Source organism: Phymastichus coffea, unplaced genomic scaffold (assembly GCF_024137745.1).
Source record: "Phymastichus coffea isolate CEN01 unplaced genomic scaffold, Cenicafe_Pcof_1.1 PCOF00028, whole genome shotgun sequence".
Lineage (NCBI taxonomy): Eukaryota > Metazoa > Arthropoda > Insecta > Hymenoptera > Eulophidae > Phymastichus > Phymastichus coffea.
The window spans coordinates 2,747,899-2,819,987 of record NW_026706839.1 but is presented as its reverse complement, the minus strand read 5'-3'; the positions used below and the strand labels follow the sequence as shown (position 1 = coordinate 2,819,987).

The window sequence follows — 72,089 nt, the reverse complement described above, 5'->3', positions numbered from 1 at the left end:
AGCGAGATAAAAGAAAGAAGAAAGGGAGCAAAGCGCGCTACACGGAGGCGTGTTAAGAGATACCCCCCGCCGAGTCAATATTAGCCCGATGAGATGACCGGATAACGCCGATATATTGAATGTCTCTCCGTGAGCGCTAAAAACCTGCAAGCGTATTTCACGCGACCGGCGTATAATACGTATGCGTGTATAATTAATCGAGTTTTAATGGAATGATTTTGCTTTTTTTACTCAAACTCTAGTACACCTTTTGTATAATTGAAAACTATACAGACTTTTTAGTGGTTGCGTAAGGCTTAGTAAAACTTTCAAATGGTCTGTCATAATATTATTGCATGAATATAGCGGCGAACGTAATGAAATTGAAGTAACAATAAAAGTCGTCGAGATCTGATGGATGGAGATAACGGCGCGAGAGGCGTCGGCTGCGCATACAGAGACGTTGTGTTCTCCCCCCGTGGTAAGCGCGCGACTGACACAAGATGCGCTCGAGCGAATGCACATCGGGAACGAGCGCGAAGGTGTGCGTCTATTTTCGGCACACGATCTATTTACATATCAAAGTGAACGAAAGATTTTTGGCCCCCGGCCATCCCGTTGCTCTGGCTCTCGGCTGCTTTCACGCGGGCGCCGAATTACCGACGCGCAGGGCCGAAAGAAGCCGCGAAAACGCCGCGATTGCGCCGCTTTATTCTTCCCCGTGCGTTAAACGGATTTCACGCACGGATGGCTTTGCGAATGGGTATAGCGCGGGGGGATTATCATTTTCCGATAAAAATCTGCGACGTTGACCGTCGATCGAATCTATCTCAAGTTTTTTAACGGTCGCCATACTCTACAGAATCGCACTGACGTTCAGAGTCCATCGTACCGCAAGCGAGTAGCTCATCGAGCGGAGCGTAGACAATAAATCAACAGAAGAAAGAAATAATGAAAACGAATCGGCCGAAAAACCCGGGTAGCTCACCATTCCTGCCCGGGCCGCGCGTGCACGTTAGAAGCTCGCGCACATGATCGCTGGCCCTGAAAAGGGGCGGCACGTGCCTTAACGCCCGGCTCGAGAGGTGATCCGTGTGCGCTCTAAAGCGCTCACCTACGCATAACGAGTGGGACAAACGAGGCCGACAAAGTTATCGCTGCTCGATCATCAGTCGCATGAATCTGTCAGAGCTCGATTAGCCGTGGTCCCAGAATTCCCACGTCAAGTTCAATACTCGAACAGTTCGTTCTACTTGTAGCTTTCGGCGGAGAATGCAGACAAATACAATATGAATGATTAGTTTGTTTAAAAGAATAGTTTGTTCTTTTCTTTTAATATTGGATTCATCGAATCGTTTCGTAATCGAAAATAAAAAATGTGAACCATATACTGAATACCCTGCCCGTAGAACAGACGTAGAAGGTCAATTGCAAGAGATACACGTAGGAAGAACGGGCGTGGAAGCTGCTCAGGAGAGAGGATTAGTGATAGGCAAACGAGTCCTTCGGAAAGCGCGTAAAAAAGACGATAGTATCGAGGTACAGCATTAAGTGAATGTCCGCTGCAAAGGTTTCCGTAGATTTATTGGTTAAAGCCAAAAATACCATGATAATTAAAGAACCGAATCCACGTGTTATTCCCTGCCCGAAGAAAAAGGTGCGAGTTTCGAGTTTGTTTTTCATTCGGGTTGTGAAAGAAGAACGAAAAAGAAAAGCATCGGTGCGCTCTCGAATTACATCGGGCTAATTCGTTGGCGCGACACTATATGGCCGAACAATGCGCCTTTCAGATTTCCTCCGCACCCGCTGCTGAATTGGCCTCCATTAAATTCTCCCTTGCGTTCGGGGGCGACGCTTTCTAAAGGCGTAATGCGACGTCGTTTGTATAAAGTCCCCCCCTTATAACTGATTTTTTTACTGCCGCAGTAAACTTTGACGGCGTTAAAGAAAGCTTCTTTGTCGTGTTAAGGAGGAGTGCATGCTAACGCCGTGAGTCGAAAGCTGCGTTTGTCGAGGCGACCGCGTTGTCGCACATAATTATTTGCCTACGATTGCCGACGCGTACTAGGCTGTCTCGATACACCGTAATAAGAGCCGTGGCGGCCTCTTACAAGCTTTCTCAAGCGCGATTACACCTGAAAAATCGATGGCTAACCGACCGCGGATCTGGCGAACGTGATCGGGATGATCGCACGCGATAATATATGAATAAGGGTGGCAGGGTGAATTATATGGGTATGTGTACAGCTGTGCGCAAACTATAAATTCATTAAAAATAATCAATCAAAGGTGATCCTTCAGCTGCGGCGCTTCGTAACGAAAACAGCAGTTGCGCTATGTGTGGATGGACTTGGCGAGAGCAATGTTCTCTCTCGCTCTCTTCTCTTCGATGATTGCGGGTAAAAATTGAACGCGTACTCTTTCAAGAGAGCCTCATTACCTTTAGCCGTGGCTTAATTCGATTGATGAGCTGTAATCGAGACAGCAGCTGCTGCCCCTTCGAGTCTTTGATCGTTTCTTTCGCTGTTCACGTACTTGCTGTCGATTTCGCCAGATACTGAGAATTTCAAATTGTAATGTGGCTTCTTCGTCTTCTTCGGATGATTCGCCCATTGGAAATTGCACTTTACTATGGTCAATTGCATAGATGTCACGACACACCGCTGCTCATTTCGACAAGCGACACCGAAACGCTCAGTTGTTTAAAGTACGAGTAATGCATGACGGACACGAGTACCTGTCTGGCTATTGGCGCGACAGTAATAATGATCGTGATGCTTGCGATAATGTATCGAAGCGCGCAGCACGCAGCAGCCACTGAAAGCGGATTTTAACGATTTAGCGCTTGGCTTTCTCGGGGTCAAGGCGGCCCCCTTGTCTAAATGCCGGCGCGATCGAAACGACTTAATAAGTCTGTGCGATTGCAAGAAAGGAGCAGCCTCGCAGTATCCCTCTCTCTTTCTGTGCAAGCGAGCCCTCGCAGCATTTGCATACGCGATTATAGGCTGCAAGTATACGCGTTCAACAAAAAAGTGTACGTGCCGCGCACGCATACAAATTGCTGAGCTTGGAATGCTAAAAATTATAATTCGTATTTGCCAGGTGGTAAACATTTTTCAACTGTTTTTGGTTATTCGTCGTACAAGTTAACATCGATGCTTCGTATTATTGCTGCTTTAAGAACTGTTAAAAATCAAATATTTCTATCGAAAACTTCAGATTAACGAGCTATGCGAGGAGCATTATAATTTGATCACGCGTACAAGAGAAGTTCTTCGGCCAAACGATTCACTTTACCTTACACGAGAGTTGATGTTCTAATCGTCTCCTCGATCGGATGACAGTTTCATTCGTATTGAAATTAAATCGAAAGGGATATAGATCGGAAGACTGACATAAGAGTACGTACTGCGCAGTTATCTGCGTTTCTGGCGTTGCCACGGGCAAAAAGGCGAGCGTGGATGATAACGAGCCAATAGGGAGAATCGGCTGCGGTTGCACGTCATAATAAACATCAGCGTGGAAGCGCGCGCATTCAGGGAAAATCAGTGTTCGGAGTGGGAGAGAGAGAGAGGGAGAGGGAGTATGCGCGACGGTATCATTAACTGTCCAGTGGCGAATCTAACGGCCTGGACTAATGGCTGTTATTGAGCTCTGCGCTGATAAGCATATGTATGGTGCTTGCGATGCGCTTCCGGCGGAACGCTACACGCCGCCGCCACCGCTGTACGCGCAAATGTTTGTCATTTTCCCAAGCGACATTGTTTATCGGAGACTAGCCAAGGCCTCTCATTATGCACGAAAAAAAGAAAAAAAAAAAAGCTCCCGCGCGCTGGATTATTCAACCCGAAGCGTGCGCTTCGCGTAATATGGGCCTTTTCTCCCCTCCGCCCTTTCTTGTGTGACGATTTGCGCTCTGCATACATGCATGCATATGCTACGCCGAGGACGACTGATGTCTATTATTTATTAAGCTCATCGAGGAAATGACGGTCTACCGGATTTTCAATGCCTGTGATTGCTTACATGCCGCTCGTTCGATTAATTTTACGGCTCGCGAACCTCGACAATTTATTACTATTACGCGACATTCATTGTCTTTTTTCTTTCTCCCAATACTTTACTAAGAATCGTATTGGCCAGTTGTATTATTTCCGGCTTATTCACGATCGATTATCTTGGACTTGGAACACGCCACTCGGATCAACGGGAGAAGCGCTATCACCAAAATTCAGCTTATTTTACTTTGGATTTGGATGCAAATGATTGATTTCGAAACGTGCTACGTTAAGTCCTGTTAGAAAAGCAGTCGACTTTAAAAATATATAATTGCAAACCAATTTGAATATGAAATAAGAGTAATCTATTTTAGCTGAATGATAAAGAGCAAAAGAATAGGGAAATTCTAGAATTCAATTGCAATATGCCGTACAAGCGAAACATTGTGTCCCAAGCAGGCTCGAGAGATTTAATGGAAATTCGCGACTGTAATTGTTAACTCGAAAAGTAGGTGCGCCTTGTCGGGCGGTGTGTACGTGTATGCCGCATGTACGCGCGCATGCAGAAAAGTCGCCGAGCAGGCGTAACGCGAGGGAAGAACTGGTGCTTTCCGTGACTTAATGTTTGCCTTGGTAGCATCTAATTTTCGAGAAAGAGAAAACGTGCACGAAATTCGTCGATCCTCACGTGCTCCAATGTACTTGGACGCGCATGACAATGCTGCTACGCTTATTTTTCTTGGCTACCAGCGCAAATTCCCATTTGTCGATCGATAGCACTGAATTTATACTCGGCGACTTGTTGGTGAGAGACTGCTCTCATCGTCTTTTCGTACGTTATCAAACAAAGGATTTCCTTTTCATGTGATGTTATTGAAACTGAAATTCTTACAACACCTGTCCTGAATTTCCAAGAAATTATAGATTGGTGAGTGCGTGATACTTTGGAGTCGCAAGGAAAGCGTTTTCACAAGTTCTCGATGAAAAATTCGAAGACGCTAAGCCAGCTCGCGTCGAAACGCGAAGCTCCAATCCAGTTAAAAATTCCCATCCAGTAAAAACCAAATTTACGCATTAATTAGAATTCCATATATATATCGGTCTCCATATGATTTACAGCGGTAATTCCCCGAGAAGGCACTTTGGAAAAAATCAAAAAAAGTCCACACGTGCGCTAGGAAAAGCGATCGGTCGAAAAGTGATAAATCAAATGAAAAGTCGGCGCGGTATGTCAACGCTGCGTGTAGAGTCGGTGCGTATGCGCGTGTGGCGCGGCAAAAGATCAAAGCCCGTACTGGAGTCTCACGGGCGAGCAGCGAAACGTGACGCGGGCGAGGGCGATTTATTTGCCATTGCTTCAGCGCGACCCTCATTTCATCGCGTTGCACGTGCTCCACTATTGTGCCTCGATAGTGTCTTACTCATCTCCGCGCGAGAGCGAGGGAGAAAGATGATCGAGCGAGGTGCCACACGTATCGAGCCGCTCCTCTATTTTTCGCTTCGACTCTCTTTGCGTCTCTAAAGGCTTCTTTACGTAATGGAATTGCGCGATCATGTGCGGTCCCGAAAAATCGCGGAATGCGTTGGCTTTGATTGAACTTGCTGCTTTTTTCTTCTTCAACACTGCCGCTCTTGATTATGGTTATTTATTCGTTTAAAGACGTGCACAAATAGGAGGCCCGACGCATAAATCAAGCGTAGAGGATCATTATTTTAATAGCTTTCTTATTCCAATCAAAATTAATGCACGATTTCCATAGTATCACTGTGCTAGAGCGATATAACGCATTTTTTATTTTTGTAAATAATGTCTTTAACCAACGGAAGTTTCATTATATGTAGAATTTTTCTTTTCCAAAATCCACAATCGATGCGCTCGCAAATGATTATTAGCATCATTTACTCATTTACTCATTAAAACTTACGGTCCTTGTGTAATCATTGCATCAGTTGATCGCTTGTCGGATCGTATTATCAAGCCTTAAAATCTCTTTGTGGATGTAGGCAAAGAGAGAGAGAGAGAGAGAGAATGAAATTTTTCGAAAAACCATCGCGTCCATTCACTTCTCGTCGAAAATTGGATTTCGGTAATCAATGTCATTTCACAAAGCCGTCCTACCGCAGAAAAAAATTGAAGGCACTCTCACTCTCTGTTTGGCATCGTTCAATGAACCCAACGAGTTACCGAAAAGTTGCACACGCCATACACATCCGGCAATGATGCCGTTTGTTTGTTGACTCGCGCGCGTGAGCGACGGCACGTTGAGTCGTTCATCTCTTCCAGTCATCCTTCTCTCTTTCTCCGCCTATCCACGCGACCGCTATATAAGTAGAAGGCCTGTAATCCACCTGATGAGGCCGATCGCGACACTATACATCTTCGCCCCCTGCACCACGTCTTGCTCGACGTTTTATATTGTTTTTTTTACATTTTCTTTTTTTTTTCTTTTGTTTGTTTTTGTTTTCTTTCTTTCTCTTTTTAGAAAACCGCACGCAATAGAGTGACACGCCTCGACGCCATATCAAACGCGAATGAATCTTTTATTTCCGTATTCGGCTCCAGGTGATTTGTTGATTGTCTTCCTGACGCAGATTCCTGGTTTTCCTTCTATTTAAGTTTTTGTTGGAGCTCCGATCTGCCTTTTTTATTTTTTTGTTTTGTTAGTAGTCATAGCTGCATTTGGTTGTTATGTTGCGTCTTATTGTTATAATTTTTATTATTAATATTGAAAATAATACAATAGATGAGATTACTCCTAGATATTAATATTTTATATTTAAAGAATCAAATTTGTATCATCGTAGAAATTGAAATTACTTCGTTGATAATGACTAAATAATGCAGAATAAGCATATATTAAGTTTGAATGAAATCCATTTACAGTTTGAGAATGAGAAACCAGTGATTTGTATTTATACTATATACATGGAGATATGATTACCTTTGTATAACTGCCTTGACCACCAAAATGGAGAATGCACTCGGTGGTCTCTTCGCCAACAAATAAAAAAATGATCCTAATGATACTCCGGCTCTCTACTATGAAATAACGCCGCACGTTCACTTTCGTGGAAGACAAAAATCATACTACGATCCTTCCATTCATGGCTATATTTAGTATTTAACAGGTCGGACACAAGCGCACGTTAATTATTAAGTGGGCTCGTGTTCGTTTTCGCGCGAATGGACTTAGATCTCGTCCATTTTTTTTCAAACGATTCTGATCTTCCAAAGTTACAGATCATTGTCATTTTATCAATTTGATATTTTATAGACTCCAGATAATAAAGTTGACGAAGTGTGTAGAAAAGCCAACAATGAACAAAAACCTGTAACAGGTAGGAATATTAGATTTTATTACACATTAACACAACTAAGGGCTGATGAACTTTTACGATCCAGGCTGCTAAAGTTAATCATCCTCCGTTACCCTCAACAAAGTCCAAAAAGAGGCATCCATATTCATCGAGAGGCGCAACTTTTCGCCTACTTCCCACGCAGCTTATGTAGTACAGGTACACTATATACTATAAGCCCGGCAAAAAATCTCGAAAAATAAAGGAAAAAAGGAGTCACAAAACTCCTTTCTCTCACACTTCCGCGAAGTGTATTCCATCAGCCTTTCATCGAAATCCTGAAGAGTCGTCGTCTATACGTTCATCGTCGTCGTCGTCGAAAAGGTCGAACTTTATGGGTTCGGCGATAAAAGAGCTCTCGCTCGCGCGTCTACGTGAAGCCAGCAAAAGATAGCGAAAGAAAAAAGAAAGAGAGCGAGAGAGAGAGAGAGAGAGAGAGAGAGAGAGAGAGAGGATGAGATCCGCGGAAAGTCAGCTTTAACGTCTTTCGGGAATCGTCCGAGGCGCCCATAAAGATAAATAGTCAGCGGCTTCTCTCTCTCCCTCTCTCTCTCTCTCTCTCTCGCGCGCGCGCGCGAGCGGCTAAATTAACACAATTTTGCTGCGGCGAAAAAAAGGCGGGCAATCTGGGGAAATTGCGACGACGAAGACGACGACGACGGCGGTAATTTTGGAAGAAGCCGCGCAGCACTCAAGGGGTCAGCAGCTTCAGCCCGAGCGACGGGTTAATGGAGCTCGAAATGATCCTCGTTAGCGCCATCACGGCAGCAGCCACGCAACGCGATTGCTTGACTTTCCCCCTTCAAACTGTGCGCGCGAGGATATGTACCGAGAGCTAACGTTGATGCCGAAAAGAGAACACATTTTTTTTCAAGATCGTATTTTCGTTGTTGCACTGTTGTACGTTGAACGTGCTAAAGACGAAATTCGTATAATAATTACTTTAACCGGAATAAGAAAGAGGTTCGAATCACTTTTTTATGATAAACCTTGGTTTTCTTTAACGCGTTTGCCGTTGTCTGAAAATATATGGTTCAGTGAATTGATATAATAAAATAAAAATAAAATAAAAATTGTAATAGGTTATTTATAGCTGAATGATGTGCGAGGTTGTTTAAATAATACAACGATATAGTCTTCTCAATTTGACAAAAATAATTGAAAATAATAAATCAACTAAATCTACAGGCTTACGACAAAACCAACAATTTCTAATCAATTCCAAAGATACCTATACTTAACAACATCAAAAGGCATATCCCATATAGCTTATACACGTACAAAGCGGATGAGTATATACAGCACATAGCGTTCTCAGCGTGACCATCAATCAGTGACAATCGGCACGTGAACAATTTGTCAGGGTAACTTTCTAGCGCCCCCTTCAGATCTCGGCAAAGGGTGAGCTAGTGAGAGAGAGAGAGAGAGAGAGAGAGAGAGAGAGCGTGCGAAAGAAGAAGCATCCGGATGTATTAGCTTGATGGTCACTCGGAAACAGCTCCGAGGCTCTTAAAGGCCGCGATACCCTCGCGCACTTTATCGCCGACCATTTTCGACAGTGCCACGAGCAAAGATTTTTATTGTCTCTCGATGGTTGGATGCTTTCCTTGACGATTCGGCAGGAAGCTCAGTGGACCTTTTCTGCTTCCTTGATAGATAAATCTCTCCGCTCTTTCTGATCTTCGAAAAGTGCAGAGTGCTCGATACAGATTACTTTGACACGATAGTTCACGGATACATTATGCTCGGCAATGAAACCTTCTTCCATCAGAAGCGTACACTGTATCATTTTCTCAGATTGATGACGAAACTCGAAATTTAAAGAAGGTGGCGCGCCCGAGAATCACCGTGAAATAAAAAAAAACTGTCTTTCTCGCGCGAGTCAAAATTAGAGCACAGTCAATAAAGCGTGTGGTAATGCTAACAGATGGGCTTATATTTGAGACAAAGGTATATGGAAGGTGCTAAGGACCACCCCAGGGATCTATGAACTGTATAGTTGCATTTGCGCGCTCCATAAATATCATTCGTTCCGATACTTGAGAAAAATCTCCCCCTCCCCCTCTCGTGATTCCAAATCGAAGAGAGCTCTTCTCGCATGCCGAGGGTTTGACCCCTTAATACACATGCAGACAAACTGGCTTATTTGTCAATCCGTGTTTAACTTCTCTGCTGTGCGTGTGACTCCGTTCTCAATTTCATGGGTTTTCGTGATGGTTGAATTGCACTTCAGTGAAACAGAAGCGGAAATAATACGGTTTTTTTTCATGACGTTGTATGTGGGATCAAGTCGAGTTCGGTATCGAAGGGGAGGAAAGTTTGTGTGCTGAGTCGAGGTTGATAGATCATTGTGTTTTCAGTTCACGATCGTTCAGTTGGCGTTTGTTTTTTGCATCTTATGAGTTTGATAGAAATAGTAGCGAATATGTAGGATTTGTCGCTCAACTCGATTACTCGTTTCGTCACGCTTTTCAAAAGAAACTAAACTCGCAAATAACATCGTGTCTTGATAGATCAATCAAGCGCAGCCAATTAACTCTACACCTGCAATCAGGCATACTACTATAGCACAATACAATACATCCTCAAACCGCAATTGAGGCACAGACTTCCAAAAAAAATTGCTCGATATTCCCCTGGCGTTTCCCATGATTCGAGAAGTATCCGTTTTGGGACACGTCCTCGCGGAGTTGAGTGAGAGACGAAAGGATCTAAAGACCAGGCTCCTATTAACGTCACGATGCTCGTACCGACGCGCACAAAGAATAAAATAGACGAGTGATGGTCTAGTCCCTCCTCTCTAAGGCGCAGGTTACGCGGTTGCTTGATCGTCTCACCCGCTGTGAGTCCACGGTGTACGAATTCACATGGTGCTCTTTTTTTGGTATTCTTCAGTTATAGTTATTTTTTCTGGCTTCTGCTTCTGTTTTAGGATATGGTAATAGTATTATTTGAGATACTTATGTCAAGATGAAACATCATCAGTATAAATGATCACTTTTGTATAATTGTGAGAAATATACCGATGGTTCGACCGTGAAAGTATTGAATAAAAAAGAGAAAAGTGTCTAAAACCCGAAGCAAACCGATATCGCCAAGCGGAATATTGGTCATCTCGAATTTCTTGGATACTCGATACTAATACTAATTGCCCGTCGCACCGTATTCAGTCCTTTTCGCTTTATTACCTGCGTTTACTCGAAAATAAGGCGACACTTTTTTTCCCTTTTACCTTTTTTCCCCCTTTCTTTTCCTCAAGTCGCATAATCGAAAGATATGGGTAATTCTGAAGATACTCAAGATTCCGTGGATTCGATCTTTTCTTTCGTGCGGTAGGATATTCGATCGCGAGCGTCGTGTATAAAGCCATGACGTGAGAAAAACTTGCCATCGTCATATACGAAATTTTAGACTATAAGACAAACGCGTTGGAGTGTAAAAACGTTTTTTCTTTGGTCTTCATTCTAGTACAGGTGCAGTATACGCTTATAGATGAAGATTACGGGCGCGTAAAGTTGTTACACACGTGTAATTATTTGTTCAGATTGATGGTTGGCAGTAAGTAGGTTCTTATCAAACTTACTTTTGCAATGAAAAAGAATAATTTTTCTTTGAAATACGTATGTAACGTTAAAATTGTCTTATACCGCGCATTTTTTAAATGTAATAACCAGCTAGATGACCTCGTATAACAAAATTCTAAATTAATCTCTTGGCTTATTCTAATACGAGATTTAACGGAGAAGATAAATGTTTGCGAACAAATCGTTTCCACGAATGTATAATATATATCGTATACATACATATTTTTTCTATTTTTCGACCCACCTGTACAATTAAAAAACCATTAAAAAGTGCTTTACGTCTTTCCAACGTGACTATCGCAAAGACAAACAGAGCATCACGAAAAACAGGCAATTCAATCATCACTGCGCGACGACAGACGAAAACCCGTAGCGAGAATTTTGTAAGACAAGCCCGCGCGTGATGCTCCGTCGGCGAAAATTTACTGGCGAATGAGAATTGAGGAGGATGAAAAATTGTCTCTTCCGTGCGCGAACGCGACGTGCTGCATGTATGGTGATGTAGTGCGGAAAGGGTAACTATAAATAAAGGCGTCGTTCCGCAGACCTTTAAATGTGTGAGTGAGCGAGAGAGCGAGAGAGCGAGAGAGAGAGGAGCCAGTTATAGGTGCGCGTAATGAATGTGTCACTGGGCGGTGACGGCCAACCACCATTGCCCACTTCTCGCGCCTAATGGCTACGCGCCAATTGTTGCCGTTCATAATTATTATGTACACCGAGGCAAGTGGAATGTTAATGATTGTTGATTTGTAGTGAGACTGCTTCATTTTTTAACTTGTGTTTGATTATAGTTATGAACCAGCCACTTCGCATACAAATATTCCGAGTGTAATTTGAATTGAATTTTACTATGTTCAGGGGAGTGTAATGTATTTTTGAAAGCAATAGCTCAACTTAAATATCATTTTTCACATTTATATCTTTTGCACAGTTGGAAAATAAGTGAAATTAGTTTTGTAACTACAGCTGTGAGTATTTAATTCGGAAATTTAATGTTTTGTTAAAAGCAACTGATGAGTTTCGAGATACGTAGTATCGAACATAATTTTTACCAGAATAATATTCACTACAGAAACTCATTACAAAATTTTATAACGATAACTTGTCACTGTATTATAATAAATACGCTACTTTAATTTTATTGACAACAACATGCCTAAGATATCATGTTTTCTTCGAAGCCACATGTTTTATAATTGTATTGTGTACATATTATCACTTTTCAGAACTGCAAATTCCCAATAAGATCAACTTTATGTTCGATAATATCGTACACAAACCGATAACGAAATTTTTCTGTTTTCGATTGATTTCAAGCACATCACATACTAATTTATTCTATTACACAAACTTATCTCGTTCATGTTCGTTCATCCGTAAAAATTCACTTTTTACATTAATTAATTCATGATCGCACTACATTATTCAACTCATTTAATGATGAAATCGAATGTAGAATTGCAAACGCTAAACGGAAATTTTTTTATGCAAATTACATGACAGGCACATTTTTTATTAATTCGAAAATATTTATACTTAAATAATTTAAGCACGTTGAATATGTAGATGAACAATCATAAATTGTTAGTTCAAAGATGTTTAGAGATATAAGGTGAAAAGCTACATTATGTGAATGGAATCGAACTATGAAAATATTGTACATCGCAAACTATATTTTTGCATTAGGAATATCACCAATGTCATGTATAATATTTGATTCTAAATTGAAATTTGGGGATTTTTTGTGTCGACGTTAACTTTGTTTTTGAAAAATAGACAAAAAGTAATAATAGTTGTAAGCGACAGATGACGTCTATCAAAGATCTATTCATTTTACATACATAATTTCACTATAATTTATTATAAGAAAATGTTCATTCCCTAGAAGCACGTTCCAGCAAGTATTTGCGCACTTGAAAAATTCAAAGTATTCCATACCCGTCTAAAGTACATACAATAGCACTTAAACTCGCTTCTTAACCTACTTATTTATAAACGCGAACTATTCTTTCCGAAAAATTCCAAAAAATTTCTCTTGCACACGCTTACATTGGAGCCAAGTAGGGCGTGGCAAATTCGCAGCCTAACGAGTTGCGTTGTCCGAGCTGAAATAAGCCGTGAAAGTGCATTAGGTCGAGCAATCGGATTTTGTCTGTGACTTGGAATTCGTGCCATACCCCCGTGATCAAAAGCCGCGCGCCAGCCAAAGCGTGACATTCGCGAAAAAAAAAAGAAAACAGTTTGCGCGCACGTGTTCGGTAGGCGTGGTAGGTGGCTGGCTCCAAGACTATAAGGCAGACGCCCGAGTATTTATGGTAAAAAAGAGAGAAGAGCACAGACACATACACCTCGAATAATCGTTTCTGGAAGTGCCAATTGCGAGCTTATTAACACCAGAGATGTGGCGCGAAGGCGACACTCCGCGTGTGCAAAGATTCTTCTTCGTCTTTTTGAGGGGGCAACCAGCGGCTCGCGACGGCGACGAGAGCAAGTGAGTTTTTGCTCTAGTTGAGAGTGATGGAGAAGGGCGCGTCGACGGCAGGAAATTACTCGATTTGTCATCGGGATTCCAGATTTTCCGAGACTTTTTCCGAAGAAAATATTAAATGCCTGATAATCAGCAGGAGAAATAGATGAATAAATCAATTAGTTAGACTTTTACTGCGTCTTTTTCAATTCACTCTGTCGTAAATTTTCATGTTAAAACGACCCTATAATAAAAGCATTCGCACCGCATGTACTCCGACATTGGTGAAAAAATAGAGCAATCTCAGCACGCGCCCGTACATTCCTTCTCAAATCGTAAAACTTTGGTTTAACCACTTAATTGTGAAACTCCCGCTGACGGAGAAAAAAAGAAGCTCACGCTCTATAAACCGTCCGTCGATCTGTCATTCTCACGTATATTCGGGGTCGACAATTCCTTAAAGGGCTCATAAAGTGCAGATGGAGTAGAAAAGAAGTAAATCCGGCGCGCGCGTCGGCTTTTAGTGGTACACGACGCTGACTGCGCGAAAAAGGGGGAGGAGAGGCATCGCAACGACCAGTAAGTTTATCGCTTTCAACACCGAGACCGAGATCGTAACTCTTCGTCGTCGAGCTTTTAAATTCGTATCTTCGCCGAGTTGACGTGAATGGGAATCGCGGTGAAAGTGGTTAGGTTATGCGATGAAAATTTCAGTGTGATCTGTTGCGTAATGCACGACAGTTTGCTTTTTTTACTCGTTCTTGCGCAAAACCACCGACAAACAGCATCGTTAATCTACTCTCAAAAAATCGTTCGATTCTTTTCATACCAACTGAACTCTGCAAATCACTTCGAAACACACCTCCAAGAGCATTGAAAAGAAAAATCGAACGTAAAAAAAAATTTCATTCTCGGTACCCTAGTCCATCGGATGTAAAAAATGATGCACAGTGGCGCGTTCAAAAAAAACAAAAAGAAAAAATAGACGCGTTGCACTAATAGACACAATGACGTAATAACTCAGGTCAGTTTAGCGAACGACCGAAACACGCGGTGTGTGTATATAGAGAGAATTCGCTCGTTCTCTCTCCATTCTCACTATCGTCCCGAGCGAAAATCATTTGTCATCGAGCCACATTGTGGTCGCGCCTCGACCCTCTCTCTCTCTCTCTTTTACGAAAGCTCATCGCTTGATTTATGCATGCCTTTCTCCGCGTTCAATGCATGTGTGTATTTGGCTGGTTTGCGGGTCACGAAAGCGAGCGAGAGAGAGAGAGAGAGAGAGAGAGAGAGAAAATAGTGGCAAGGGATGGATTCGTAAGGGAGCTTCGTCTATTTGTCGAATCGAGCATCTGCCAATATTTATCATCTATTATCGCTCTTGTCCCGTGAATAGAAACTTTATGAATATCTTGTTAAAATTTGACGCTGGCATATATATACGTATATATGCTCATTTTTTCTAGTCGTTTATAGTTCTATTTTACGTTTTGACAAATTGTTGCAGTTACGACAAAACTATCGTCTTTTTTCTAGAATCTACGTGTACAAACTTTGGTATCCATTGAATGTAATTGATAGTGTGCATCTGTTGCTACCATACATGCCGCGAGTTTATTCGTGGTGTTGCATGAAAATAACAAAAAGTACGTATGTATTTTAATTTCATTAATGAAAGATAAGTCGTTAGAGGTATTGACGAAAGTTGATATATCTACAATAAACTATGACATCTGAGTCTACTTTAATAATTATTAAGTCGAATGGGTACGAGCAAAAACTAATAATTTTAGTTTCATTTCAAAGTTCATTGTCTAAGCTCTCAGTTACTTTTAAAAATTCATTAACCCAGTATGTCATGGAAACATTAATGTCATAGAATAGTGTACTTAGATAAACTGTAAAAAACAATGAGTATCCGATGTTTCATCAATTGACCTCCCGATATTAGAACTGTCTATTCGTTTTAACATTCTTTATTTACAAAATGTCTACTTTATATTCCAAAGATACTTGACTTCATTGACCCATTTCAAATTGAAATAATGACATTAGATGAACGAAGATAAGCAAACTGAGCATGAACAATGACTATTCAATTTTGTAAATCACACTTATTAATCAGGCAATCTCAAAAAGATTAATCGTTACAGTAATTAAATCATTCGGAAGCAATCAATTGGATTCGAAGTATAATAGCTCGAATCGTACAAAGGAAAACGAAACTGAAATACACGGAGCAAACGTGAGTGTATTGGAATCATCGCAAATCAACATCCTGGAGTGCGATTCACAAATTGATCTTCTTTTGCACGGTCGCGAACGTGTAGCACGGAGACAATGTAGTCGAGCGGCGCGCCTCTGCAAAGGTCCGTTATTTATGCTCGTGAGCTTACTCGCAGGCAGAGAACAGCGAATGAGAAATGCTCGTGTGGTGCCACCCCGATCCACCTGGGGGCGGAATACCATCCGCCCATGCCGCCCTCTCGGGCGTGTTGGGGCCGGTTCCGTGCCTACGTATACCTATTCGCGACTTTATGCCAATTGAACGATCTGCATCCTCTCGCGTTTTCATCCTGACGCGACGCGCGTAAGATCCGTCGCCTCCGCCTAGTCTCATCAATGTATTGCAAGTACGTTCGGATGAGGCGCGACTTTGTGACGCAGAACTTGGCTTCTTCGATGCGTCCTGTTTTGCGTTCCTGGCGTTAAACCTGTGTGCATTTATTATCTCGAAGGTCGAGCTTGCTTACGATCCATTCTCAACGGAAAGCCAAAAGCAGTATCCGTACTTGACGCCGGAAAATAAAGAAATTGGCCACAATAAGACACGTACGTATCCTGAAAAGAACCGTATAAATACGGTAACCGGTTGGCCATAGCATGCCATGCGCACGAGTCGCCATTGCTTTCGCCTTGGTGTTCTTGCACACGGTACATCCGGCCGCGTCCACTCGCTCACTTTGCCCATACGCCGCGAACAATGCCTATAGACTCTCTCTCTCTCTCTCTCTCTCTCTCGCTCACTCGCGCACGTATAATGACTGGTTCGTATTGTACCCACTCTCTTTTTCTCTCTCTCTCTCTCTCTCTCTCTCTCTCTCTTTCTCTCTTCTGCGTTCGTGTCATATGGATGCGAGCATTCGCGTCTCGCCGTCGCGGCTAACTTCTGCATAAGTGATCCTGCCATTCTATTTGCACACGAGCGCAGGCTCGAATATGGTCGAATGTACGTACACAAGTGGTTCGTATTTTTCCTTTTCTTTTCCTTTTGCGCGTATATTCCGTCAGATGTGGTTACTGTGGTATCAGGAAACGAAATGAATTTTTCGTTTTGTATTTGTATTTTTGATGACGATGATTGTCGTTGGGGCGAGTCGAGTTTCACACCATTCGCAATAACGATACATTAATTTTTCGAAGAGTGCCAATTCTTCTGAATTCAATAGGTAGGAGACATTCAGAATGGAATCGTTAATGGCAAGTTTAAAGCTAGTCCGCGTGCAGTATTACTTATTTACCTCAAACATTACTTGTATAACCACTATTTGCTCTGATGAGTGGTCTCGTTAATTCACGAGTAGGCAGACATAACCACCATCAATATTATAAAATATGATCGCACCGTCCTGCGAAGATATTTTACCATACGATTCATAGCATCTCACTGAATATTGAACATAAAAGACAGCCATTGCAACTAGCTGGTCGGTTTTGGATTTCAACGGTAGTTTCGACATGGTCCTGACAATTTATTGTCTGATGTGAGCAGATCATCAAAATTTCAAATGACCTCGCGCGCACAGCCACAAGCCTACTAATGCTCAAGCTCTAACAATCATTTGCGACAAAGCTTAATATCCATCATTAAAACTTCCAGCCGAGCAATAAAAAAACAACTAAACGACCTAGTCTCCTTTAAAAGAGAGAGAGAGAGAGAGAGAGACTGCTAGAAACCATAAAGCGCGCTTCAATTCTGAGAACAAAAAAAGAAGAGCATTAGCACAATCGGAAACATTTGTCGTGGCGGCGGGAACGCGAGTCATCCCCCTTCTACTTCTTCTGTATGTATTTTTTTTTTGTCTCCCGTGTGCAACGTATAAGGCGTGTCGCGAGGCTCACTCCCAGGTGCTCTCTCTCTCTCTTGGCTTGCGACACGCACGCACACACGCGTTCATACAATGCGACACGACCACGCCCATTAATAGCAAGTAAGCGCGCGTGCAGCAGATGCGCTATCGAATGGAATATTAAATAATGCGTTGACGCCCAGTTTTTCGTGTTTCGCATGTGTGTGCGCGCGCGCGCGCGCGGGAAAAATGTTACATAACGTCCGATGAGTCTTTAATCATTTGGTCGCGCGCTTCTGCTGCCGATGCTGCTGCTGGCCGAAAGCCGTGTCGCGCTTGCACGATATTATACAGATGTACGCACTTACTAATTGAATTTTCGGGGAGATATCTACGATCAGCTTTTGTCGGAACGATTACACGCTGCTTTGTTTTGCTTCACGCACCGACGTGCAGGATGTTATTAAAATTCATTACGCGCATAGAACGATGACGAGGAGCGGTGTAAGGATGCGTTCTTGGAAAAAATTGCTGAATATCGTGTTCTTATAGCGAGCATCATTTATTCATTATCGTCATCTCTGTGGTAGAGAAATGTAATATGACTATTTTTTCAGGAAGCTCAAATCGTAGTGTATATACACTAGTCTTGGAAAATTATGCGCGCATTGCTGTTATTATGCGCTTTCGACGAAATAGAAAAATATGGAAATATAATCCATACATTAAAGCTTGTTATATGTCACAGAATTTTTATTATGTACCATGAATAATATAGTCGATCTTGGGGTTAACGCTCGTTGATCCGTTGATGGATAATGAATGCTGCGTATTATTGTATAAAAAACGCATATGTTGAATGGTAAAATCAATGGAACAGAATGAAAATGTTACTGGAAATGTCTTTCGTTCAGAATACAGCCGTAAATATTGCGCAATGTGCCGAAAAAGAGTGCGTGCAGGCCGTTGCTTAACATATAATGCAGGTACGACCTTCGTTGTGGATGGTATTTCGCAATGGAAGTCGAACAATCGATCAAAAAGATCGAAAGTTTGAAATAGAGCTACGCGCAAGGAAAGCACGACTCTCGCTTTCGTGCAGTGCACCGTTTCTGCATGCCTGCGCGGTCTTGCCAAAGCGAGCAGATGCTCGCGCGATATGTTACGTTCTTGTGGTCGCGAAGGAGCAGATGATCGGTCGCCGATGAAGAGCACACAGGATACCACAGCAGCAGCACGTGTGCAACCGCATCGAGTATATATCCTTAAAAAAGAAAAGAAAAGGGAAAAAAAAGCGCGACGGATGAAGAATATAAAGAAAGCAATGACCTAAATACGCTTTTTTTCGCGGCTCGTCGATCGCGCGAACGTGACCGATTGGGACCTTATTGAACTCCAAGCACTTGCGATGATAGGTAATTTTTCGCAGCACGTGGTCTGACTTTACCCGAGTTATTTCTGGTTGAAATGGGTCTCGAATAATGTATATATGAATATTCATATGCGAGGGTAATCAACGTTAATCCAGGTTACAACAAAAGCATTGAGATTGCGCGATATGAAACGGTTGTGTTGTTAACTAAGCAAGCACAGTTTAGAATGATACGATAAGAACTTTATTGTATCTGGATGGTAAGAAAGAAGTTTCGTAACTTGGATATTATTTTTCTTATGGCCGCGCAACTAAAACTTACGAAGAAAAACAACAAGAGCTAATAAATAATATGAAGCTATGATTTTCCGCAGGGTAAAAGTTGGCTTGAATTTATGATTTGCCGCGACGAAACTTAGCTGGCTTCGCCTGTGCAGAAAGCAAAGTATATATAGGCTCTTTGTGGAAGTCGGCCGGGAAAAGAAAAAGTACAGTTGAATGAAGAGCGTTACTACCAAAGGGCGGAAACCTTTTCTCAGTATATACGCTCTGTCGAGTTATTTATTGGTCTTGGAGCGCAGCTTCCAAACCTGCGCTTGCGGATTCCTTAAACTTTGCTCTGCACTCACCTCTACGAATTTAAACTCGCAAGCGCGCGTGCGCGCCAAACAAAAATACAAACCTCTCTTCTTCGTTCGATTTGTTCTGTTGCTGACGACTCGCAGGCTTCTTCAATTTATAGCGAGCCGTAAATTATTACGCTTTTCGAATCGATCAGTGAGCTTTCGCGCATTGCTAGAAATTTTACTTGAAAGTGTGCAGACTGACACGTTGTACTTTCGAGTGACGTCAAACGTGGCTCGTCTGTTATTGATTATCTCAAGCGACGCAACGTGGAAGGTTATACAAGCACCTGATTATCTGTTAACACTCATAAGTAACGCACGTTCGAACAAATAACATTGTCTTCTCCTTTCTCGCGGCCAATTTTTCCGACTGCAAACTGTCAAAACGTCATCGAGCTCCAAGTTACACAGGCGCACCAGGAACGACACGTCACGTGTAAACGCGCGCGCGCACAATTGATCATCAAGCATTTCGGCCAAGAGAAAACGCGCATCCAATCTTGCACCACAAATATTTTCCGTTGCGGATCTCCGGTGCGCGCGCATTGGTGTACTTTTCCGCGGAGCAAGCCGACGCGCGGGAAATTCACCCTTTTTTTCCCTCGACTTCCCATGGCCTGGCACACAGCTGTTTGTAAAACGTGGGCCGCTTCGAAGAAAAAAAAAAACGTACGTGCGTCGTTCCGCGAGAGCGTAACAATGCCGTATAGACGTTTAATTATCATAGAGTAATGTGGCTAATGACATACATTAGCGATGGAAAGAGAGAGAGAGAGAGGACCATATGGAAACAGAGAGCGAGCGCTTTTGTCCCACAAGTCGTCGTCGTCGTCGTCGACGTCGCGGCTTTAATAACGACTGTGCATGCGTGCTCGGAAAGAGTTGTCTCTCTTTTTTCCTTGCATTGTCGTTTCTCTCTCTCTCTCTCTCTCTCTCTCTCTCTCTCGTTTCTTCTTCGTGACGACTGATTACCGTAATCAAGCGTTCCTCTCTTCCGGTGTATCGGGCCAAAGCCACGCTGCGTCCTAATTATAATCATCGATGCACCGCGCCACGCCGCTCGTGCACTTCCTTGTTTTCGATATGTATATATGCACGTGATATTATGCGTGTGTGTGTGCGTATTGTTCGCGACGCGTTTGTCTTATTTTTCGGCGCACGCGAAACGAACGGTTCGCATTCCCCAACGTATCTTTCGGTAATACGTGGGTACACGTTGCGTCGGTTTCTTTCTGCTCGGTGTAATGACTAAATTATGTCTGGGAATATGGGTGGCCTCTCTCTCTCTCTCTCTCTCTCTCTCGTTCTCTCTCGTTCTCTCTCTTTCTCTCTCTCGCTCTCTTGAATTTATTCTCACTGCGATTGCCAATTACAATTTTCCTACTACGCTGATTTACCTTTCTGTGTGACTTTTTCACGCGCACAATGGTTCGTGATACGGAGGAAAATGTTGCATGCTCGTTCGACAACGTATAAACACGTCAAACGATTTCTGATATATGCTTTCCCGCAAGCATATAAAACTGGACACATTGTATACATATCCATTAATGGAACATAATGGTAAACCATGATTCCTTCGAATTCGGTACGCCGACACCTTTGCACTTTGTCCTCGCATCACAACAGAAGTAACTGCGCGCAAAGCCAACAAATTTCTTAAAAAAAAAAGAAAGAAAAAAGAAATACAATGCTCCGTCCCCACGAATCTGACAAATTTCACGGCATTACGAGGGTGCGGCGCACAGAAGAAGAGGAAGAAGAAATCCGTATATCCGTCATTGTTGGTGAAAAGTCAGTCTCGAGCATAGAAAAGCCCCTATTGAGTGTACGCTACTTATTCTTCGAGTGGACACTGCAAAGAATTTTCCCGAAAAAAAGAAGGTGAGCAGTAGACGATTCGTCGTCGTATTATTTATTCGACGGCGGGTGGTCAACTACTTTGAATTAACAGGATGACCGCATCGCTGGTCGTCCGCGCACATATTCGAGAGAGTCAAGAGAGTTACGGTATTATATGTATGACTATCCTAACTTTTGTCTTTTGTTGGAATTCTGCTACGACGGTTTGAGGCACTGCGTTTATAGATCGAGCAATTTTAGCGATGCTCGGTAAACTTGTAGGTCGCGTATTAGAACTCTGAAGCTATAATTTGCTGGATTACTTCCATTTCGCTAATCGAACTTAGTAAATGTGTGGGAGTGCTGTAAGTATGTACAAGTCAGTGAAGTGGTGGGTAACTTTAGGTTGTACTTATCATCAGTATTTTCCCCGGGCACGAGTATGACTCTGCGATATACGAGACAAAAGCAAAGATTTGCAAAAATGATTAATAAATTATTGAAGCACCTTTACATTGTCAAGTAAAACTGAAGCATTGTATCTAGGTCGATCATGGAAAAGTGTCGATCCAAGCAGAAACCTCAGCAACGAGTATGTCATGCCGTAGGCCACATACAATTCCCGCGAGAATTTTTCGAAGGGGTGAGGTGGAGGGCGATGGGAGGCCACGGGGGAGCGATGAATAAGGAAGCCGCTGCGTGGGAGTCACGCCTCCCTTTCCCAAAACGGTCCATTTGTCCAATATTTCAGCCATAGCCCGTAGCTCTTTGTTTTGCACATGAGCGCGTGTGACCTACTGATTTCGATTTCATGACGATCAAGGGGAGCCTCTAAATGTGATTTTTGGTGAATTAGCTTGATGTGTTTTGTGTGAGCACGGACGAGCGATGTCGAGGGTTTCGGATTTTATTTAGGGGATCAAATTTTACGCTTTGGACATTATTGACGGCATTATTGTTAGTAAAGAAAGTTATTAGGATTTTGAAGGGATTATAGCGTCGTTAGGTATTCAAATGGTCACAGTATTATCAGATTATCAGTACGATTACAAATTACAAACAGATTACAAATTGATTAGCTTCAATTTAGTTCAACATTATATTACATTAAAGTATGGTTCTTCGAGTGGGTGCAAAGTGGTCACGATTGAGGAATTCATTAATGATCTAAAATTTACATTAGAATGATACAACGACGATGAATACTGTAGTTATGATAACCGTTGAAGTAAAAACTCGAAAATCGAAGCAAATCAATTGGCAAAAGTAGTAGTAGTAATAGTTTTAGTAGTAGCTCGTCTGTTCGCTCGATTTTATTAGGCACGCAGGAATTCCGCGTAAAAGCGAGCGAGGAAATCAGCAAATAGAACGGCTGGCCGACCTATAATATCAGTCATTTCACGATGGTTTCCACGGAAAAAACTGCCAACTCCAGGCAGGCAAAGCAAGGAGGTCGCGCTTCTTTTATATTTGCTGCGCCTCCAATATCGATAATGCACTGGTGCACGTACGTGTATATGATTATATGGACTTTCAAACAGTCAAACGGATTAGTCGTTGTTATTTTCTTCTTTCTCTCTCTCTCGCGGGAACTGTATGCGGACGCTCGTGTTGAAAAGAAACGAGCTTGTTAGCATATGTGTGTCTGTATATATATATATATATATATATATATATATATATATATATATATATATATATATGCAAGTTATGTGTTTGATCTGTTTGACGATGGCTTTAGAATTGCTAAAATGCATTTTAAAGACGAAGGAAAAAAACTTTTCGCTTGATTATGGATATAGCCGTTTTGCTTTATTTAGTGCAATTAAGATAAGAAGAAAAGTATTCGTTTCACTGCGTATTTTTTTTTTCAACAGTTACTGTCGAATCCTATATTTCTAAACGTTGGTGCAGCCAACATTTAGTATATTTTAAGATCGAGTGAACAGATCAATAAAACTTCATTTAAAAGTAATAAGATTCAGCGGAATTACCTGTAAGTGAAGTTGTATCATGATTGTATCAGCGCCTCCATTTTACATCTTTTCTTTACAATTTAAGCTTAAAGGTTTGAACGTTGTCGCAATCTTATGAAAAATACGATATGTATACTCAGTGATTTTAAAATATAGTTTGAATTGTGCAAGGAAGTGCAGCTCACTTTTTCTATATCTGTGTTTTCTTGTGCCCCTTTTACGAACTCTTTTGAATTTTCCATTTCGATCGCATCAATTTATCATTTAGTTTATCTATTGATATTGTATATTGTAGTTTTGATTATATACTTTTTATACTAATATCCATTCATTATAAAGATCCAAGAGGTAATAAGGTTAGGTTGACTTGAAGTTGTAAGAACTACACGTATTTGGTCACGAGGAAGATGCGTACAAACAAATCGCAGCTTAAAGATATAATGGAGGATATGAATTTGTAAAATGTGTAATTTCACAATTACATTATTCACTACCAAACATAGCAATGAATACCGACTGAACCATTGGAAGAGGATTCAATGCTAATACGAGGCATCCTTGTTATACAAAGCTTCATCGTATCGACTGAATTCAATAAACCACAACGTCGATTATGCTCGTCCATTGCGGATGATAGCAAATTCGATTACGACGGATACAAGGTCGCAAAGGGACTCAACATACAACAACAACAACAAAACTCGCTAAATGAAAATAATCTCGACTCCAATCAGGGTACATTGATACTCGATTCGCGAGGAATAATTCTACGGCTGACTGGTAATCAAAGACCCCCCAGAAGGACGGACTTCCGCGCGTGAGTGCGGGCGGCCAAAGTAGTAATAATCGGTAGCCGCGGTTTCGCTTTGCTAGCGACTCTGTGTACTTGAAAATGAAGATACTTATTGTTTCAGGTTAACAGTTTGATTGGTAAAAAAAGATATATTTTTAAATTACGAATTTCGACGAAAGTACCATTTAAGAATTTTATTTTTTTCTTCATTAATGAATTTCCAGGCATTAAATAATAATCAAACGGAAAAGTCAGACCTTTGAAGGTTTCCTGAGAATTTATTTTTATGATTTTCACCTTGACATAATTGTTCACAATTCGATGTAATTATGAATCGTCTAGCGAAGTGACAGGTAAGAATCACAACTGAAGTAATACTTCAAATGTAATTTATTCAGATACAAGTTTGACATCGCAATTGCGGTATGTATTTGCTTGCAATAATTAAAATGTAAATTACGGCTCTTTTTTTAAATTATACACATGTCGTGCATAAATATTGAATAGCAATTGGTAAATTTCATATTATTCACCTTTGCAGTTAGTACACAATTTTGGTAAAAAAAATTAGTAAGCGTTGGTAATAATAAACGTTATTCACTGAAAAAAAAGAAAAAAAAAGAATCAATTTCATTTGTGAAAAGAAACAACCAAACTCAAGCCACGAAAAATCTCCTTTGTAAGCCCTTAAAGTTCCTGGCACGCGCACCCCAAGCTGCCTCTGTCCTTTCAAGCCGTACTATGAATGTCGCACTTACGTTCGCACCTCGACAAAAGAGATCTCGCACCTTTGGTGTGAAAAATCCACCCCAGGGGTTAGCTGTGTAAGAAGACGAGACATTTCTCAGCGAGAGACGCCAACGTCTCGCAAGATGCAATAAGTAACCGTTCGCCAACGATGATCATTCGCTCTGACGTGTGCAGCCAATTGCAAAGTATTTGCCGTCTGCGCTGAGAAAAAAACAGCACATTAACAATGCGTGCGTACAAAAAATAGGTGGCAGATATATGTTGTCAGGCGTTGTTTTAATTGGCGAACAATGCTGGCTGCTTTGTTTCTCAATTTTCAGGAGGCGCGCCGCGCGGAGCAATTATTTTCAATTGACTGAGCCTGAATGAGCGGCTTGCATTGAATTGTTTGCGATCGTTCAAGAGGCTAATTTCCAAGGGTATTACAATGATCCAGCGAGTGCTTGTTTTGCGACTCTTTGATTATTTAATTAACGAATGCGGGGGGAAGTTTATTTCATGAATAACCAGACGTATTCGTACATATGTGTGTGTATGTGCGTGCGTGCGTGTGTGTGTGTGTGCGCGCGCGCGTGTGTGTGTATGTGTGTGTGTGTGTGTGTGTGTGTACTGAATGGCACGAATGCGTTGTATTGTTCAGGTACGCTTGAATCTTTTCGTTGTGAAAAAACTGCTGTCTTTTATATTTCTATTGCTCACGGTTTTGGCTTTCAAAGTGCGTATGGCAGCGTTTAGCCGATAATGCTTTTCCTCTGTCTATATTTGATCAAGTGTTAATTTTCAGTTAACAGGTGAATAGTGACGTATTTAATTATCTGCTCGCCGCCAAATTTGTCAAAGAGAATATAAATAGTTTTTCTGAAAAGAATGTAATAAATCGACGGTGCTCTTCATCGATTATTTGAGTTCGCCATTGAACAAATTACTGATGTATTGTTTCCAGTATGCGAAACCTAGCTCGTTCAGACAAGCAATCAACTCACGATAGAGGTGAGAACGTCGTTGAGTAATCTGGAAACATCGATGATTCATAAACATGATACAATAATTTTTTTTATTGTAGATAGGATTGAAAACTATACCAAAAGTTCATCTGAATTGCATGACTGTATTGTTCATCAGATGAAACATCGGCATTTCGAGAATGTTTGAGGATAACAATCTGGTGAGGACTTTCCCATCGGGGTTCAAGCGTCACACTATCAATTCTTTTTACAGCGTTAATTGAGAAAAAAGTAAGTGAAAAAGATTTAAGCTGCGAGAACGATTTAATTTACAATATAATCACTGATGTGAAGTCATAGATAACCACTTAATGAATGCTTCTATATATACTCTGTTGGCTGTTTGCTCTAACCAGTGTAGTTATTCAAGCAAAATGAATCTCATCGCGGTCGTAATTTTTTTTACCTGCTACCTTCTCGCAGCTGTTAATGGCTACGGTAAGTTTTTAATTTTTACGATATTTAAATTTTGTTGTATATTCATTATGATTTGTTCAAATTAAATGGTTTTGCAATAAAAATAAACGTTAATTTTATTGCCGCAGTTATGTGCGGTGAAGGCACATGGGCAAATACGACATGCGTCGACCTATCGACTTGTTCGGAGTACACACAGCCAATAGAAGCATTGTTCAAAACGAATCAAACTGTGCACAAGTTTTTCATATTTCATCATGTTTTACCGGCGATGTGTGGCTTCTCACAATTTATGCCAATGGTGTGTTGTCCGAATCCCAAACCGAAATCTCCAATAGCGCTAGCTGTTCCGAAGGGAGATAGCTGTGGCTCTATACTTTGGAATAGAAATCTCAGTTTAGATGGAAAGCCGACTGATATAGAAGAATTTCCTTGGTTGGCGCTGTTGGAATATAAAATGAGTACGTATTACCTAATAAATTTGACAAAGTAGATATTCAAATCACGTTAAAACGTTAATATTCGATTTGAAATTTCTCAGGAAATCAAAAAAGAATATTTGCCTGCGGTGGGGTGCTGATTAGTGCTCGTCATGTTCTGACAGCAGCTCATTGTCTAGGCTTGAGTCACAACAAATTGATTGGTGTGCGTCTGGGTGAACACGATTTACGAACAGCTCAAAACTGTATCTCTAATCCACAACTATCTTACTGTAGAAAAAATGCCATCGATGTCGGCATCGAACTACAAATTCCACATGAAAATTACGACTTTCTTCGAGGACCTAGTGCCTTCGATACTTTATCTTATGATATAGCAATACTCAAGTTGAAACACTCTGTTATAAGTGACGTTATCAAACCTATTTGCTTGCCAATGGGGCGAGAAACTCCGCTTGATATTAATGTCGCTGGAAAATTTCTATCGGCTGGCTGGGGTATTTTATTTGACCATATCTATCCGAAATCTTTTGTGCAGGTGATGTCGAGGTTGAAAGAGGTCAACAAGACCTATTGCAATACACTATACAGCAGTACTTTGCCCGAAGATGTTATATGTGTTCTTTCCAAGTCTCATACAACTGCTTGCATTGCCGATTCCGGTGGTCCGCTTATGGGTTTCAATAAACAATCAAGGATGATTGTTACTGGAATATATTCTCCAGTAAATAATCAGCCTTGTCGAACAAACGGTGTACCTTCCACATTTATAGATGTACGCAAATATTTAAATTGGATTCATTTAAAGATTCATCAAGACTCATAAAATTTCATTTTAAGTGCCTCTCTAATACTCGTTAGACAATATTTACCTTCTATATTACCTTCTATATAAAAATAAAATGATTACTAATACTTTCAAAACAAAAAAAAGCCGTAGCCAATAGTAAGTAATTATGAACTATATTTATGTTCTCTTTATAGAAGCCATTTTAGTGGTGTATATTGTAAATGTCATAGTTATTAAGGAAATATCATAGGTATTATGGGCGAATGTAGCTCTTGACTTGAAAAATATTTTCATTCGATAAATTTGTATCGTTTTCTTAACACTTTCTCAAAAATATAGCTGTATATCACAAAATAACTTTTCATTGCTTGATAAGGTATTGGAATAAGACTATAAATAAACGAAAGAGTGAGCTTTTTCAGTTTAAAGCTTTAATAGTTCGTTTATGCTTTTACTAATATTGAATCAAATATTTTTGTTCATATTGAGGAAAATTTTCGTAACGATCAATCGAAAAATCATTTTTTATTGCATTCAGAATATATTACTGAATTCACAAGACTTTAATTTTATAAGAACGATTATTCAGTAAATTTTCAATTTATTTGAACCAATAAAACAAACTATTTTAAGATTATTTAAATATCTAGATGAAGTCTTCTGGATTTTACTAATAATAATTATTTAGCCACATTTCCTGCAATAACAATAGCATATTTCAATTTTTTATTCTTTATTTTTAAGAAAAAATTAAGTGAAAATATATTACAGCAAATATTTTACGTTATTGCAAAATGCCAATAAATTACTTACAAAGTTCTAAATAAAATTATTGAATAGTAGGAAAAAAGAAACCCCGAAATTCGTCTTTCGTTTTGACCATCTATAAAACACTCGTCTTTATAAGTCTTCATATGATAAATACAATTGCCTAATAACATCATTAAGTGATTTTTTTCCAAAAAATATATATTTATACTGTTATGCCTTGTTAGGAAAAATACGAAATGTATATTCAGTGACTATGAAATAAAGTTTTAGTTGAGCAAGGCAAAGCAGCTCACTTTTTACATACTTGGTTTTTATTGCACCCCATTAAGAACTCTCAGAAGAGAAGTATGCGAGGCCTGTGATTCCAGTTACGGTGGATTATCTACAGAGCAATTCACCACGCTCTCTTTATTCGTGCATTTTGTTTTTACTGATCTATATTTCAATTATTCATTATTCAATTTTTCGATCAGTGATATATATTGTACTTCTGATTAACTGTTTTTTGCGATGCTATTAGGTAAATTTTGTACACGAATAATTCATTAAATAAACTAATTAAATATAATATACATTATTTTTTTTTTCAAATTAAAATCATTTGATACAGTATCTTTGACTTGGTATTACGAATCCGCTTTTTGTACTCACCAATAAATAAATTACTGATTAAATATTTAAGAATTCAGAGTGAAATTTTATTGGACATGCTCATAATAATGAATGTTCTATTTAAAACATCACTAATTAAATTATAGATACACAATAATAAATTTCATATAGAGTGTAAGCCATACGATAATGTATTTTATTACGGAAAATAAGAATTTGATGTACATATACCTGATCGCATTTCTCAATAATTTATTTTAACAACGTTCACTAGTATGTACAAACTCAAGCGTTGTGCTTTTATTTATTATACTTGTTGCAGTCGTATCAGTGGAATTAAGTTCAATGACTTATATTTATTACTTTTCAGTTTTAATGAATCTTTACAAACATTTCGTTTGCTCAAATTACAATAGTCAATGCACGTTAAAAAAATTTTTACTAAACCCAATCTAATACATATCTAAAATAAAATAAAATAATTGTATACAATTTACATAGCACAAATAGTGAGCAATGCACGAAAATATGACAATATTCTATAAACTTCGTTAAGAATTACGTCCGGATCACTGCTTTTCGAAAAATTGTAATTTATAAAATTTTTCAATTTTACAATAGTGGAATGCAGAATATGAATAGTGTTAATAGATACAACTTTATTAGTTTTGAGAATAGTAATAATATATTTCTATTTATTTCATCTCAAATTGTTCTATTCGCACATATATTTGATAAAGATTAGTTGGACACCATGAAAATCTGTCACAAACAACGTCACGAAGAGTTATTTTAAAGATTTAATTTTGTATTGCACTGATAAATTACTCTTCTCTTATCAACAGGAATCCGGAGAGAATTTTCGACAACATATTACGTATTAAAGTCAAGCAAGTATTGTAAAATCCAATTGCTCATAAACATCGTTACGATATTAGCGGATGTTCATTCATTCCACAAAATGCTAACCTACGAGAAATGTGTTTTATGAATTGATCGAGACATACGATAAGCTGATCGCAAAGCACAAGATAAGCTGTGTGACATTTAAATACTGAAACAAATTTCTCAACGAATTAGTTCAAAGAGTAACACTTGGTAGTGAACATGAGATCAATTATTCTGTTCGTTTTTTACACATTTGCTGTACTTACTACAGTATTCGCATGTAAGTTTTGAAAAACGTATTTATTTTTTTAATTCTATAGGGTTTATTTATAAAATAATTTATTTTACAGATTCAAGCGATAATGTAGATGAATCTTGCGATTGTCGCAAGTTAAAAGAATGCGATTCCGTGTTATCAAAATTGATAATAAGTCATACAACAGATGCTGTTAAACATAAAGCATTTACTGAATATCTTAACCTAATCAACTGCGGATACGTACGTTTTGAATCGCTCGTTTGTTGTCCTGAAAAAATTCCTAGTGAAGTTCTTGAAATCGTGGACGATACAAAATACTGGACCGTATTAGAAGAACAGAAGAGTATAAAAAAATTAAGGCTCGCTATTGAAAATGCCAAATCTTCATCTTTAAATGATGTTGATCTATTTCCTCAATGCGGTTTATATTGGCGGCGAGAGGATACTAACAGCAACGTTACAGACCTTGGAGAATATCCTTGGTTGGCATTGTTGGAGTATGAAACTTCTGGTAAGTACAAATTGCAAATGTAAAATGGTATATTAAAAATTGTTTTGGCGTTAGAAAATAGTATTTTAATTTAGACTTTTCATAATAACATGGAATTTTTTTATTCTCATTTATATAATAATAATATTCCGTAAGTCTCACGTGAATTTTATCAGACTAGATATGAAGTGTAACCTTAAATATTCATCACTGTCATGACAATTAGCTCGATTAATTCTTTGTGGATTTTGGACGTCATAAATATCTATGCTTTTCGTTAGCCCGGGTTGTCATAAATTTACAACTTTTTTCGTTTCATAAAGCTAAAATTATTTCTATTTCTGGCATGTTGAGGAAAAGCTTACGTAACTTCATTTTCTTTTATCTCGATGACTGATAAAATGTAATTGTAATTTTTTCAGATCACAGCAAAAAAATTTTGTGTGGAGGTGCACTCATCAGTGATCAGCACATTCTCACATCAGCTGATTGTGTAACAACAAGAGGTAATATTCTAAGCAGCGTAATTCTAGGCGAGTATGATACAGATGCCAATCCAGATTGTATGGACGAAGGTAACGGCCATGAACCTTTATGTGTGGATTCTGTAAAGAAATATGACATCGAGCTTGTGATAATTCACGATAAATACAACGATGGAGTTCCTCATCTGAAAATACCAATGTTTAATGCTAATTCATCCAACGTTCATTCTAAAACAAACAACATTGCTCTCATAAAGCTCAGAGATAAGGTTCAATTTACAACTTATATTCAACCAATTTGTTTGCCACTGAGACAGCCAAAATATCAACGCTTCAAAGTTGCTGGTTGGGGAAGATCACTTATTCCAAATACCAAGGGATTCAATAAAAAATTATTATCGTATCTGACTAGATGCAAACCTAGCGAATATCAAAGGTTTGAAATCCAACGTATCTACGATGAAAATGAACATATTTGTGCTGCTGCTTCAACCAATCGCGTTGAACAGTCTTGCATCGTTGACAGTGGTGGTCCACTTATGGGTTTCGAGACAAGTGAAAGCGGAAGAACAAGACTGACGGTTTTTGGCGTTTCATACATGGATTTGATTTGTGAAAATAATGGGCAGCCGCAAAATTTACCCGGAATTTTCACAAATGTGTTTAATTATAAAGGCTGGATAGTTGAAAATATGAAGTTATGAATAAAATCAATTCTAAGTAGTTTAATTCATAATTTTTTAACAACTTAATTGTACACGGCAATTTAATGTAGTATCGTAGAAGTTATGTATTATAATTATGCATACTTTTTGAAAAGTTCATTAGTAAATATGTACTTTAACCTTAAAGTCTTGATGTATTTATTGATATAATGAATACTAAAAGCAGATGTACTAATATTCAAGTACTAATAATCAAGTATAATTGTAACGGTCTTGTGTTATTTTTGGAGCACCTGCATGCGACAACTCTTGATACGTAATGATCAGTTTAGATTATAGTAATCAAAGATTAGGTACAAATAAATGAATAAATTAGTGTGTGTGTGTGTGTATATATATATATATATGTGTGTGTGTGTGTGTGTGTGCGTGCGTGTGTGTGTGTGTGTGTATATATATATGTATATAGCATGTATATATATAGTTTATATGTACAAATAAAATCTACTTAATAAAACTGGAGACGAATAATCAATCTTATTTAATAGTCTTATTCTTAATGTAAGAATTGCATATTTTCGTAAAATAAAATATATGTCAAAGAATAATTTGCACAGAACAGAAATCACTATTAAATACCCGCAAAAGTTATTAAAGTAATGGATTGATAGAGTTTTGACTAGACAGATCGATTAAAAAAAGGCAAAAAAACGGGATACTTTTTAAGTTATATGTGTGTGTGTGTGTGTGTGTGTGTGTGTGTGTGTGTGTGTGTGTGTGTGTGTGTGTGTGTGTGTGTGTGTATGTATGTATACGATATAAAAAATCATTGTTTATCGTTGTAACTATTTTTTTATACAAGGCTTTACGCGTATGGCCAAGTTTGTTTTATTTACATACCGATTGTACTAGATTTGATTCTACACAAATTTTAAAATTTTGTTTATTTAACATAATGCTTGTCTATTGAACTTAAATAAAACACTATTTTCTTAAAAAATAAAATAGTATCTGACTAATATCATTCTACAGAAAGATTAACAATAAATTCATTGGCACAAAATAATCTACATATGATAATTTTACATTTGATCATTTTTTAATTTCAAAACTTAAGCATATAATTTTTTTAATATTTATTTATTTCTAGACAAATATTTTACGTAGAAAACTTTGGACTAGTTATTTTTGAATTTAAATTTCTAAAGAAAGTCAGCAGTATCTTTTTTTCTAATAAATACTACTTTCCGTTTTTAATACAATTTAAAAAGTATTATGTTAAATAAACCAAATTTTTTAATTTATGTAGAATCCAATTGCATACAATCGATAACTTTGCATGGAAAGAATGCGGTCCGCGTATTGAAAAAAATTGATCCCTACATCTTTATCATTTTTTTAAATATAACCCTTCTATTGAAAAAATGTTATCATTACTTGTTAAAAGTTAATCACGTTTGATTTAATTATAATTGACTCAAAGTGAAACAATAGTGCAAGATTTGAAAATAATCCAGTATTTCCATGCCCATTGCATTAACTCTGAATCATTCAAATATAAATGTACTAATCTATTAGCACCTGATCTTTGATTACTCTAATCTGAAATGATCATCATTACGTATGACGAAGAGCTACATACAGGTGCTTCAAAAGTATTGCGTTCACTGTTACAATTATAACTAGACTATTAGGATATCTATTTTTAGTATTAATTACGCTAATCAATACACCAAAAATTTCAAGTTTACAGTATATCTTTACTCTTGACTTTGCGAAAAGTATGAATAATTATAATACATAACTATAATACATAATTTATAGGATACTAAAACAAGTTGCAGTGTACAATTAAGTTATAAAATTATTGGAATTTGTTATATTCATGACTTCATGTGTTTAATTATCCAGCTCTTGTAAGTATACACATTCGTGAAGATTCCGGATAGAGCTTCTTGCTCTTCGTCTTGTTCGCAGGGCATGATCGCATACATAATGCCAAAAACAGTCGGTCTTGTTCTTCCACTTTCACTTGTCTCGAAACCGATAAGTGGACCACCAGAGTCGACGACGCAAGGCTGTTCAACACTATTTTTTGAAGCAGTAACACAAATCAATTCACTTTCATCGTAGATACGTCTAATTGCAAACTTTTTATAATCGTCAGGTTTGCATTGAGTCACATAAGATATTAACGTTTTATTGAATCCTTTGACATTTAATGTATGTGTTCTTCCCCAACCAGCAACTTGGAAGTTTTTGTAATTTGGTTTTCCCAATGGCAAACAAATTGGTTGAATGTATTTTGTAAATTGAACCTTCTCTTTGAGCTTTATGAGACCAATGTTGTATAGATCAACGTCGGATGTATCATTATTACTTGGTAGTATAAGAAAGGAAAGCCCTTGGTCGTATTTATGATGTATTATCGAGGATGAAATGTTGTACTTTTTTACAGAATCCACACATAGAGGTTCATGGTAGCGATCTTGGTGTATGCAATCTGGATTGGTATTTGTGTCATACTCGCCTAGAATTACACTGACTAACTTGAGATTTAGATTGGATCTTACACAATGACCTGATGTGAGGATATGCTGATCACTTATGAGTACACCTCCACACAAAATTTGTTTATGCTTGTCTGAAAAAATTACGAAGAAAAAAATTTTCAAATTTCCTTTGTTTTTGTTGAATCGTTTTACAATGTAAATTTTATCAGTCTTTGAGAGAAAAGAAAACGAGTTACGTAAACCTTTTCTTAACTCGCCAGAAAGAGAAATAATTTTAGTTTTGTGGAACGAATGGTACTATGAACCGAAAAAAGTTATAAATTTATGTCAGCTTATGTTAACGAACGAGCCAATTGGCATGATGATAATATTCGAGATTAAACATCATATCTAGTCTATTCAGGTAGAACCCGCGTTTTCACGTGAGATTTACGTAATGCTTTTATTTTGTAAATGACAATGAGAAAATTCCTTTTCCTTTTGAAATACTATTTGTGTAACGTTAAAAAAATTTTTCATTTGCAATTTGTACTTACCAGAGGTCTTATACTCCAATAATGCCAACCAAGGATATTTTCCAAGGCTTGTAACGTTACTGTTGGTATCTTCTCCCTGCCAATGTAGACCACATTCAGGAAATGGATCAACATTATTTAGAGATGGAGATTTGGCATTTTCAATAGCGAGCCTCAATTTTATTATACTGTTCTGTTGCTGTGACGCAGTCCAGTATTTTTTGTCATCCACAATTTCAAGAATTTCACTAGGAATTTTTTCAGGACAACAAACGAGCGGTTCAGAACGCACGTATCCGCAATTAATTAAGTGAAGATATTTGGTAAATGCTCTATGTTTCACAGCATCTGTTGAATGACTTGTTATTAATTTTGATAATAGGGAACTGCATTCCCTTAACGGACGACAATTGCAAGATGCATCTACATCATTGTTTGGAACTGTAAAGTAATTTGATTAAATATACCCTATAGAATTTATTACGTTTTTAGAACTTACATGTGAATGCTGTAGTAACTACAACAGACGTGTAAAGAACGAACAGGCTAATTGATCTCATGTTTACTACTAGGCGTGATTCTTTGAACTAACTCGTCCAGGAGTCGCTTTAGTATTTAAACGTCGTACGGTTTACCTTGCGCTCTATGATCAGCTTATCGCGTAACTTGATCAATTCATAAAACACATTTTTCATAGGCTAGCATTTTGGTAAATGAATGAGTATGTGCTAATATCGTAACGATGTTTGCGAGCGATTGTGTTTCACTATACTCGACCTTAATTCATAAAGTATTGTCGAAAATTCTTTTGAAAATCTTGTTGATACAAAAACAGCTACGCCTCAAGCGTAAAATATGCGTAATGGTGCCGTGCCGTGAAAAACTTTCTAACTTTAATGGGAATACAGCAATTGCGTCCCAATTTCTCAGTATGGTAAATATCGGATTTTGCCAAAAATCATTTCTTGGAGATTGTGCGGATAGCCAAGGCCAGTCAATTGTCACACCGTAGCAAAAAGTTGAGTAGAAAATGCACAATGTGATTATTACATAAAATAGTTTTTGCAAAAATCAACATTTATATAAACAAAAAATAGGCATTCATACTAAAAATTATCATGAGATAGTAATTAAAAAATTAAGTTTCAATTCTAATAAATGATTATTTTTGGATTTATTGCGAAATGAATAAAATGTAAAAATGAAAAATAGTTAATTATGCATCGTGAGGGAAAAGTAAGACATTACCTGACGGATAGGTTGCCATCAGGGCGCAACTATGTATGTTTTACTATTTAGGCGTAGGCGAGGTTAAGTCAAATTAGTTAATTAAGAAATTGAAATCGCATTGTAAAGTTCAAGTTCTTTATTCCGTAAAATGATAGAATATTTCCCTTAGATTATTACGCGGATCAGTAGAGTAAAATTATAGTGTAATTTCACTTGTATTTCTCTCGTTTGATAATAACATATTCCATTATTATGCTGTGAAATTGTTATAATTATTTTCTACTACTAATAGATAATCTCATTTTTGCATGTGTAAAATTGAAATAAATGTTGTAATATCACAATCGTTATTCGAAAAGTGGTGTAACTATTTAATAACAATTTAACCAATATTGAATAAAAATAGAGTAGTATTATAGAATCATTTCAGTTGGGAAAATTCCTTCGAGATCATAAAATAATTTGAATTAAAATCCTAAGTTTTCATCATTTTTTGTAGTTAAGATCTTACGATTTCATGTTCAGTCTGATATTAAAGAATTTTATCCTGTTCAAATACATTGTTTTATATGCTGTAAAACTAACGTTTATGCTGTTTGATATAATAATGTAAGCTTTTGATTCTACTTCTTGCGATATCTCATCAGAGTAGTAGTTTAGATTGATTCGGGTCCAGTAAGAACTTGTACGATAATTTTATTCTAATTAAATTTATCACAAAATTTGATATTCGTGTTGCGCTACTAAATATTTTTCATTACTCGTCGTCGCGTCGCCTCGCGTAATTGACCTCGTCGGCTGTTAATTGGTGCTCGATTGACGAACAATCGTCGCCTGACAGCAGGGCGTGTTCCATCGCAGCTAGCTCGCGTTCTCTCGCTCTCTTCTTTTCATGCGAAAATACCACAGATGTCAGCCGCATCTGTGTTTCTTCGCATACGCACGCGCTGCTACATTTTCTTTATATCGTCTACGACATTGAACGGAAAATCATTGTATATATTCCAAGCTGATGTATTACTGAATGCACACGTCTACATTAAACATTTAAAAATAAGGCGTATATCCTATTTTTTCAAAACTGGATAAATGGATAGACTTTTTTTTCATACACGAGCCGAATGCGCCGACTTGGCCAGTTCGCCAGTTCAATTTGCGGTCGGAAACCGCATAGCATTGTTTTACTCGCGGTCCCTATTTTTTTTTTTTTTTTTTTTAAGCCGCGTCATTGTCCATGTGCACACGGGATGAATTTTCTTCAATAATACGCGCGAGGGAGCACATATTGCAGCGAGTCAACGTGAAAAGACGCTCAGCACGCGACTTCCTTCCGTCCTGCCGAGTTTTTACTACGCGTATAATCTTTCGTTCCGATATGTGTGTTACGCTTCTTTTCCTCTGCGGACGGATATCCATATCCAGCTCTCGAGTTCTTTGACTGCACAAATGTTATGGTGGACTAGGTGTGTGTGTGTGTGTGTTTTTTTTTTGAGCGCGCGTTCTGTTGGAGCAGCCAAGTACAATTTACTTTGCAACCGCCGCGCGCATCCTTGCATTGCAATCGAAATTTTCTGCCACGATAACTTTGTCAACTGCGCTATATCCAGGTATGGTTTGATCATTGGAACGAACTTTATATGGATTTCCAAATATTGGAGTGGATCACAAGTATTGCGTAACAAGTCAAGATTGCATGACGTTTATCTATTATTGACGATTATTATCAATTCATTAAATCGCGCGTAAAACGACAATTAATCGACTAGAACGTGTTCGAGTAATTCGTAAAGTGAAAGCCGTCCTCGTGATCGCAAGTCAATCCCAAGACAAAAACATCGTACAGCCTGAAAATACCTGGGCCGCTCGGAAAATTCTCAAGGCCCGCGCATCGAGTTGGTCCCATAAAAAGTGCATCGCACAATGAGCATCCACGCATTACCAATACTCGATTAATCATCGGAGCACTATGCATTTGGATGGCTTCACTCTCAACAAACGAGGTACAGTGTGAAAAATAGCTAGCATCGAAGAGTCGATTGTTTGCAGATGAGAGTGGCGTGGCGTTGCGTCGGGGAAAACCACGCGGGTGGGCGCGCGAGCAAATGACACTCTCTTGATTTTCAATAACGAGCATCGTTAAGAGCTTTCACGCGCCGCTCTCTTTGAGATACTCGACACTCACACGTGCTGCTAGCCAATGTGTTTCGCGTTATAAGCTCTGTGTCGAGCTAAAGACCACGTCGTCTAATTCGGTCTTTCGTTAAGGGAAATTGCTTGTCCCTCGTTATAATGCACGTTGCGTTTCCCCCTCTTCTCTCGAATTTGTCATGGCTCCGTTGGTAAACTTTTATCGCGTTACATGGAAAGAGTTAATTAGTCATTGCCTATTCCAGTTTGTATCATGTACGATTGAAAATAATTTGTAACGGTATTCGCTGTAGCTAATTCTCGTATGTCGAAATTTCCGTCAGAGTTCATTGGTACGTAAGTTATTTCTAGTTCGATTACATGTCTCACAATAATTTGAAAAGGTTTGACCTCCCGGATCATTGAAATGCATGTATTGGCAACAACCAAATTACCAAATCGGTATTTTTTATAAAATTGGTCCTGAACCACTAGTACTCTCGTGAATGTCAAGATTTATCAAAGAAAGGAAAACAAAACGTATTTTGCACGAAGCAGATGTCTTGTAAAAAAAACCGATGAAAAAAGGACTGGAGTGATTACTCGTTGTCTAATTTAAAATGGTACGTATACATGTTTACTTTACAAAGCAATCGGTGTACTCGCATACGTACGCAATCGGTCAATTTTCATAATCTCTCATCTGTCTCGGAGCAAACAATCATTCCAAGCGACCGAATCAGACCACTCTCTCCAATAGCTATCCTCGTACGTCTCTCCTCATTACACGCGCGCGCCTTTGATCTCGCGCAGAGGCTTTTCATTCGCGTCATAATTGCCGACAGACAGACAAAAATGCGAGCTCACGCCTTGTTCTCCTTTCGTCATTCCTACCAGGAATCCCATATTTACGTGACTCCGGTGAGTCCCGGTCAAAAGACGAGTTTATTCATGCGCGATATCGAGCTTTTCGTTCCGCGATTAGTACGCGCGGATTGGCGAGTAGCAAAAAGCCAGGAATCGAATGAGCTCATTCACGAGGACGATAGGAAATATTTGTGTGCGATAACCTACTTTTTTTGCAGAAATTGGCTGGCCTGAATAGTACATTACTAAATTATGAGTGACTTGAATAAAAGTGTACATCATAGCTAGGCAAACAGTCTGATTAATTGTTTGCGGAATACATTCCTGAGGTGACATCTTGATGACGTGAATGTCGAAAAACTATACCTAGTAATTTCTTATGGCGGATACAAACTCCATAATTGATACAACGAATTTAAATTTAGAATTTGAAGTAGGCATTCAACAGCGACAACCGACCTCGTCATTCCAAAGCATAACGCCCGCCAAAACTTGGCAATCTACAAAAATAGCATCGCATCAGACTAATAGAGATTTATGAAAACATCCAAATCGAAAGTTCCCGACCAAACCAGGGTGTCCCGTTCCGTTCTCTCTAGCTAACAGCAAAAACATGTGTCACACAGTATAAAAAACAGATTCGCACCGCTGATTATTCCTCGCGCGCGCAGGCGTCAATTCATAAATTTTCACAAATCCCACTCTCCGTGTCGTTGTTGTCTCCCGCCCTCTTCCTTGTTTTTTCTGTGTTGTCTTGTATTCGTTTCCAGGAAAGAAGAGCGCTTAATCACTGCCTTTAGCAATTAGCTCGATGCAGTTTTGGAGTGTGCATACTCGCGTTGCATCGATGTACTGCACTACGTCACGGGGATATTCGTATCAGTTTTTTTTTTTCATATGAGCGCTTGCTTTCGCGAAAAACGGATGTAGCATTTTAATTCGAGTGTATGGATAAACAGATCTTTACCGTTTCACGAACTTACGCAACCGAGGAAAGACGATTGAAGTCAAATGAGAATTTGAAATGATAAGACGACGACGATGTGTACTTTGTTTGGAAAAGAGAAGGCAATAAGCCACGCGTTTATAAACGATACGTTCGAGCAATCCAATGGAATCACCGATGTGTTTCACAAAAGACAAGGAAAAACCGTTGTTGTTGAAAGCTCAATTTTTCGAAAAAAACCGCGCAGACCTTACTTGTGAGCATTTAAAATTTGCCTGTCAGCGCATTGGTCGCCTGAAGACGCCGGGCAGAGAGAAGCAAAAGAGACAACAACACGCGCCGCAGCACCCAGTAGAGGAGACAAGAAATAGCGGCTTGGCGTCTGTTGGAATTGCAAACGAAAGCACAAAGAGAAGAGAAGAGGGCGGAGGTAGGCGTCAAGTGGTTCGCCAGGAAGCGACGACGCTAAATCACGCGAGACGCCGGGCCTCTCTTTCTCTGCCCTCGGTAGAAAATATCGAGTCGAGTAAAGAACAAAAAGGGTAGTAAGGAAAATTCGGCGACACACTGGGAATTTCCGACAGAAACAACTAGATACCTACGTACTGGATCCTCTATTCGCGTGTTATCTTAGTCGTCAAAAAATGTATCACAAAAGAATACGCCTTAGCATAAATTAATCTCAATCTACGTATATTGGATTTTCCATATAAAATCCACATATTCCCTCGATATAAAGATATCAAATGTTTGATCCGTTAAAATATCAGAAACCAATTGATTTACGAGATATAATTTTGCACGTGTCATAGCTATTATTACGTCAGAGCAACATAGTAACTTCATTCTTTGCTTACCAGACTCATAATATCCCACCAAATCATCTCTATCTTCGCGCATGCTCACTTGCACGCTCACGGCAAAGTACGCAAATCGCACATTTACTTTGAGTGGCGCCTTTTTGATATTGCACTTTATTCGCAAAGCTGATTTTTTAATGGCACTGACTCTGGGGGTATATATAATAATGCGCCAAAGATGGCAGAACAAAAGTTTAAGACAAGGCACGAAGATGTCATTCCGTAGTGGAGTTTTGTTGGATGGGGTGCATAGTCCTAGATAAGAGTAAATTTATGAAAGCGTTTTCGCCTTAATGTACTCATGATATCAACTGCTGTCTCATTGAATAAAAAACTTTTTATTTGTTTTAAATTTTACAACATATCTGTTTAAAAGTGATTAGTCGGCGATGATGGACTCTACTTCTCGAGCGTTGCAATGTCGCAAAAGAAAATTTTTCATTTATGAAAAAATGCCAGCAATAAATCACTAGAAGATACACGCGTCATCAATACGCGTATGAAAGAATTAAGTAACGGTTGAATGTCTCCTATTCCGGCACTTTAAGGCAAGGGTTTCGCCACTTTTGCAAAGTGAAAGACAGTAATTAAACAATGTCGGCCAAGAGAAAACGATCATTTAGGAGGCCCCTCGAGCGTGAAGGCGCGCGATGTCGGACGTGCGTCATGTGTCTTCGGTTTACCAAACGATTTATTATCGGCCTCTTCTTCAGCTGTCGACGCGAGCAAGAGGACGTCCTTTCCGCAAAGCGGAAGTCTACCAATTTTTCTCTTCGTCATTTTTCTTCCATCGCCTATTCAAACGCCGCTCGTCGCTCCTCTCTTTCCTCTACTTTATTTTTGCATTACTAGCGTATAACCCATGCATATCATTTATATCAATTGGTAAATGTACTCATAGCAGAGTGTTTATGCAGAGGTAATACGTACAACGGTGGTACAAGACAACTTTGATGCAGCAAAAGTTTTGATTGATAAAAAACACAACGTGCAATGCTTTACTCGTCATTTTTAAATGATAATTTGTAATTTACGTTGAAAATTTGTTATTCAAAAGCCTGAAGAGCAGCAATAATTACAAATTCTTATATTTTTCTTGAATCATTAGTTTTCAAAGAATTACATTTGTGATGCAGAATGTCATTTAGTTTAACTCAAACATTTTTCTGCGGATGACAACACACGTGAGGCATATTTTTAGATTCCTCGTAGCCACAAGTTATTGGATTTACATCATTTATCAGGAATTTCAAGTACTTGTCTACTTTTTCTTTATCATTTTTATTCCTACGATAATCTACTAATAATTCTAATGCAGTCTTTTTTATATAAGAGCACTCGAACAATGGTATACAGACTTCATTTATTTTACATTCATCTGTGAAACATCAAAATAAAAAGAATTATTTACACGAGCGTTAATTAAAATTTAATGTATCAATAATTTTTCTAAATATGTATCATGTGCAAGATGTTCATGATGATAAGTAAAAGATGACATATCATTCTACAGTAAAGTTAAACTTACAGTTGTACGAAATGAATTTGGTCTGAGCTGTGGAATAAAGTAAGCAGAGAGCTCCCAATAAAATGAGCTTCATGATGCGCTACGTGAATTATATTGACAAGTACGGATGAATTGATAGTATTTATATGCTGAATCTAGTACTTCCTCGTAACTCAATATTTATTCAAGAATATTATTTTTACTCGGAGAATATGCAATTTTTATTCTTTTTTGCAAATATCGCGCGCGTTCTCTCATTTTATGATTTAATAAACTCAAATAAATATAAATCAACTAAAATGTTCTTGGACTTAATGATCTATACGTAATGATTATCAGTAAGCAGCTGCGTGACTGAGGAATTAAGTCTGAATCACGACTTTTAGCGACTATACTATTTAAAAGATATTCTTGTTCAAACGAAAAAAAAAATATATATATATATATACATACTCACTAAGCTGTAACTTCTTTCATTAGGTCATATTTAACTGTAAATCATAAGACATTTTGAAAAATATAACATTTTCTTTAACAGAAAATTTTTAATTATTGTTTTAGGTCAATGAGAAAAATAACTTTTATATTTTGACAAAGCGGGTTTCTCATCTTACAGTGTAAGTTTGAAAATAATATGTTCATGAGTTCATTTTCTCACCATCAAACGCTATAATAGTTTAACGAAAGTTGACGCGTAAAATAGACAGAGAATTTCCAATAAGATGAACTCCATGTTCAACAATTTAATATACTAAACTGAAACATGATATGACAAAATTTATAAAACTAGAACTTTTTGTTTTTCTGTTGCTGAATTGGTCATTACCTTATAAAAGTACAATAACTTCAAGCATTTGAAACATTAAGTGAATTCATGAGTTTGTTCAACGCGAAATATACCTGCCTGAAAAGTCAATGTATTTCATGTTTAATTATTGTCGCGCAAAATTTTTAATTAATACCTTCTGTTGTCGTGAAATCGAAAGAAAATGTTCTTTGTTATTCATTTCCCCGATTTATAACAGTATGATTAATTATATCGGTAAATGTATCATTCAATAAGCCTGCTGCGATGCAGCAATGTAGCCGCGATACAAGTCTGCTATAAAATGTTACCAAACACATTTTTTATTACACACTTCAGTATTTTTAATTCGTGCTCATTATTTTTATAGTAGATAATGATGAAATTTTATTATGCAATGATTTTTTTTTTATTTATCATTCGTAGTTCTGATTTATCATTAAAATAAGTGATTTTCTCGTATTCAAGTCGAGTACTACTAAATTGCGCAAACAATCAATATGTTATACAATCAATATGCGTTTTAACATAGTATGCCATAGTAATATGAAGCTAACAATAACGTTACAAACTAAATTATTTTGGTACTTCTATAGCTCGTTTTTTTTCCAAAGTATCTTGATTGAAATCTAATGTTTGTCCATCAAATAAATATCTAGTTGACTAGGTGTCGAAAGACGCGGTTGAAAAAAAGATAAGTAAAAAAGGGGTTACCAACATTTGATGAGACATAAAGTGACGTTGACGTATGTCAAAATGCGCTCCTCGTCCGTTCCCCCTGTACGGAAGGCTCTAAAATTAACGTGCTGAGAGGGTTACGCCAATTTCCTGACGTCAGACTGTAAATAAATGCTCAATCATATTACGTAAATAGACGTTTCAATGCAATTCAAAAATAATATTTTTTGAAGCGTCTCCGTTTCACGCATGTATACCCACATTTACTAAGGTGCCAATACTAACGAATAAAATCAGTTTATAAATTGTACTTGGTTGTTACAAGTTAGTTCATAATTAACACTTTGTTAATAACCCAATTTGTTTTTTCTTTCTTATGACCGTTGACGAATAACTTATAAATTGATACTTGATATATGATAAACAATAGAATGTAAATCGTTACCTATATACTATACACTGATAGGTAGCACACGTACACCAATAATTGGCCGCGAGTGAAATAATTAATCAAAAATTGGATACAACCCGTCAATAGAAATTAGACGCAACACTATAGGGGGTGAGCATCGAGAGATCAAAGGTGGACAAGCGACACGGGCCAATCGGACACTTTAATGACCCCTAACGACGGGCAATTAGCCCTTATCGAGGCCGTAATGCTATATATCGGCTTTGCGTTTCAGCGGAGCGCCGCGGCGCGACGATCGAAGATGCGCGAGTGTGGAAATAATGAGTGCGACAACGTGTTCGGTGTTGTTTGACCATTAGGGCCAATGTCCAGCGTGTCGCTCTCGAATTTATCATCGTTGTGTGCGCGCGCGCGCGGCTCATTAAGACGTTTTTCGGGGGTTTGGTTTTGCGTCGCGCTGCTATACTTACCACTGATCTCATCATTTATTCAAATGTCCACCGAGGGTGGCTCGGTCACGCCGTAAGAATTATTAGGCCAGCTTTACCGGACAACATTTTTCAAGTATTTTTTTAATTGTACTTACCGAGTAGAGATTTCATGTGAGAATTTGGCATGGGACTTGTGAGTTATTCTCTCTATACCTACAGAAATCATCTCGTGTATCGAAAATATAGTTTATCTGATTCGGAGAATTTTAACTGCTTTCACGTGATATACATATATATATATATATACTCGTATATATTAGAGTAAAGAAGAAGAACTATAAATTTAGTAAAGCGAGCAGGTAAAACGCGCTCTCTCTCTCTTACGAAAGAGAACTTGGAATTGAAACATATAAAAGTGTGCTCGAACGTGCGAGGCTGTTGCTGCTGCTGCTGCTGCTGTTGCCGCATCTCTTCGAAAGCGCCTTTGAACTGCCTCCGCGTCACTTTGCCGTAGCTAATCGGAGTGTAATTTACGGATAACTTTTCGAGGGTCGCCCCTTGAGTTCCGCTCTCATATAGAAATAGAGGCTTGGAATCCTTAATCCTCCTGTCATTTCACTCCTTTATTCGGCTAACCAAACAGTGAGAGATACGAGACAAAAGAAAGTTCCCTTTTCATTCTTTTATGAGCTAAAAGATTTTTACGTTTGATTGGTTTCGTAATTTTTTTTTTTTCAAAGTACTGTGTCATTGGTTTTAATTTATCGACAACTGAGTTCACGGATTTTCGTCGAAATTTCCAGGAAAATGCCAAAATGCGCCAATTATACATTTATCAAACAACTAGTTTATTCTGATGAAAAAATAAAATAAAGTAAAATTTCATGACATTCGATCGAGCGTGCTTTAAATAGTGAGTAATTACGTGGATGCTTACTTGGAGAAATTATTAAAATTAAATTAAAATAAAACAAGAAAAAAATTAGATAAACAGAGTGACACAAAGAGAGCCGCCGCGAAAGCCACTCACACTTGAGAAACAAGCATCCCTTTTCAAGAGGGGCGGCGACTTTGGTTAAGGCGATACGCGCGTGCTCGCGACGGGGGCTGAATTTTTTACTTATACACATTGACGCAAAGTGAAACCTCCGGGAGGTCCCCGCATAAGACTCCCTTAATTCTACATAGCCTGAGGCCAGATGAGAGAATTCAGCGATGCCGCGATCTTACATAGAGCGCTGATAAGTCGTGTACGCTTACCAGATGCTACCAATAAGTGCCTCGTTAGGACGCTCTTTCTCGCAGGAGACAACGAGACACTGCACGCTTCGCCGTTGATCTGTTGGTTGTTTCTTGGTATTTCAAATTGATGCTTACCTTATGCTTTGTTTTGTTTCTTTCTTTATTTTCAATTTTTGTTTTATTGCAATGAAAAAGTTTAAATAAACTTTTAATCATTTGATCACGCTTCATATTCTCATCATTACGATTTTTTTTAATCCCACGTTTTTAATTTCGTTATTGGTTTTAAGCTGCTGCGTAATAATTCATTTTTCTTGCGTCACTAATATCATACATTGTGTACTAAGAACTGCCCAGGAAACCACAGAAAGTTATACATGCGATCGCTCAAGGAAAAATATTTGCTCAATGATTTCTATAAAAGCTCGATATCAATGTGGTATAATTAACAAATGCAAAGTGAAGATATCATATGCAATAGCTGAAGCTTAAAATAATTATTGGCAAAAGATTGAATGTCTTTAAAATCATATTTACTTCATTTGAATTGAGCGACCTGGGTACATGATTGACAATAGATTTATTTAATGGAAGTTGAAAAGGAAATATGTAGCAATCGAATAACGATGAAAAGAAAATCGTCAAATATTCACAATTGGTATTCCTAAATAAACGAGCCATTACAGATTATTAATCAAACATTTTATATCTTACTAACGTAGATTAGTACTGCTTTATAGTGCTTAGCAACTCGTATATTAAAATGTGTGAAATAAAAGTTACCCTATCTGAAATGTTATATCTAATTATTATACGTTTATCTTACTTTAGTAAAGTTATTTAATCACTTAATGTTTGTAACAAATATTTTCAGAAATTTATAATCAGCAAAAGATCATGTTATTTATACGTGTCAATCGTTTGATCCTTTAACGTGTCACTTAATGCGTTGACTGTAGTCACGATCCCAGCAAAAATACAACATGTGAATGATTCTATGTGTATCCTTATTCTTTATAAAATAGTACAAAATTTCGCGGAGAAAAGTGGTTGGCATGAAAAAGAGAAAAATTCAAGATCTAGAGCAGAAGAGCCAAAATTGTCAAAAGTGACATGTGAGATATTAAATATAATTCGTTATGTATACTGCCCTTACGAAAAAGAATTTCTAGAGGTACATTATATTTAAAATGATAGAAGTAATAAATATGTTGTCAAATAAAAAACTAGAAAATTACCAAACAAAAAATTTATTATATATAGAACGTGTCAACATTAATTCTAAAAAGTCCAATTGTTTGGAAATTCGTGTCATTACATGTGCTACCGACGTTGTGTGATCGCGATTCAGCAACGACGCGTAAAAGCTCGTTTTTCATAAGGGAGATGCGAGAGAGCAGCAAACGCTCGTTCTCTCGGACATACTAACGTGTGATGTGAGTGTGAGAAAAAGGGAAGCATAAGGAAAAAAAAGTGTGGCGTGGCTTTTGCTTTCAGGGAATTAGACTTCCTCTGCCATTGGCGGAACGGAAAAATGCTCTGCTCGCTCTCGTTGTTCCCTCTTTTGATGCGTCGCGACGTCGCAGTGTCTTTGGTAAACATGACACCGTTTTCCGCCGCATCAGCTCTGCCTGTATATCTCTCCACGAAGTCAACGCTGACGATGATCTGCAGAAACCCTACTGCCGCTTACAAGTTTATTTCGCAAACCTACAGCCTAGAAAGCAAAAGGAATAAGAGAAGAGATGATGAGAAATCAGAATAAAGTATATTTTTAACTGTTTTTAATACTCAGAATCGCCTTTCTAATTCAACACTTTGCAAAAAAATTAAATTAACAAGAACACATTTGAATTTAACGAGGCTGTGAAGGCTGTATTCGTTAATGAAAAATTGAATAAAGAAGCCATATAGTCCACATTCGGAAGACAGAGGCTAATACGTTTTCTTTGCATGAGTGCTTTTAAAAAAAGAAGCGAAAACAATTAATAATATGCTGTTGTCATTGCCAGTCGTCTGGTGTGTGTGCCATTAATGACAGGGTGGACTTTGAACTTTACGGGGGTTGCGCGTCGAATTTTAATAGGCTCTAAAAGATGATTCATTGTCGATACTGCGCGTAAATGACAGTCCTTCAAGCGCACAGAAATGCAAATCGGGCATGTCGTCAACGTCGATAGCGCGTGCTCAAACTTTTGTGGAAAACTTCACGGCGGGCTGAAAGCTGACAAAAAACCTAGCCTTATCGGATTGATGTATTGTAAAATAAAAATTTTCAACCACAATCGTCCGTCGATTATTTAAAGAGAATATCTGGAAATAACGAAAAATCTTTATTTCAACACTAAAAGTACTGAATATGAAGTGAAACTTATCCAGTGATGATGACCAGCAGAGAATAAAGTTAATTAATTATCCGTGCAAAAAAGGTGAACAAGTTAAGTGCTACATTAACCACTAAGTCCAGAAATCGGACAAAGAAAGTTTAGCAGGAGAAGAAACGGTTAAAAGCCAAAGCGTCCGTCGCGGTAACGGTGCGTGGTGCGTGTATATATATAAGGCAGATCGTCGAGCAGCAGGCAAATTGAATAACAAAGCTTACCCTCGGCTTTGCGCGCGCGAGTGCCTCACCACCACCACTACCACCAGCCGCGAATTGCCCGTGCCCGTTTCATCCCCTCGTGTGCGCGCGCGCGAGCGCTTTGCATAACGATCTTATTTCGCCATCCCTCGACATATTGATCCGCGGGCACTCGTTCGAGCGAGCAAGCTGCTCGGGAAAATTGTTTATTAGTGGAATGCGTGCACTTCAGTCGTAACGAGGCTTCGCTTGATTTAGGGCTGCGATAGGTAAGCGTTCAATTGCCAGCGTCGGCTCAGTCGTTAGATATTTTCAATTTGCCGATCGCACGAGTTTCAATAGTTTTATCCGAAATTCAAAAAGAAAATAACGAAGCCAGTGCACGAAGAGACTTTCCCCGATCTCAAAGACCGATGAGTCGCGTGAGAGAGGAGAGAGAGAGAGAGAGAGAGAAAAAAATAAGAGACTATTGAAAAAGAAGGCTTTTTATATTGACAGAAAGGAATCAAGGTGATTGTGCAAGTGATTGGCAGTTTTCATCCTTTAACAGGCGAAGAATGTGAGAGATCGGACGGCGAAATGAAACGAAGAAGAAACGAAGCCGCCGTCGCCGCCGCGCGGTCGGCGCATCTATGAAAGGGCAGTAAAGATTTTTACGTTTTTTTCCCTCGTCTTCTTCTTCACCTCTACGGCGAGCACCTAATGATCGCGTAGTGCAAGCGCATTCGTAAAAGGATGTGCGCGCGTGGCACACACGGCAATCGAAGGACTCCGAGCGCACAGTCACTGCCCCTAATAATTCCTGCAACACGCGCGCCCCTTGATCCTTCAGACAGATTCTCGTGATGAGTCGACGACTTTCGTCTTACTGACTCAATTTGCCACTAATAAGTCCATACGTACGCGTCGATAGTGACGTACTTTGCATTTCACGATATGTAGTCGAATTGCATTTACCGCACTCGAATTTTTGACTGATTAATAGCTAAATATGAGAGGTTTTAGACACTCTTGTAAGAGCCTCGTGAAGCCATTGATCGAATACGTTGATTCGGCAACTTATCAAGTATTCTTGAATTATCAAAGTAAAATTTTATCAATTGTTACTATTGTATTAATATACTGTTTTTCCAATCACCATTAATTAGTTCTATTACCAGCTAAGCAAGTTAAAGTCAAGTGGTGCTCATCATAGCTAACGTGTGCAAAAATGTGCGAGGTGGGAATAAAACGAGGTGGGATGGTATAAGTAAAGAGGTGAAGTAGTTTTTATCCAAGTTTATTTCCATATCATATATTCAACAAAATAAATATCGCCGTGTAATTTTGAAAAGAACAATCAATCTCGCAAACGCAATTCTGTATGAAAGAAGAAAAAATCGAAATAAGCTTAACAAGTGATAGAAAGATTTACATATACTAGCCGCGAGAAAACGTTTCCAGGTTCAATTTATTCTGGTCGAGTATATTCCGACAAGGTTGTCGTAATGCTTTTCCCCTTTTAATGTACCAAGCGATTTCGCGTAAGCCAAAAAGTCATGCCGGGGAGGCTGCGTGCTCTGATGTTATGACGGGACATTTCATGGCTCGTAGGATCCGGCATCTAACGGCCCATGTGATATTAGCGAGCACAGCGGTGCCAAGGGGAGAAAGGACCCCATACCTCATTTTGTTCCCCTCTCCCCGATTCTTTTTTTTTTCGACATTGATCTTTTTCACTCTGCCATTTTATTAGCCGACCGACGAATTTGTCTTGCGCGTACACCCAAGTGACTTTTCTCGTTTCCGGTTCTAAACTATACGGATGATTGATCAGTTTGAAACTACATTCAGCTGATGGTGCAGGGAAATAAAAATAGGAAGGATGGGTGGTAATAGTGATAATGAAGCTGCCATTTATGTAAATATGTACAGCTTAAACGAGACAAGAGCAAGATTAGAATCTTTCGAAGCAGTATATGGTTGATAAACTTACGTTCTTCGTCCGCGATAAGAGGATGTGGCGAGCAGGTTGAGACGTCAAGAGAGCGGCGTTGACAAGAGCAAGGATTCGAGAGCGAGGAGCAAACGTTGGTCGATTGTTACTTTTTTTATTATTTTCTGTTAGATTGTGCTTTCATATAGAGAGAAAATAATGAATGTGTTGCATTGGACGCAGAAAGGAGTTGTTTTGCAATAGTTGTTTGATGCAATGAATAGTGACGCGTACTTTTTGTTTTATTCACAAAAGCATCATTTATTGTTCTCTGTTTATCATCTTTTTTCATTGAATTTTATAATCTTTATAATAATAATCTAATAATAATTAATAATAATATAATTAATAATAATTAATAATAATTGTAAGATACTAGCATTGAGATAGAGCTGATCGTCGTGATATGAGAGGAGTTGCGTCGCGCTCGCGCGACCATCTTCCAAATAGTTCAATAGCAATGATAATAATAAATTTGGTGTCCATTGATTTAGACGAAAAAAAAATTTGCTTTTATTTAGTTTCTCCTCTCACTGTATATATATATACATATACATATACATATATATATATATATATATATATATATATATATATATATATAATGAACTTTAATCGATTCGCATACTCTTCCAATATGGAGAATCGAGGACGCTTCACAAAATCGGCGAGGCAAACGCGCAACTTTTGTGACTAGTCGCCATTTTAATGCTTGTCTAGATAACATCATCTAAGTAATCCTTAAAACTGTGTACAAGTGTTTGTGTGTTTACGGTGTGCCGGCGGTCGTGTCTCAACTATTATAATGTTTTTGCTTTTGTCCATATTAACTCTCTTTGTCGTCCCTTTGTACTCACACTCGATCAAACTCTCACGCACTCGTTCACTCGACTAAAATTGTCCTTAATTTCTCTATTCAACTATATATATATAACTTTATACAATGTGTTGGTGTGTGTCACAACGTCGCAGCGTATATTTATAAATTTATATTCATATAATAGTAAACCTAACGATGAAATGAAAGAACAACGTATATTCATGAAAAGACATTCACACTCTGACACTCTTGGGCACTCGCACTCACTCGTGTCGTCTACCATGATCGGGTAGAAACGCGCGCACTATGTATAGCTATTTACACGTGTCTTTTCAATCTATATATAAATATATATGTATACGCGTGGCTGTATAGATATATATACACATATAGGTATATGCATATCGACGAAACGACTCTGTTTCTCCTGCTTGTGTACATGACACGAGGACAAACAAGATCGCAGTTGATCGGTACTCGATTACTCGGTAATTGTATCGTTTCGTTCAGAGTAGCAGTAGTCCGTTGGTTAAAAAGTAGAAAAACGAATGTGGCGTGCGAGGGAGAAGGGGGTAGCGCGCAGGAGTGTCGGCCTAGAGACTATGTACAGGCGGCGGCGAGGATGGCGAGGGCGTCTGCGGGTGGACGGGAGTGCCGGGCGTCTGGGAGTAGGAGTTGGCAGCGGCCTGCTGCTGGTGGTGGTGGGAGTGCTGCTGGTGCAGCGACTGCTGCTGCTGGGCGTACTGCGATTGCATGAGGTGCGAGTTGGACTGGTGGATGAGGTTGAGGTTCAGCGGGTAGGATAGGGGGGAGCCCAGGGCCGCGTGGGAGGCTGCTCCGGGCCCCACCGGGCTCAGTGCATGCTCATCCCGGCGTGCGGATGATGATGATGATGGTGATGGGCCGAGACGGAGGCCGCCGCCGCCGCGTGATGAGGATGGTGGTGCATTAGCGGCGGGAGATGCGGGTGGTGGGGATGGTGTTGACTCAGAGACGAGGGATGCGTCATCTGCATGGGGGTCATGGGCGCCGTCGACTGATGCGACAAGGTGTTGTTGGCGCTGCTCTGCTGCGAGCTGGTGCTGGTGTCCTGCGAGCTGGCCTGCGGCGGCGGCGGCGGCGGCGGCGGCGGCGGAGCCCCCAGCGCCGGCATTGCCGACGCCTGGGGACCCGGCTGCTGCTGCTGCTGCTGCTGCTGCGCCTGCTGGGCCAGGCCCGGGGCCACCGGCACCTGCTGCGCCGCCGAGCTGGAAGTGGGACTCTGTTGGCTCGCGTTGTCCTCGCTGTCGGAGCAGGACTCGGCCGACGAGCTCCCCGCTCCCCCCTTGCCCTTGCTGCCGCTGCTGCTGCTGCTGTGCGTCTTGACGTGCTTCGCGAGGTGATCGCTGCGCATGAACCGCTTGTTGCAGACCGGGCAGGCGAATCTCTTTTCTCCGGTGTGGGTTCGAAGGTGCCGCTGCAATTCATCCGAACGTGTGAACCGCTTGCCACAGAAAAGCCAGTTGCAAACAAACGGTCGCTCACCCGTGTGCCAGCGCAGGTGGGCCTTCAGGTGGGACGTCTTGCCGTAGACCTTGCCGCAGCCGGGTATGTGGCAGCTGTGGATGTTCTTCTTCCGCAGATGCACGCCGGCCGGTCCGAGTCGCTCGGCCTCCTGGCAGTTCGGGCAGTCGCAGGTGGCGCGACCCGTGTATCTGCGCTGCGAGCGCGGCGACGGGGCCTGGCTGACGCCCGCGCCGCTGGCGCCGGTGGCGCTCTGAGGACTGGAGGCGCCACCGGCGCCGCCGCTGCCCGAGTGGTGGTGCAGGCCGAAGCTCGGCGGCCCACCGGGCAGCATCGACTTGTACGTGTCTTGCAGCAGGTTGTGGCCGGCGCTCGTCTGGCTGAGCAAGTGGTTGCCGGCCAGGGCGAGGCTGGTCGAGTAGTCGGCCGAGTAGTTGGCCATCTGAGCGGCGTGCACGCCGACGCCGACGGTGCCGCTGACGTCGAGCCAGCCGCCCGTGGCGGCGCCGTGCATGTCCCACCAGCCGTCGCCCGCCTTGATGCCGCCGTGGCTCGCGCCCGGCATGGCGTTGAACGGCCACGATTCGTACGGGTGTCTGCCGTAGACGGAGCACGAGCCGAGCGTGGCGCCCTCTACTTTCCCGAGGATACTCGTCTGGTGGTGGTGATCGCTGGCCGGCTGGGCGCTGGCGGTGCCGGGGAAATACAGATCGCTAGCATACTGAGGGGCCGTCGAGGCGCACGAGGTGACGGGCGCGCGGGCGTAGCCGCCGCCGCTGCCGCCCGCGCTGCTCGTGGCCGTCGGGCGCTGACCGATGCCGGTGCTGTTGGCGCCGCACGCGCTGCCCGCGTTGCTCGTGTGCTGGGGCGAGCTTCCGCTGCTCTGCGGGCTCTTCTTCCACGGGTGGAAGCCCTTGCCCACGGCCGCGTCCGCCAGCGGCGGCGGACTCTTGCTACTCAACTTGTTGCACTGCGCCGCGAGCATCGCTAGAGGTGTACCACGCAGTCCCGGGTGCTCCTGCAACATACAAAGGGAATACCTTGGTGAGCAAAGCGTCTTTCCTCCGCGGCTCCCGCAGGCTGGGGCTCGGCGTCGCGGGCGGAGGCGACCGGCCTGCGTTCTCGGAAGGCCGCCGCGTCAAACTCGGGACGCTTCGCAGCGATCGATTACGCTTTCCCAGAAGTGTAAAACCCACCAGGTCGGTCGTACTCGTTATAATTTCGTGATTTCGGGCGAGTGTGCGGCGCGAGCGAGCGCCCTGGCTAATCGCGTATTTTTTCGGGGGCCCCGGACTGGTCCAGCGCGGCGGCCGCTCGTCTCGCTGCTAATCGCGGCTGTATTAAAAAAACCTGGGGGAGGGGGGTCTTTACGGCGCCTGCGTGCGCCGGTCCTCTTTCCGTCTGCGGCTCCCAGGGTCGCGAGTCCTCGCTCTCTCGGCCGCTCGCGCCGCCGCCCGAGGGTGCATAATGACACTAAATTGGCTCGCTGCTTCTAGTCTAGCTACACGGAGAGGGTCGCCGGCTCGCTCGGTCTCTCCGCGTGGGGTTATATAGAGGAGCAGAGCTTGCCCGACAGATCGAAGATTGGCTCAGCGCGGGTAATGAGGCCTGAGGCGACTCTCATCTAGGGCAGTTTCATGCAAATTGTCCCCCAGGCTCGCGCTGCTCGCCGTGTAGGTGTGCGTCGCGCGGAGCGACCCACCACTACACCGACGCCGCCAGATATCAAAGGCTACCGCTCTGCGCTCGGCGATGGGGCTTGAACGAATGCGACAACGAGACTTTTTCGCAGCGAGTGCTCGATTGTCGATGCATTTTCAAGATTGCGCCGATCGCATGCGCCGCCGGGCTGCCTCCAATCGGAGAGCTCTTATCGCAGGAATCGCCAGGCCAATGTTATCGCGCGCGCAGAATCAGCGCGAAAATCCAGCTGGCGCGCACAAATCTCAATTTAAATCCAATCCCCGGGAAAAAGCCGAGCTGGCCGTATACTCGGCGAGCGAGCTCGTAAAAGGAAAAAGAAAAGAGAGAGAGAGAGAGAGAGAGAGAGAGAGAGAGAGAGAGAGAGAGAGAGAGAGAGAGAGAGGAAGGCAAATTGCGAGCTCGCTCGCCATCTGCAGGCGCGTGTGCGCGCGGCCGCTCGGAGTGCTCGGCGGAAATAAGGAATAGACGCCGAGGATTTGTCGAAAAGGGATATTTTGGGAGCCGGCGAAAAGGTATAAAAGGATTGCGAGGGCCAGTGCAGGTATACGTGTGTATGCGTGCGCGGAAGCAACGCGGAGCAGGAAATTAAAGTCTGGCGGCCCGTGGCCATTAGCAACCGGCGCCATCGAGGCGACACGCCTCCCCACCCACCCGCGCTCGCACAGTGGCGCGCAAAGACAACGCGCGCTCCGATCTGTCGTGTGTATACATTTTTATACATATATATATAGGTGCTGTTGTGTAAGTGGCCACACAGGGAAATTCAGAGGAAAGGGTTTTTCGATGCGCGACGTTGGACGGTCTTTACCTGCTGGTTATAGACGTCGCGTCGCTCTGCGTGCGGTTAATTGCGTTTGATCGCAATAAAATATGAGGTTGGTTTTCTCTCTCTCTCTCTCTCTCTCTCTCTCTCTCTCTCTCTCTCTCTCTCTCTCTCTCTCTCTCTCTCTCTGTCAAAGGAGTATGAGTGCAGTACATTTTTTTACTATTACCACGTAGGACGAGAAGATAGCTTCGCTGGCAATTTAATGATTCAAGGAATTTAACTTTAGGCCCACGTCTCATTTCAAGCTGCAACGACGTTGGACGCCAGCTGAACGAACTTATGCGAGTGTGTAACATATCATTGGCAAAATCTTATGGCCGTAGTAAACACAAGCAATTCAACTGCACTTTTTCTATCCTAGAAAATGTAACATCTTTACACAAGAGGACGCGTCCATCTATCGACGAGCAAATCGAACGTGCAACCAATTCGCGAAGCTCAGCGACGCAGTAATCTTATAGCTTTATGAAATATTGGCAAGCTTACGACCAGTAAAATAGGCTACGAGACTCTAGCTGACAAGTAAAAAGGTAACGTCAATAAGGAAGCGTAACCGGTAATTATAAACGATGTGCATGCGTCTCTATAGACGGGTCTATGCGTGCCGCGGAGAACAGATGAGAGAAAAAAGGGAGCACCAAATCATCGGCTGCATTGCTGGTCGACGACGATTCAAAAACTTGTCGAAAGCCAGTAGCTCGAGGTTTGGAAAAGGTGGAGTTTCCCCGGGGGTTCGCAGAGAGCAGCCACGCCCTCCGCGTATGTACACGCGCGCCGACTGGATAGAGTTCTCGTATTGATCCGGCTGGCGCCGCGACGACGACGCTATAACGCGGCTGAGGACGCCTCGCCTCGACACAATGCAGGCGCGCAGAGGCTGGCGAGAGGCGCGGGCTGCCAGGAGACGACAACGCGCTTTTCATCGCCACGCGGATTAACGAGCGGCGAAAGGGTTGCGCGGTGTCCCGGGAAAACGCAGCCCGACTCCCCTCCAGCCATCCATTTCTGCGTTCGCGAGGTTCGATGACGACTGTCGATCGATAATAATTGAAGCGATCGCCGCGACGGCTCCGCGTAATGCGCTCGATAGCCGATGAGAAGGAGAGAGCGAGGTGTTTTAAGATTCGCGAGAAATAGCTTAGGAGTGGTGAACCAAGGTGGGCACGGCCGCTGCTCGCGAGCGGCGCGCGTGTATGATTACTAAGTGGTACGACGGCGCGCGGCGGTCGCGGCACAATATCAGGATTTGTTGCGAGCTCAGACTTTCATCGTTTCAGAAGGCCGAGCCGTGCACGCGGCGGTCGCGCTGCAGGCAGAGCAGCCTACTGGAGTGAGCGCCAGATTATTCATAGGCGTGTCTCGCCGCTCACTCGGAGAGCCACGTCCGATTGTCTCTGAATCGTATCGGTCCGTGCGATGCCTATACAGAGCCTCGTTCAATTTCGCGTGTCAGCAGGGACGGCCATGGGAACTTTTATAAATTTCCAATTCGGAAAAGAGCAAGCGCGCGCAATTTCGGTATTAACAACTTTGACCGTGTGCCGAAATTCGCACTCGATAAACTGGCCTCGTGTAATCATAAGGAATCGCGCAATAACCCCAAAAGCGCAGAATTACACCGTCCCGAAAGAGAAGGATCAAGGGTTTCGCCGTCGAGCGGAGTTCGCATTAATAGGGCTAACAATTGAAGGCCATGCGCGCGAAAGCATCATCGGGCGCCGTGAGGATATAACAAAAAAGAAAGGGTATTCGTCGCGCGCGCGCGCGCGCGAGAGAGAGAGAGAGAGAGAGAGAGAGAGAGAGAGGGAGAGGCGGCCTTGTTTTAGCCGCGCCAAGGGTTAATAACGTCGGCAGCATAAATTTCAGCGGAGCCTGCGCTGCCACTGGCAGATCCTCGAAAAATCCTCTTCACTCTATATACATTTGATTCTGTATTAGCTTGTGCTTCCGTCGATAATTCATTTCTCGCTCTCACACATAATTAACAAAGTATTCACACACAGTTCGGATATATATCTTCCTGTTCGCCAAGGTGGGTATATCAAGAAACAGAGTATATTCGCTAAGCGTATAATTTGCCAATTGATAGCCAAGAGCCCATCTCTCTCCCACACGTAGCCGAAGCTACTTTGCCATCGAACGCTTCCATTCTGGCCACGCGAAGCGATCGACCGATAGTATGTACATGGTCGATTCCACGAAAACAAATGCATCAATACATTTCCAGTATTTTCTAATGTTCAATGACGTTCATCTCGCTTCAAATTCAAAATTATAGAGGCCGAAATGTTAAGTCGGAAATCGTTTCTTAGTTTATTTTTTATATCGACCCTTCAAAAGTTTTGAAAACCCACAAATCTCACTCAAACTTGTTCGATTTGTAGCTTCATTAACTTTCATTAACTTATGCAGCGCTACAGTTTTCAAAACTTTGCAAAAACTAAAATTTTAAGCTCAAAAGCATAAATTGAAATTTAAAGTTAGATTGACGTGGACAAATGAAAATCCGATCTAATTTAATCCTTTTACAATTGCACGCACACACACTCACACATGCGCACATACACTCATAAACACGCACGCACGCACGCACGTACGCACGCACGCACACACACACACACAAACAGACACGCGCGCACGAAAATAGTCTGCTTAATACGGGTAAAACTTCTAGTACCGATTATTTATTTATCAGTTACATGATATTATAAGTCATAAATGTATACGTGTGTCGAGTTTTGTTGCAGTCCATTCGTCTTTTGACATCTTTTTTTTTACTACAACTTCCTGCGACGTTAACGTCTTTTTAAATGCGAGGTGACCTTTTTTTGCTGCTGTTGTAGTTAGATATTTTTTTTTTGATCGTTAATGTTGTGTGTGCAGAATATTTCAAACTATAAAAAAAACTTTATTTCTTATACAAAAGTGTATGTTTTTCACGTTCATATTTTGCCAATAAACTAAGGAAGTATTGTCTAAAAGTCAAGCAAGAAAAGTTCGGATAGAGAGTTTGCGGTTAAAGCTAAAAGCTCTCTATGTATAACTTGAAAAGTATACGCATTATATACCAGTTTCATAGCTTAATTTCAATAAAGCGAAAGTATGCCTTGGTGAAATTATTCATCTTTGGCATATAACTCTGAAGTGCAGTAAAATCGGCAGCCATTTGTTCGTAGATCGCAGGTAAATTCAAAATGTTCTTTCTTTCTTTTGAATCCACCATTTGCTACGCTTTCATCGATGTAACTTGCTAGATTCGGGAATCAACGATTATATGTATTGTCAGTTTCCTTCATTCCGACGTGATTCCACGCGTATATCGAGAGTCCATTGATTGGGTCGTCGAAGAATATTGAAGAGAGAAGCTGCGAAGAATATTGAAGGGCCATAGGTAAAGTCTATCTTGCTTACGCGGTCAGATTAATAATTTTATTCATGAGCCCTGAAGACGCCTTCTCGGCTCCGTTAAGTTCCCACCAGCGTCTTGGCTACCTGCACTGGTCTCTCTCTCTCTCTCTCTCTCTCTTTCTCTCTGCCTAAATTATGTTTTTTAATTAAAGCCCATCTAGCAAGCTCAAGGGATATAGTAGATCATTACGAGGGCTCGCACATACACACACACACTCGCACGCATGCATACACACACACACACACACATAAGCGCGTATATACAAAGAATAGCCTGAGGCCTACACAAAACAGGGAGCTACTGAGATTTATTCGGCTATCGGCTCTCTCTCACTCGCTCGCGCCATCATCATCATCGCCTCTCTCACTGGCTTTTATGATTTACCCGCTGTTGTTCTAGCTGTGTGTGTACACACACACACACACACATACACACCATAGTGCTCGAAACCTCCTAATTGCCGCCGTAAGAGAGAGAGAGAGAGAGAGAGAGAGAGAGAGAGAGAGGATCTTAACGATTTCCGGGTAAAGGGACTCAAAGAGTAATTTCGTCCTTAAGAGAGGTCGCTTCGCAGTTTTCGGAAGCGCGTATTGCGCAAAAAAAAATTATATCGTTAGGACAACGCAACGTCTTTTTTTCGGATGTCTTGTATTTGTGTGTTGGTGAAATTAGGTTCTCAAGTTATAGGTGAAATACGTGAAAAAATCCATTCTTTGAACTAGTTTGACTATAATTATCTTGACCTGGAAGTGTGTTGTGATATATTTTTAATAACGATGTACGGATCCTTACGGTTTCCTTTCCTTACGGTGGATAGTGATAAGGTATATGGGGGACTTCTTAGAGTTTGAAGAAGTTTTATTTTATCGATATTCTTTTTTTTTCTGGAACTTATCAACAAATTAAGTGTAAAAAATAGCTAGCTAGTTTACTGTTGGCTAGTTCGGGTAACTCCAAACACTTAACGGAATTTTTTTTTATTAGTTTCGAGAGAGAGAGGTAATACAAAATTGAATGAAAGAAAATTACTAAAAAAAAAAGTACTTAACATATTTCTAGAGAGAGAGAGAGAGAGAGAGAGAGAAAGAGAAAGAGAGGGAGAGAGAGAGAGAGAAAACTACGCCGGAAGACATCAATCAAGAAAACAATTATTAATCCTTGATTACGAAAGCTTCCGAAATCGATTATTGAAACCTCATTCATCTAAAAAAAGAATCTAAAACTGACGTCAAGAAGCTTCGCCCAAGAAAACTAAAGATAATGGAGAATTCATATACATCTATTCATTAGCAATCGTAAATCTGCGGTTATGTATACCACACTCCAAACGCGTTCATAGTTCTTTGATACCCCGAAAAGTCTCTCTCGGAAAAGCTTTTGTGTCTTCATTAGTTGAAATAATGAGAGCTCGCTGTAAATCACGAAAGCGAGCAGTTGCACGAAAGAGTTGAAGCCCGTAAAGTTATACGCTTGGCCAATTAGCGCGCGCGACGCGATTTTTTTTTACTCCGCGTGTGCGCGTAACAGTAGCTTGGGGAGACTGATAACACAAAAAAATAAGTATCGTTGGTACGGATAATGTTTTAGTACGCTGAGGTTTTTTCCCCCGCGTTCGCCTGTCTGATTTATTAGCCACTCCGAGAGTATGGGCGCGGTTATGTATTTTCTAAGAGGCTATTACCATGAAGTTTGCTCGGGATATAGAGATTATCGTTTGGCTTATGCTTATTCAAAAAAATTAGTAAATTTTCAAGAGCTAAGAAAGTTTATCCAGAGGTAGGCAGCTGTTAGCAGATCATTCGACTAATTTAGCAAATCAGTTAGCGGAGATTCGATTGCACTGCAAAGCGTATCAGGGAAAAAATTCAGCTTTAACGAAGCTCATAAGCGCGTCGGGAAGTCAAAGATCTCGGTCAAGTGAAGCCGACAGCTTTTCGGTTCATATGGATATAATGAAGTCAAGTCTTGCGTATACAAGGGCTCGCTCGCTCACTTGCTTCGCTTGCTTGCATACAGTAGCGATTGAGCTCGGGGCGTTTTCCTCGGAGGCGCAAACTGCGGGAGCTGCTAAATTAGCATATAGACAGAATTGGCCAGCGGCTGTGGCTGCTGCGCATGCCCTCTCACCGGTAGCCTCCCTCTACCTACCTTCGTTTTTTATTAACGATCCTGTACTTGCGAACCACATACATATACACACAAACACACACATTTATATATACATATCTCGTTTCGTCTTTGTACCATTAATTTTTTTACGTACGCGACTTATGTGCTTTAGCTTTAATCGTGTATCCTATGTGATTAACGATCGAACGCGGATTATTTTTTACTTTTATGATCACAATGAAATTGGCTTTTATTATTATGAATTGGCGTGTATGTATTATTGACTTTACACATTTGATGTAAGCAGCTACACGGTGGTCCGTTGAAGGCGGCGGTATTCTTTTCAATTAAATATTCCGATGCCCAAACGATGATGATCGGCTTTGATTTTTATTCCGAAGCGAGTCAGAATTAGACGATAAATTTGCCGATATTATTAGCATATAAACGAACGGCGGTTCGCGGCTTCTTTTCTCTCTCTCTCTCTCTCTCTCTCTCTCTCTCTCTCTCTCTCTCTCTCAGTCGAAAAAATTTTTCGGGTGTGAAGCCAAAGCCGACTTCTGAATAATATCGAGGATTCTCCGCGTCGAGAGACGAAGAAGAGATAAATTCACCGATGATATACTCGTGCATGAATTGTCGCGCATTTATTGAAATGCTATTTTTAGGCGTGCGGTCATAAGAGAATTTTGGACAGGAGTTGTCGATTTACCGCCAATAGGAATAGCCGCTTATCGTATCCTTTCTTTAATAAGCGTGCATCGTGCATTATTCAGGAAGCCGAGCAGCCCCGGATCGAACAAGTAGTAATAGCCGCGCAAAGCTGGCCGAAGAAGAAGTAACAAATACGAGGTGATTCGCCAAAACGTCCGAGCGTATACATCAGACCGCGTAATAATACGATGCAACTTTTGCCGCACTAAATCACACTCTTGTCGGGGAGAGAGCCGCGGCAACATCACGGCAACAAGTGTAAAAGCCGAAAGAGAAATATACATCAGCCGCTTGCGCTCTCGGTAACTACTGAAAACTGCCTGACAAATCGCAGCCGTTGAAACGTGTTTCCCACCCTTGTCAAATCGTCGTTAAAAACCGGCTTACTACACACACGCACGCACACACGCCGAGCGTCCTTGTTGCTGCTGCTGCGCTCTTTAGCCGATGATATATTCTCCAGCAAAGGAGAGCCAGCCAATTTCGAAAGTGCCAAGCCAAATATTTATTGTTCTTTTCCAAACTTCGGCCTTTCTTCTCTTGCTATCTCTCGCTCTGTCCACCCTTTAACCTACTAATTTCGTTTATTCTATTACGTTCAAGCCTCAGCTTTCGCCTCTCTATTTTTCTAGTTCGCCTTTGTCAGGAATCTTTATATGCCGATAAAACGCCAATTTTTACAAGCTTCGCGCGAAGAAAAAAAAGAAAAAAAGTGGCAAACGTGACGAAGAGAAATCGACTCGCGCGGTGGTTTCGCGTGCGCATGAAGTGGCATGTGTTTACAACGCGGTTTTGCAAGCGGCTGCGCGAGCGCGATGAAGCTATAAATTCTACGCCAGAGAAGAGAAGACACGCGAACCAATTTGTTCGGCTCTCTCTCTCTCTCTCTCTCTCGTTCGGCTTTCTGCCTGTGAAAAAGCTCACACGCGTTATGTAGGCTTTGTCTACGCGCGAATTCCTCGGCGCGGACCTCGTGATATGCGATTAGCTTAAAAAATGCTGGCGCTTCTGCCGTTCGGTCATGTTTCCAAAAATGCTTTAATAATTTGCCGGTTATTCGCGCTTGACCGCGCAAACGTAGCTTGACATCGCGCATCACCAGAATCGATCGGTGCCCAATTGTCGCGGACAACTACGGCAGCGAATATGAAAGACAGCTCGGCGAGCCGCGAGTGTCACGTGTATCGCGTAATCTCAATCGCTCTAATCCGTAAACGAGCAAATAAGTCGTCCGAAATGTCGTTATGCGAGCTCGGTCGCCTGAGGGGCTGGCGCTTTAATTCAATCCCAAGCGCCGAGACACAGCCGAGGCTTAACATCCGATCGCGTCTATTGAATCACTCCATTAATAGACCATACTCCGCGCACGAGAAAGCCACCCCACGAAGCTCTCTTCCTCCCCTCTTGACTCGCGCTGCAACTAACTGTGACGTGCTTATGAAGTAAGGGCGAGGGTGGATTTGTTCAGTTTAGATACACAACGACGGCCTTGTAAATAAATTACTTATCAAAAACTTCTCCGTGTATAAGAAATGCAAACACACGAGGAGTTTGATCCCAAACACGCCTGCGTTTTTAATTTTTAAAAGATAGCCCGTCAATTATTCAACGCCCATTAGACGTGCGCGCACGGCGGCAATTAAAGGCAATCAAGTGGAAATTTGCCGCGATGAATAAATAATCCTTTGCGAGTAAAGAAAGTGCCTGTGTACCAGATATATATGTGCGGCGAAAAAAAAAGATAAAAGCAAGGAGAGCCAGAGAGAGAGAGAGAGAGAGAGATAAAGAGAGGGAAAAAAAGGTTCTAGAGTGACGGTAAAGCCACTCACTGTCTACGGAAAGCTCACGCGACAAATTAGGCGGCTCTGTAGAGCTTATACCATTGCCTTGTGTACACGCAGAAGAGAGAAGAGAGGCTGATCAAACGGCGAATATTTTAGAAAGTATACACAGTTTCGACTATTCGCACGCGATCAATCGAGGAAGAATAAGAGGAGGGCCGAAAAAGCAACGGCGTGAAAGTACACACGTCGGATTTCTACCTTCGCGTGCATCTGCGTTTTTGCGAGAAAACTTTATATCAGTGAAATAGCTTCGGCAATTATTTCTCTATTTTACATTTTGCAAGCAGCACCGAACAATAAGAATTCCTAGAGATTTTAAAAGTGCATTATTACTGGCTAGTACGGTGTTAGAAAGTCGCTGCCGGACACAGTTATCGACGCAAAACAACTTAATCGCTTTCCGACGCAAATTGAATCACCAAAGCTAAGCAGCGTTAACTAATTGCAAATCGTTCTTTGTCGTGTTTTTTTTTTCACTACAAATAACCCGATCGCTCGGCGCGAAGCTCGCTTTTCGCGACTTCAGCGCCCACTTTTGCTCGTGCCGCATAATGAACTCGCGCGCGCTCTTGTCGATAGTTACGCAAAACTCTCCTCTATGCTAGATCACACGCGATAGCTGGCTTTTGTCGAGCGGTTGGTGCGCGCCAGCGTGAGGGCCTTTTACTATATTTTCACGGAGTCCCGTTGCTTGTCATCGGGATATATGCATATTTTTGTTGAGAATTTCAGGGCAATCAATCGAATGTTCTCAACAATAATATACTGCATTCTACGAAAATGTCATATATTTATGTGAGCATATTTTTTTGCACGCGAGCCAAAGCGTTGCGAGCTTGAAATTGCGAATACATTGCCGAAATAACTATAATTTGTCTTAACTTAGAAATAAGCATATACTAACTTCGCGCGTGCTCTGGTTTCCACACACACACACACACGCACACACACACACATATATACACGCACGCACGCACGCACACACGCACGCATAACGTTGAGAAAGTTAAGAAATTACCTAATTTAATAGGCGTTGTATGGTGCGACGACAAGAAAAAAATATATAATAAAATATCAATAAAAAATGAAGGTCTCTCGTAGAATATTGCTGCTCAATTATGCTAACCATCATGGTGGCACGAAAGATTCTTGTTTTATCGCGCGCTCTGGAAAACATTTGCGTGGGGTGATAGAGGGGGAGGGCTTTATAAATATTTAGCCGCCTCATTGCGCCAACTATTCCGCGCTTGTTAATCTACTTGCATGGGTGTACCATAACCATCGAGCTGTGTAGGCGTATGTATGTAGCGGAATGTCCATATACACAGGGCGACTTGAATAAATATGAGCTGTCGAGCTCTCGACTGGCTCGGGTAATTTCGGTGAAAAATTTGACGAAAAAAATTTGACCCGAAAGTTTGTTAAATTTTCAAGTAGTAGTTGACCATTTCGTCAGACGAAAGTTCTCCCTCTCTCTACCTCGAGTTTTAGCGAAACTTTCTTCATCGTTAATACGTCCAACGCGAAACATCACGACATCGGTTGTCTTTTTATTCTCTTCGGTTGGCAAGAGAGACTTCGGTTCAATCAGAACGCGAGAACGAGGCGCAAGCGTTATACGCACACGTAGATACACATAATGATACTTTCGACTGCGCGGCACCGGTTATCGGCGTAAGCTCGGAGAGCAATTACCCGCGGCCGGCGAACCGGTTTCACCTTACTTTTTCGAAGCGCTCGCCACATACATAAGCACACGTACCCACCAAACGAGAGAGAGAGAGAGAGAGAGAGAGAGAGAGAGAGAGAACGCTGAAGCGGTTTCGGCCATTCGGAATTTCGGCGATTCTTTTCTCGTGCGCGAATTGTTACGGGCGTCGCTGGTGTACAGGCGGCAGCACGGTATTTCGATCTTGGCCATTCTTCAATGAGGCCTGTGTGCGACTGATACAATGCTCTTCAAGGCAATCAATTTCGTATCCGTTAGTATAAATATTGTTGGATAACAAATATTTTGGAAATTCATAGTTGGAGGAAAAACAGCAAATTAAAGTTCTCGTTCGTATGAAGCAAGATTAGAGAACACCAGGGCGAGGAAAAGCATTTTTGCCAGGGGCTATGCGAGCAAGCTGCACTTGAAAACGTCGCGAGCACTAAGCACCCGTTCAACTATTTCGCCAACCGTTGAAAAACTAATCGCTCAATAGCCCACGAAGAATGTCAGTATCGAACAACAAAAAAACCTGTGATAGATCAGCTTTCATCTAAAAAAGGCACAAGGAAAGAGGGAAGGAAAAGATCCATATCCCAATTGAATCGGACTTGGCCTATCATCGAGCCGATAAATCACCCGCGGTGAGAGAGCGGTGTTTTGATTCGCTCAGCAGGCGGCCAAACCCCCGCTACCTTACTTTGCACGCTCTCGCGACGATTGTTTTTTTTTTCTTCTTCGTTTGTTAATAGAGATATGCGCGAACAACATGTCAAATCAGTTACCACACAGCCATATATGCTCATTTTGACTAGCAGCTCGTGTATTATTCAAGGACTTTGTTGGAAACTATTTGTGCTCGGGAATAGCATCGAGGGAGAGAAACTTTTCCTTAACTTGGACGCGCGTACAGCGTCGAGTTAAATTTATCTAATGCGATCTAACTTTGCTCTGCGCGCGTGCGCGCTTCGATCGACAGTATTATGCGGTCTCTATTAAATTAAAAAAGTTGTCCTTAACCACAATACAACTGTGGAGGCGTTTTATGGTTTTGTCATACGCGCATCAACGTTGCATAACAGAATCTCTTTTTCCTGCATACAAATAAGAAAGTATTATAACTTGGCCGCCTCCGTTTACTGTATCGCATGTAAACGTCATATTACGACAATTGCGAAGCAATGAATGAGTTCTACGAGGAACGCGACTGGTCGATTCTTTCAAATATTTTGTTCTTTGCTAAATAAATTTGAAAAAAAAGACTACCGTTGGTATATCTATCAAATTGGTGACTATGTGTATAGGTACGTGATGTTTTGTGCGAGTCGCTCGATCGATTGATTTACACTGTTTGCGTTGGACGCAGCGGCAGTTTTTCTGCCTCTCGCGTGGGCTCGTATAGAATCGTGTGTGTTGGTGCTTGTTCAATCGTAATTTGTTTCTGCGGTTTTACATGCTGACTGTAAAGTAGGCAATACACGCACTGGTCTTTACAGCCACTGTGTTTTTTCCACGTTTGCAAGTTAAAGTTTGACGCGATATAGTTTGAATCGCGTTAATGTTAAATAAATTACGTATGATTCATAGTGCAAAAGAGGGGTTGTCACATCACGATGGACAAATCGGATTGTATGAATGTATTACAACACTCGAATATGAAGTTTTCAATTCCCATAACGACATAGCGATCCTCGAAACTTGAGATAGTGTTTATAATCATGTAAACTAGTTCAACGAAAGCAGCAAACGTGGTTTCTTTTTGGGAGCCGTTTTTCCAAAAGGGCCATCGATCATCGGCACGTGAACGTTCGATTGTGGCGCGGTGAGTGTCAACGACGAAATTCCGAACGAATGCGTGAACAAGCGGAGCGGAAAACCCGAGCGCGTGAGATGAATGAGTGGTACTAGAAAACACAGCTAACACGTGTGCCGCGGAAAAACGGTTTATTCGAGGAATACATGTGTATATGAATATATTAATACACTCTTAAATTGAAATGTCAAAACGTTTCTGTTTTTCAAGCAACGACTGGAAGTGCACGAAATTAGACGATGAACGAACGGAGACAAGAGAAGCCGCACCTCCTCGTCCGAAAAAAAAGGAGAGAAGGTCCACGAAAGGGGGATCCACGCGCGAAGAATAGGAACAGTCGACGAAAAGAATGACGGCCATTTTGTCACCTCGAACATCTGCCATACATACACACCAACGAAGGTGCGAACGTACTATGCGAAGTTCTCGAAAATGAGACAGCCGCCGCTAGGAGAAAAGGGTATTAGGGAATAGTCACCTAGAAGCGGGTGTTTGCACGTCGTCGCGTGCACAAGGTGCGACAGTGGATTAGTCTCTGTGTGTGGCTTTCATTTTTGAAATGGCCCACAACAAGCCTTTCTTCAAGGAACTTGCTCGGACGGTGAGGATTTTTCGGGAAGCTCTTAATAATTTCAGTAGTTTCGTGTAAGTCTAGTAATTATATGCTCAGCTTTGTTACTCAGTTAAGAGAAGCTTTCATAGTGATCAAAAACACTTGAATGAAGAATAAGCTTCGGATAATGCGATATACAAAGCATCTAAATAAAGGAAGCATTCCTATCCACTGTTTAAATTTGGAGTATTTACACGTATTTACACGTATTTACAGGTATTTACGCTTGGTCAACAGATGAAATCTGCATAATCGGACATAATCCTCATAAACACGTATAAACAGTGCGGCGTGAATGCTCCCCAAAAACTGCCAAACAAACATCTCTCGTGAAAGCGGATTTTAATATGAATAGCGAGGTAGCGAGCCAATATAAATATACGAAAGGGCCATCGCCAAGCGGATGATTAACGCTCTCTCCAAAATATTTGGACGTTTGTATGCGTGTATGAAAACACTCGAATGGTCAGATCTCGCGAAAAAGAGAAAAGGTCGCGACAAATTGGGAGAGCGCTCTTGACTATGGTAAAATCCTCTTAGGCAGCGTAAAAAGGCCACAATGACCATTGTCACCCGCGGGGACGAAATGTCAAAGGGGGCATGGCGCAGCGGCATAGCGCTCGCAGTGGGAAATCGGATTATGCCTCCCGGAGAAATGCCGGGATGCACTCGAAAAGGCCCCTTCTTGCGCTCGCTCGCACGAATGAATGGCTGAATGGAGAGCAAGACGCGCACGCGTTGCGCAATGTCATCTTGTTATTGTTGGTCGACGAAAATGTTGGCCTTTTTCCGAAAAAGAACAAAAAAAAAGGAAATCCTACGTATACACAATAAGCGCTCCGAAACCTTTAGATCGAATGTATTCGCGAGACCTGTGCCAATCGCTATGAGCAAGGGATTTTTTGCCGTGAATTCTGACTTTAAATTTGACTAATTTACAATAAAATTATGCATCCATCGCGCGTCATGAATTTGACACAAGGTACGTTCTGTCTTATCAAAAAAAAAATGTTCTCAATGCCACACTGGTATCTACCCGCATCAACCTGCTCGGTACAGTGGCAAAAAAAAAGAGAGAGAAAGCAACGAGAGCAGAAAAAAAAGTTTATTCCAGACCGAGAAAAACAGGATGGGAATCGTGTGACGAGAGGAAATAGGCGTCCTATTGCGTCCCACGCATCCTGTCAAGTGGAGGCTGCACACGTACATACGCACGAGGCGCGCGCTCGCACAAAGGAGATCAGATAAATAATTGGCTCTCGACTGGGGATAGGACACAGGTAGTGATGCTCCTTTCTTTCTCTCGATCCGTTTGCATTGTCAGTGCGGACATTCGATACATTTTTTTTATTCGCGTTCGATCGCGAAGGTGTGTCTGACGAATAGGGAAAGAAAAAAAAATCGAACTCATTTCCGTCCAAGATGATATTGATTCGTGAGCCCACGGCTACTGAATTACCCGATTTTCAACTTTTCACTAGAAAGCTCGCGACGTTACTCGATTACTCGAATCGATGCTTCAAATTTAATCGTTACTCGAATATTATTCGATCGCCCGGGGGCCTCGAAAAAACCAGGAGAGCAAAACTTTTTACTACAGCGCGGGGGTATAAGAGAGAATGATCGAGCAGGTGTGTTTTTGCCTATACACTCCTTTTCTTCCCTTCCTTTGTGCAAATTCGACGGAGCTCGCCATCGGACTTGATTATATCAATCGAACGAACATGACGTTGCAGCACATTCTCGAAGAAAAACCAAAGAAAAGAAAAGGAGAGAAAAACGAAAGGAAGGCCCGCTCGACGAGCTAGCAAAATAGAAAGATCTTGAATGCTTGCACGTGCGCTGCGACTCGAAAATGAATTTTTGCGTTAATTAATAACGCAGAGAGCGGTCGAGCTCGAGTCATTGCCAAGATTTTAATTACGTTTTTTTTTCCGACGTCGTCTCGTAAATCATCGCAGCGCAGTCGTAAAACGACCGGCAGTGGGAACACGTGTCGGCTTCCGTCGAGAGGATTAGCCGCGCGCAGATCAGTCGCATAATGGGATTTGTGCTATGAGCGACGGAAGTGGAGTAGTTGAATGTGCTCGGGACGTTGCGTTGCAGGATTTTTCCTGAAAAATCGCTCGGTCTTCTTTTCCGTTTTTTTCTTTTTAAATGCCAGTTGCTCTGTTTTGAAGATTACCGAGAGAGAGATTACTGACTTGCTTGGCTGCTGTTTTGACAAGTGGGATTACAAGCTGAGATTCAGCACTCAAGCAGCGCGCAACCAAGAAACATTGTTTGGAAAGTGTTATTTACTTTTCTTACGATGGTGTGATCTTTTTTCTTTTTTTTTCTTCTCTCGGGACTGAGGGAGGGCTGTAAAATATTTTAGCGAGATATGTGTGGCAAAGTGGAATATCTTTGCCATGTGACTACAACAATTGAGACCAATATTTCAATTATACGCTGCCAATTACATGTGTATACTTGTTACTTGAATTAACATAATTAATCATTATCATTGCCGAGGGTTCACATACTTTATAAATGCACACATAAAGTCTACATTGAAATTTACCTCTGGCTAATTCTATTGTATGATAAAATAAATAAAAGCACGAGGCATCGTGCATTGTCTGCTTTTTGCAGTTGTTCAAAAAGGCAATGAGCATACGTAAATATCGTAATTTGAATGATATGGCATATTTATGGAAAAACCTATCATTAAAGCAATAACAACGAGCGCCATACATAGTGTTTCTCTGGAGAAAATGTCAAGAATGATTTGGAAACACTGATAGGGCTTCGCCGTACAAAAGAACGATATTTTGCTATTCAAACTTGTCGCAGGTATAAAAGCTTGGGGGAGAAAAACACGAGAATGTCCGAAAATAGAAAAGCAAATAATCTAATCCTCTACCAGCAAAGAAAATTAGTCAAAGCTTTCCACTTAAAAAGCCAGATCTAGCTTAAGGATCAGAAGCAGCAGTGGCAGAAGAATAAACAACTGTGGGGCAAGTGGACCGATCTGTTATCATGTAAACCGATCGCAATTGGAAATCGTCACGAAGTAAAATACGGAAATAGGTTGCCATCTGCAGATCCGTTAAGTTAGATTCAGCAGAAAATATCTAATGCGATATATCTCATATGGAAGACTCACCACGTGTCCGTGCACAGGCGACTTGCTGATGGACTGTAGTTGAGGATACAGTTGGCCAGCCGCCGCGGGTGTCATGTCAGTGAGCATACTGGCTGGCAATAATGCTCAACTCGTGCAGACTCGTTTTTTTACGAAATTTTCGCTGAATGTCTCGGCACACTTGATTTTCGCGTCAATGAAGCACAAGACAGACACAAGAGAGAGAGAGAGAGAGAGAGAGAGAGAGAGCGACCGCACGAGCGCAAGAAGAATAAAGGAAAAGCGAAGGAACGCCGTATATTCGTGTTTTTTTTCCTTTTCTCCCTCGAGTGAGAACGCACCAAAGGGGGAACCGGTTAACGTGGTTCCCGCAGTTCGCCCCGTGACAGACTGGCAACCGGCCGTGACTCGGAGCCGCTCGGTTTCTCCCTCTCTGTCGGCCTGGCTGGCGCGCGTGCGGCCAGCAGCGGCGACAGCCGAAGAAGGGGACAAGCGCGCGCGTAGCGCACACAAAAAAGGGGCCGAGCCTCAAAGCGACGCCCACCACACACGACGCCCACCGCAACCAACCGAGCATTCCGGCTACGCGCGCCAGTGGTAGGGGAACTTTATCCCTTCTTCGTCTGTGCTCGCCACTTGACTTATGTACTGCCGTCGTCGCCGCCGCCGCCGCCGCCGCCGCCGCCGCCGCTGGCGCCACTGTCCGCGAGAGGGCACTTGGCGAAACGATTTTCGCACAGGCCATGCCTCGCCAGAGAGAAAGGCCCGCGCGCGAGCATCGCCAAAGTGATTTTCGGGCTTGACGCCGCGCAGGTTGCAAAGTGCTCGGGCTTTCTTCCATTTCAAGCTCTTTGCGATTGCTCGGGCTTGCGGCATTTTCAAGACATTTCACCGCTCGCAAATGTCGCGGCTATTGGCTAAAGCAACGCTTTTCACTGCTTTGTTTTCCTGCGAACCGCCGGACCAACGATCAAACTTGGAGAATCGCAACCATCGGATGATACGCCAATGTAACTGCCATCGGCATACGTAATTTCCGCTCGACAACAATAATATCATGAAATTCTCAGAGAACCACCGCCAGTATCATATACGAGTTCGAATACTGCGCTCACGGCAAAACGTCGGCCGGATAGAGCGGACTTGTGTGGAGTCTGGGCGGCTGTTCTGCTACATTAACTATTCGAGATCGCATTACGAGATTCTAATGCGTTTTTAATTGGGGACGTTTGAATTTCAAATCTCATCGGCGCCGAGTTGGAACGCGCGTGTGCTCTCTCGCGTGTGCATACACGTGTGTGCATGTGGCGAGAGAGAGAGAGAGAGAAAGAGTGAGAAAGGGCAAGAGGCAAAAGGGGGAAGAGGCCAATTATCTTCCATAACGCCAGTGGCGTAGCCAGTGCTTCGTGACGCCCTCGACGCGCACACGACTAACCGTTTCGACACTTTGCTATTGACTCTTGAATAGCGAGAGAGTATGCAAAGTGCTTTTGAAATATGATTTTGTAATTGATCAAGAGGATGTCGTCCATTATCGGCCTTTCGTTATCTCGTATATTTCTGTAATGAACT

General features: G+C 41.2%; 4 protein-coding genes across 5 annotated transcripts; 2 read left to right on the top strand and 2 right to left on the bottom strand.

Annotated features, from left to right (window-relative positions):
• Positions 1–26,192: 26,192 nt before the first annotated feature.
• On the top strand, positions 26,193–27,501 carry LOC131662874 (phenoloxidase-activating factor 3-like). The gene is made up of 3 exons (XM_058932845.1): positions 26,193–26,256; positions 26,364–26,696; positions 26,777–27,501. Exons 1-3 carry the CDS (start codon positions 26,193–26,195, stop codon positions 27,499–27,501), a joined length of 1,122 nt encoding a protein of 373 aa, XP_058788828.1.
• A 2,454-nt stretch (positions 27,502–29,955) lies between these two features.
• LOC131662873 (phenoloxidase-activating factor 3-like) lies at positions 29,956–31,722 on the top strand. Its single transcript, XM_058932844.1, is given in 3 exon segments — positions 29,956–30,016; positions 30,087–30,506; positions 30,908–31,722. Coding segments are annotated over 3 exon segments (1,296 nt in total).
• Positions 31,723–33,518: 1,796 nt separating this feature from the next.
• Positions 33,519–35,223, bottom strand: LOC131662872 (phenoloxidase-activating factor 1-like). Its single transcript, XM_058932842.1, has 3 exons — positions 35,163–35,223; positions 34,685–35,104; positions 33,519–34,279 (listed from the first exon to the last, which is right to left on the bottom strand). The coding sequence occupies exons 1-3, from the start codon at positions 35,221–35,223 to the stop codon at positions 33,519–33,521; spliced, it is 1,242 nt and encodes a 413-aa protein (XP_058788825.1).
• A 15,728-nt stretch (positions 35,224–50,951) lies between these two features.
• On the bottom strand, positions 50,952–70,932 carry LOC131662936 (transcription factor Sp9). 2 transcript variants are annotated; one of them, XM_058932946.1, is made up of 3 exons: positions 70,539–70,932; positions 52,669–53,665; positions 50,952–52,600 (listed from the first exon to the last, which is right to left on the bottom strand). In XM_058932946.1, exons 1-3 carry the CDS (start codon positions 70,623–70,625, stop codon positions 51,738–51,740), a joined length of 1,947 nt encoding a protein of 648 aa, XP_058788929.1. In that variant the 5' UTR covers positions 70,626–70,932; the 3' UTR covers positions 50,952–51,737. The 2 variants fall into 2 exon arrangements, with proteins under 2 accessions (XP_058788929.1, XP_058788930.1); XM_058932947.1 differs by having other exon boundaries at positions 51,868–53,665.
• Positions 70,933–72,089: the final 1,157 nt, after the last annotated feature.

Coding starts and splice junctions, on each gene's coding strand:
- LOC131662874 (XM_058932845.1), top strand. CDS start 26,193: ATGAATCTCATCGCGGTCGTAATTTTTTTTACCTGCTACCTTCTCGCA. Junction 26,257..26,363: donor CGCAGCTGTTAATGGCTACG/GTAAGTTTTTAA, acceptor TTATTGCCGCAG/TTATGTGCGGTGAAGGCACA. Junction 26,697..26,776: donor GCTGTTGGAATATAAAATGA/GTACGTATTACC, acceptor GAAATTTCTCAG/GAAATCAAAAAAGAATATTT.
- LOC131662872 (XM_058932842.1), bottom strand. CDS start 35,223: ATGAGATCAATTAGCCTGTTCGTTCTTTACACGTCTGTTGTAGTTACT. Junction 35,105..35,162: donor AGTTACTACAGCATTCACAT/GTAAGTTCTAAA, acceptor ATTACTTTACAG/TTCCAAACAATGATGTAGAT. Junction 34,280..34,684: donor ATTGGAGTATAAGACCTCTG/GTAAGTACAAAT, acceptor TAATTTTTTCAG/ACAAGCATAAACAAATTTTG.
- LOC131662936 (XM_058932946.1), bottom strand. CDS start 70,625: ATGCTCACTGACATGACACCCGCGGCGGCTGGCCAACTGTATCCTCAA. Junction 53,666..70,538: donor CGCCTGTGCACGGACACGTG/GTGAGTCTTCCA, acceptor TGTATGTTGCAG/GAGCACCCGGGACTGCGTGG. Junction 52,601..52,668: donor CCACCTGCGCTGGCACACGG/GTGAGCGACCGT, acceptor GATGAATTGCAG/CGGCACCTTCGAACCCACAC.